The sequence below is a fragment of the Oncorhynchus tshawytscha genome, linkage group LG01 (genome assembly GCF_018296145.1).
Source record: "Oncorhynchus tshawytscha isolate Ot180627B linkage group LG01, Otsh_v2.0, whole genome shotgun sequence".
Classification (NCBI taxonomy): domain Eukaryota; kingdom Metazoa; phylum Chordata; class Actinopteri; order Salmoniformes; family Salmonidae; genus Oncorhynchus; species Oncorhynchus tshawytscha.
This window is the reverse complement of record NC_056429.1, coordinates 13591574-13663662: the sequence shown is the minus strand read 5'-3', so window position 1 is coordinate 13663662 and position 72089 is coordinate 13591574. Positions and strand designations below refer to the sequence as shown.

At 41.2% G+C, this 72089-nt stretch overlaps 2 protein-coding genes across 9 annotated transcripts in view; both read right to left on the bottom strand.

Moving 5' to 3' along the window:
* The window catches only part of cadps2 (Ca++-dependent secretion activator 2), a 274943-nt gene extending 243144 nt beyond the window's left edge, over positions 1-31799 (bottom strand). For 4 of the 8 annotated variants that reach the window (XM_024382104.2, XM_024382279.2, XM_024382194.2 and 1 more), the window contains exon 1: positions 31222-31798. In XM_024382104.2, coding sequence (XP_024237872.1) covers positions 31222-31530 — 309 coding nt within the window. In that variant the 5' untranslated portion in view covers positions 31531-31798. Of the gene's footprint in view, positions 1-31221 lie in introns of all 8 variants that reach the window. The other 4 variants (XM_024382391.2, XM_024382574.2, XM_024382335.2 and 1 more) reach the window with 3 other exon arrangements.
* An 11085-nt stretch (positions 31800-42884) lies between these two features.
* On the bottom strand, positions 42885-66492 carry slc13a1 (solute carrier family 13 member 1). Its single transcript, XM_024381982.2, has 15 exons — positions 66322-66492; positions 59796-59924; positions 58912-59048; positions 52516-52700; positions 52372-52411; positions 52069-52132; positions 49703-49860; positions 49040-49159; positions 47915-48013; positions 47674-47778; positions 47441-47547; positions 47143-47237; positions 44309-44470; positions 43849-43986; positions 42885-43615 (listed from the first exon to the last, which is right to left on the bottom strand). The coding sequence occupies exons 1-15, from the start codon at positions 66424-66426 to the stop codon at positions 43472-43474; spliced, it is 1788 nt and encodes a 595-aa protein (XP_024237750.1). The 5' UTR covers positions 66427-66492; the 3' UTR covers positions 42885-43471.
* Positions 66493-72089: the final 5597 nt, after the last annotated feature.

The window sequence follows — 72089 nt, the reverse complement described above, 5'->3', positions numbered from 1 at the left end:
TACTTGCATACCATTGTTTGTACAGATGAACGTGGTACCTTCAGGCGTTTCGAAATTGCTCCCAAGGATGAACCAGACTTGTGGAGGTCTACAATTTTTTGTCTGAGGTCTTGGCTGATTTCTTTTGATTTTCCCATTATGTCAAGCAAAGAGGTACTGAGTTTGAAGGTATGCCTTGCAATACATCCACACGTACACCTCCAATTGACTCAAATTATGTCAATTAGCCTAGGAAACTGTTTTATGGTCTCCTAACCAATTGTGCTATTATGTGGGGGGGGTTTCACGATAGTTGTAAAGTATTTTGTACATAATGTTTCTGCAACCTATCTTATGGCAGAAAAGAGCTTCTGGACATCAGGACAGCGATCACTCACCTCGGATTAGACAAAGATGTCTTCGACAACAACAGCAGCAGCAAGCAGGACTCACACGATATTCTCCAAACAACCCACAGGGCAGGTGATCTTCGGATGTTTTCACTCACGAGACTCCCAGTTACACAACAAAATGTTCCTTTTGTTCCATAAAGATTATTTTTATACCCAAAATACCTCAGTTTGTTTGTCACGTTATGTTCAGAAATCCACAGGAAAGAGCGGTCACGACAACGCAGATGTATATTCCAAATAATATCCAATGTCCACAGAAACATGTCATACGTTTTTTATAATCAATCCAAGTTGTTTTTAAAATATATATTCGATCATTTATCAGTGTGTGTAGCTTTTTTAATAACAGCGGGAGAAACAATGGCCGCTTTACTCAGTTGCGCAAAACTCACTCAGAGCCCCCACCTACCCACTCACGCAATGTGATCTTTCACGCTTATTTTTCTAAATAAAAGCGTGAAACTATGTCTAAAGACTGTTGACACCTTAGGGAAGCCATAGAAAAAGGAATCTGGTTGATATCCCTTTAAATGGAGGATAGGCATGCATAGGAACAGAGAGGTTTCAAAAATAAGAGGCACTTCCTGATTGGATTTTCCTCTGGCTTTCGCCTGCAATATCAGTTCTGTTATACTCACAGACAATATTTTTACAGTTTTGGAAACTTTAGAGTGTTTTATATCCTAATCTGACAATTATATGCATATTCTAGTTTCTGGGGCTGAGAAATAGGCAGTTTCAAATGGGTACGTTTGTTAGCGAAAAACAAAAATACTGCCCCCTACACGCAAAAGGTTAAGTTTGCTGACGACACAACAGTGGAAGGCCTGATCACCGACAATGACGAGACAGCCTATAGGGAGGTCAGAGACCTGGCCGGGTGTTGACAGAATAACAACCTATCCCTCAATGTAACCAAGACTAAGGAGATGATTGTGGACTACAGGAAAAGGAGCACGTCCTCATTCTCATCGACGGGGCTGTAGTGGAGCAGGTTGAGCGCTTAAAATTCCTTGGTGTCCACATCAACAACAAACTAGATTGGTCCAAGACAGTCGTGAAGAGGGCACGACAAAGCCTATTCCCCCTCAGGAAACTAAAAAGACTTGGCATGGGTCCTGAGATCCTCAAAAGGTTCTACAGCTGCAACATCCTGACTGGTTGCATCACTGCCTGGTACGGCAATTGCCCTTCAGAGGGTAGTGCGTACGGCCCAGTACATCACTGGGGTAAAGCTGCCTGCCATCCAGGACCTCTACACCAAGCGGTGTTGCAAAGACCCCAGTCATAGACTGTTCTCTCTACTACTGCATGGCAAGCGGTACCAGAGTGCCAAGTCTAAGACAAAAAGGCTTCTCAACAGTTTTTACCACCAAGCCATAAGACTCCCGAACAGGTAACCAATGGTTACCTGGACTATTTGCATTGTGTGCCTCCCCCATCCCCTCTTTTACGCTGCTGCTACTCTCGGTTTATCTTATATGCATAGTCACTTTAACTATACATTCATGTATATACTACCTCAATTGGCCCTACCAACCAGTGCTCCCGCACATTGGCTAACCGGGGTATCTGCATTGTGTCCCACCATCCGCCAACCCCTCTTTCTATGCTTCTGCTACTCTCTGTTCATCATATATGCATAGCCACTTTAACGATACCTACATGTACATACTACCTCAATAAGCCTGACTAACCAGTGTCTGTATATAGCCTTGCCACTCTTTTTTCAAATGTCTTTCTACTGTTGTTTTATTTCCTTACTTACCCACACACACACCTTTTTTTGGCACGATGGTTAGAGCCTGTAAGTAAGCATTTCACTGTAAGGTTTGCACGTTGTATTCGGCGCACGTGACACAAACTTTGATTTGAGAAGCTTCTAAAGCCATGACATAATTTTCTGGAATTTTCCAAGCTGTGCCTTGAAAACGGGACATGGTTTCCAATGGTTTTAGCGGAGCTGGGGGACAAGGAGACCCCCAGGTCCGATAAAACCATTGAGAACCAGGCAAAACAATTGCTCTGTACCTTTTTATTGATATCTACCTATATTCATGGATTGCACCTACGTCACAACAGTTTTCTGAGTGTTCTCAACCGGAGTGGCTGCCATATTGATGTCCGAAAGACTAGTCGCTATTGCGAAATATACAGCTCACCTAAACTGAGGAAAAAATGTAATAAATGTGTTTTCTGCATTATTATGCATTTTGCAAGACACTTCAACATTCTATGGCAGCCATGTTAGTCTCCATTAACATTACATCCGGAATACTTAAACAATGCTATGTAACTGAATGTCTCAAAATGAAACAATATTCAAGAAGGTGGCCTAACTCTCTCTCACACACACACACACACACACTCTTCTCCACCCCTCTCTTGGTGACAGCGTGTTGACTGCACCACATTTAGAGCGTGACGTCTCCCGGCATCGTCATGGCAACATCCGTTCCACCGCATGACAAGTATATGCTTCTCTAGACCAGAGAGCTAACCGCTGCTTATTGGGAGTAATGCATATTTTCTCCATATGTGAACAATCATACAGGTGAGAACTACAGTAGACATTCTCTCGCTTAGTGACACACTGTGTATGCGCACAGATGTAATACAACATTGATACAAAAGAGCCTTCAAGTGCTGCAAATCCCCCAACTTCTGCTTTCGGTATGTCTTTAGGTATTACACTGCACAAGCACACACAATCTCCTACATACAATAATCATACCAGCCAATCTGCAGTAGCCTTGTGTCGGAAGCACTCAAGTCTGACAGTTCCAATCCCTGAAATCAGTCAATCCACACCAAGGATTTTCCCTTTCAGCAGGGAAATAACACTGACAGTCTGACAGACTGCCACCAGATAGGGGAGATGCTGTATGAAGGAAAACAAGCATTCAAGATGTAGTAAATCCTGGTGAACAAGATACAAAATCCTGCCAGAAAGATGACACCTGTGGCCTTAGGAAAGAACACACCCTATAGTTAAATACACCTTCCACCTGCTTTGCAAAACAAACTACTAAGACTAACTGACAATCTGCTTTTGAAAACACACTTAGGCCTAATGCGCCCTTAGCTATTTCAGAATCCATTCTAAATAGAACAACTATTGACATTCACATTGTTAGGCATCATTCAAATACATTCATGAAGTTCAGTATTCCAATGCACTTTGAATACTAGATCATCCATCTAGACTTAAAAAGGCTAACACACACACGTGTGTGAACCTCCCCCAAACTCTGAGCAAACAGCTGATCTGAGAGTTACAGTGCCTTCAGAAAGTATTCAAACCCCTGGACTTTTTCCACATTTTATTGTGTTACAGCTGAATTTAAAATGGGCCTACACACAATATGCCATAATGTCAAAGTGGAATTAATGTTTAGAACATTTTACAAATTAAATAAAAAGCTGAAATGTCTTGAGTCAATAGGTATTCAACACCTATGATATGGGCAAGCCTAAATAAGTTAAGGAGTAAAAATGTGCTTAACAAGTCACATAATAATTTACATAGACTCACTGTGTGCAGTAATAGTGTTTAACATGTTTTTGAATGACTACCTACCTCATCTCTGTACCACACATACAGTTATCTGTAAGGTTCTACAAATGTTTTCCAAAGCCTGACAAAGAAGAAGGGCGCCTATTGGTAGTGGTTTCTCCTTTAAAAGTTGCGTCATACTGCGGGACACCCTGCGTGCTGCAGCATTCTGTGGCACGTCATTCCATTCTTAGCCATTTCTTCTGTTAATGCAAGTTATTGCTAGTTTGACCACCAGAGGGCATCTTTGAGAAACATTTGATAGTACACCCTATTGGTATTAAAACCTTTTTTGTAATAACATAGTATATGGGATTGATTTTAGAAAATGTGGCTTAATATTATGGTGTTTCCATTCAGAGAAATTGACCGTTTGTAAATTCAGACCGTTTTGCTCTTGGAGAGCACACTGGACGTTCGGGCCGAGGAGTAGGGTTGAGCATTCTGGCCTTGCAACGGCAGTCAAGCACCCAAGCTAATGTTGGCTAGCTACTTCCAGACACAAATGAGACCACTAACCATTTTACTCACCCTAGCAGAGCTGGTAAGGCAGTTTTAGTGTTAACCAGGGCGTTGGTGACTGTAAATGTCCTGCTGGAAACAATTTAAATTACGTTTTTTTCCCGACGTTTACTGACACAGGCCATATTCAACGGGTGTTGAGCGCTCGTAAAGTAATTTTTCTGCGCTCTGGTACACTGAGTGCTCTGAAATCCCGTGTAGAAAGTAGGCTTTTGTTGCGCGATGGATAACGATGCTTCGACGGAGGCTGTTGTCTATGTGTGCAGAGGGTCCCTGGTTCGGGCCCAGGTAGGGGCGAGGAGAGGGACGAAAGCAAAACTGTTACACGGGTACCATTTTAAAATCAGGAGAATCTCCTCTTTGTAATTATGTAAGTCTGGGCAGCGAGCTCGTTTGTCATCGATTGCTAGACCAGAAATAGTCCGAAGTTAATTTTTTCCCTACTTTTTCATTACGCAGACATAAGCACAGTTGACACCATCGAGGTGCGGATGTTTACTTTCTACACAAGTTGTTTTTTTCCAGTTTCGTCCGAGGAAGATTGTAGTGGTAAAATAAAAATATACATTTAATGGAATTCTAAGCATCACTCCAGTCAAAACAGGTTCTGCGAACGTTCGACTCCATTAATTTGCTATGGGCTCGTGCTCCAGTTTAGCCAACGTTCTTACACCGTTCAGCCTTCAGTGAATTTTGACTCGTTCTTTTGTCCAGTTTATAGATCGCCAGAGTGAAAGTACCCGAATGTCCATTGCGAAAGCACAACAACTATACCATTTAGCTAAGCTAAGAATGACGAGAATGGGGGTTCACACCTAGCTCGGCTATTAGACTTTTCTTCAGTAAAGGTTGAATTGTCTATTGTTCAGCTATTAGCCCTCCTCCCCAACTTGAAACAAATTGATGTTCCCATCGCATTCCTTTCCCTCTTCCACACGTCATCATTCTACTCCTGAGTGGCTCGCTTGTGAGCGTGTTGGCAGGATATGGCAGAATCTTTGGTTGTGCGTCAAGAATTCTGCATACAGTAGCATGTTTGTATGAAGATGTGGTGATTCACAGGCAAATTGTTATATGCTATGGAGGTACATTTGTCGAGAGCAAAAGCTTTTTTATTTTCAATCAAAAATAGTTGTTCTGAAAGCAAAATTTCAGACACAAAGGAAGTCAGAGGACACCTATGAAGATGGCATCTCAGGTAAGCAGCAATGGGCTGTACTGACACTTCCTAAAAATGACATCTGCTGCTTTAGATTGAATAGTCATATCGCAGTTATTGTTTTCATATCTATAAAAAAATAAGCTGTTTTCTTTACTTTCAGAGAGCAAGCTGACCAAGGGTTCGAAAATGTAGATATTGCCAGATGTTCACTGTCCGAGGAACATGCCGTGGAACCTGTATTGCTGGCAAAAGTTTCCATAACCAGAGGTAATTAAAGGTTCTGTGTTCTTTTTCTCCATCTCTGCCTGTCTTGTTGTACATGGAACCTGCCTCACTTGCATTAGTTTTTTTTTAAATTAAGATATCAGCTGCTAATTTTCAGATTTACACTACAGCCATTTTTCACTGGACTATCTGTTGCTGATTTGATTTCCCTGGGTGTTAGCCTTGCAATAACCAAGTGGTGAGACACATAGCCCTTTATATTTAAATTATTCAGGTACACTCCGATATGGTATGTGACGCAGACACCTATCTTCTATTGACATTATCTTCTATTGTTTGTCTTCATGTGTCTGTTTTTCAGCATAAAGTACTCTGGAGCCACTTCGTGTGGACACCAGGTGAGACCACACACACAAAATAAGTCTCTTCTTCACTTCATCCCGCTCTCCCTTCTCTCTAAATCCTCTAGGTTACATCAGTTGTTTTGATGAACCCCTTCCACATCTGAAATGGCTGACACAGCACGATCATAGGTGAGATGTCACTTGGTCAGGTCAACAGGAAGTATTATTAAAAGATGCTATACATTGAAATACAGACAGACGTAGTAGTCCCAGAGTTAATGACCCAAGGTCAGTTTTGCATTTCACCTCCTGATGTAAGATGACTGACCGAGTTAGAATTTAAAAAACTAGGCTTAAATCATGCCCTCTCTCTCTCTATCCATTTGTCACTCGTCTGCAGGTATGTTTTGATGTGAGAGAGGAAGCCAGTCCCATCACCACCTCACCCGTTCTTAAGATAACCAGCTTTGGGCCGAAGGTTAGGAGACACCGCAATTGTGACGAACTCTGAGAATTTCAGGGTAGCACTAATTCATGAATCATATGCTGTCTGCCACTGTTCTTTCCCCAGTCTTCTACATCTCTTTCTTCCACATTTTATAATGCACACCATACAGTCGTGGCCAAAAGTTGAGAATGACAGAAATAGTAATTTTCACAAAGTTTGCTGCTTCAGTGTCTTTAGATATTTTATCAGATGTTACTATGGAATACTGAAGTAAAATTACAAGCATTTCATAGGTGTCAAGGGCTGTTATTAACAATTACATGAACTTGATGCAAAGCGTCAATATTTGCAGTGTTGGCCCTTCTTTTTCAATTAACTTCTGGGTCACTGATGGCAGCCCATTCTTGCTTGGAGTTTGTGGGTTTTTCTTTGTCCACCCGCCTCTTGAGGATTGACCACAAGTTCAATGGGATTAAGGTCTGGGGAGTTTCCTGGCCATGGAACCAACATATAGATGTTTTGTTCCCCAAGCCACTTAGTTATCGCTTTTGCCTAATGGCAAGGTGCTCCATCATGCCGGAAAAGGCATTGTTCGTCACCAAACTGTTCCTGGATGGTTGGGAGAAGTTGCTCTCGGAGGATGTGTTGGTACCATTCTTTATTCATGGCTGTGTTCTTAGGCAAAATTGTGAGTGAGCCCACTCCCTTGGCTAAGAAGCAACCCCACACATGAATGGTCTCAGGATGCTTTACTGTTGGCATGACAAAGGGCTGATGGTCGCACTCACCTTGTCTTTTCCAGACAAGCTTTTTTCCAGATGCCCCTATTCAATCGGAAAGGGGATTCAGAGAAAAATGACTTTACCCCAGTCCTCAGCAGTCCAATCCCCGTACCTTTTGCAGAATATCAGTCTGTCCCTGATGTTTTTCCTGGAGAGAAGTGGCTTCTTTGCTGCCCTTCTTGACACCAGGCCATCCTCCAAAAGTCTTCGCCTCACTGTGCGTGCAGATCCACTCACACCTGCCTGCTGCCATTCCTGAGCAAGCTGTGTACTGGTTGTGCCCCGATCCCACAGCTGAATCAACTTTAGGAGACGGTCTTGGCGCTTGCTGGACTTTCTTGGGCACCCTGAAGCCTTCTTCACAACAATTGAACCGCTCTCCTTGAAGTTCTTGATGATCGGATAAATGGTTGATTTAGGTGAAATCTTACTGGCAGCAATATTCTTGCCTGTGAAGCAATGATGACGGCACGTATTTCCTTGCAGGTAACCATGTTTGACAGAGGAAGAGCAATGATTCCAAGCACCACCCTCCTTTTGAAGCTTCCAGTCTGTTATTCGAATTCAAATCAGCATGACAGAGTGATCTCCAACCTTGTCCTCATCAACACTAACACCTGTGTTAACGAGAGAGTCACTGACATGTCAGCTGGTCGGTCCTTTTGTGGCAGGTCTGAAATACAGTGGAAATGTTTTGGGGGGATTCAGTTCATTTGCATAGCAAAGAGGGACTTTGCAATTAATCTGATCACTCTTCATAACATTCTGGAGTATATGCAAATTGCTATCATACAAACTGAGGCAGCAGACTGTGAAAATTAATATTTGTGTCATTCTTAACTTTTGGCCACGACTGTATGTGCATTGAAGTACAGATTGAAATTGTATTTATAATATTACAATTATCATAATTATTATGCATTTCTAACATCTGAATAATGAACTTCTTTTAATAAAGCGTTTCACATTCTCCACTGGTTGAAATGAAGTCTTACATTGAAATACTATCCTGTGTCCTCAGATTAATGCAGCTGAAGGGAGTTAGATATGCATAGTTTTTTCTGTATATATGAATTACAAATCAATCATGTTTATAGTCCATTGCGTAGTTACAAAGTATAATCATTGATGTCCCGGGAGCAGTAAAAACACTGTTGAAGTGTAAAATTGTAATACATACATGCATACACAGCATCATTCAAATAATGGAGTTTGATATTCTTTTTTAGTCATGTCTCAGAGATTCATACCTGAACCACACCTTTATTTGCCAAGGAAGAGGACATGATCAGTGAATATATTCAATGTACAGGCTACAATGTGGGTATCTCATGCGTGGTAATAACTACAGTACATGTGTATATAGGACTTGCATCATTGGCAGAATAAAGTCATTATATTCTACTCTATCCATAGGCTTCATTAATGCCATTCGGACTTGAAGTTGATACAACAACTATGATAGCGGAGGTTCATAGATTGGTATGAATATTATTTCAGAACGTAACGTTTTAGGGTCCATACACAGATCGGCTACATACTGTAGCTAGCTACACATCCATAGGCATAGTTATTTGTTATCCTCCACTACACAATAAGCAATTAAAGAGTTAGCTAGCTATGTTACTTCAGCTGCATTGCAAGGCAAGTTTACACAATTGTACATTCAATTTGAAGTAAATGCTTTAGCTAGCTAGATTCTTTACATCCACTGTTTCACAAGACAGCCTGGTTTGCTGGTTTCCTCAGGAGTCCCTAAAACATTAAACAGGAATTACAAATTCATTCTCCTAACACTAGCTAGCTGGCTAATGTTAGCTAGTCAGATAACTTGCTAAATAGCAATTTTCGTAAGTGAACTTTGACAACAAAAAAAATGCACAAACGTTTGTCTCTACATTAACTAACATATTCCTCTCAAGTGTACAGTTTTTGCTTGACTTGTTATGTTATAACTTACATTTGGTTCCACCGTAATGTTTTGTCAGCCATCTTTGTTGAAGAACGCAAGTGTAGCTCGCGTCAAAATTCGTCATTGGAACCACACGATATGATTGGTCATATAAAAACCTTGGGACCCAAATACATAACGAGTGCTCCAACTCCCCCTTGTGGTAGTCTGGAGCAATGAAGCAGTGACGCTGGGTACCTCAAAGTCCCGCAGTGCAAGCTTGCAACTTTTAAAGGAGGAACCACTGTAGGCCATTGAATATCCCTTTGAACATGTTGAAAGTTATTAATTACACTTTGGATGGAGTATCAATACATCCGGTCACTACAAAGCTACAGCATCCATGACAATAACCTAAAACAGAACACCAAATATACACTGGAGTTGCTTACCAAGACATTGAACCATCTTGAAAATCTATGGCAAGACTTGCAAATGGCTGTCTAGCAATGATCGACAACCAACTTGACAGAGCTGGAAGATTTGTGCAAATATTGTACAATCCAGGTGTGCAAAGCTCTTAGACTTTACCGGAAATTCTAACATGTTATCACTTTGCATTATGGGGTATTGTGTGTAGATGGGTGAAAAAATATATATACAGTACCAGTCAAACTTTGACACACCCACGCAGGAAATAACACATATGGAATCATGTAGTAACCAAAAAAGTGTTAAACAATTTTGAGATTCTTCAAAGTAGCCACCCTTTGCCTACGTTGTACTATTCAACGGCTTCATCAATAAGTGCATCGAGGACGTCATCCCCATAGTGACTATGTACAAACCACAACCAGAATCCATGGATTACAAGCAACATTCGGACTGAGCTAAGGGGTAGAGCTGCCGCTTTCAAGGAGTGGGACGCTAACCCGGAAGCTTTTAAGAAATCCTGCTCTGCCCTCCGATGAACCATCAAACAGGCAAAGCTTCAATACAGGACTAAGATCGAATCGTACTACCCAGGCTCCGACGCTCGTCGGATGTGGCAGGGCTTGCAAACTATTACAGACTAAAAATGGAAGCACAGCCGAGAGCTGCCCAGTGACACGAGCCTACCAGACGAGCTAAATAACTTCTTTGCTCGCTTCGAGGCAAGTAACACTGAAACATGCATGAGAGCATCAACTGTTCAGGACGACAGTGGGATCACGCTCTCCGCGGCCAATGTGTGTAAAACCTTCAAACAGGTTAATATTCACAAGGCCGCTGAGCCAGACAGATTACCAGGATGTCTACTCCGAGCATGCGCTGACCAACTGGCAAGTGTCTTCACTGACATTTTTCAACCTCTCTGTCTACCAACATGTTTCAAGCCGGCCACCGTAGTCCCTGTGCCCAAGAACACGAAGGTAACCTGCCTAAAATGACTACCGACCCGTAGCAATGAAATGCTTTGAAAGGCTGGTCATGGCTCATTGCAACACCATTATCCCAGAAACCCTAGACCCACTCCAATTTGCATACCGCATCAACAGATCAATAGATGCAATCTCTACTGCAATCCCCACATAGACAAAAGGAACACCTGTGTGTGAATGCTATTCATTGACTACAGCTCAGCGTTCAACACCATAGTGCCATCAAAGCTCATCATTAATCTAAGGACCCTGGGACTAAACACCTCCCTCTGCAACTGGATCCTGGACATCCTGACGGGCCGCCCCCAGGTAGTAAGGGTAGGTAACACATCTGCCACACTGATCCTCAACACAGGGGCCTCATGGTTGTGTGCTCAGTCCCATCCTGTACTCCCTTATTCACTCATGATTGCACGGTCAGGCATGACACCATCATTAAGTTTGCCGATGACAACAGCGGTAGGCCTGATCACCGACAAGGATGAGACAGCCTATAGGGAGGTCAGAGAACTGACCATGTGGTGCAAGGACAACAACCTCTCCCTCAACGTAATGAAGACAAAGGAGATGATTGTAGACTACAGGAAAAGGAGGACCAAGCACAGCCCATTCTCATCGACGGGGCAGTAGTGGAGCAGATTGAGAGCTTCAAATTCCTTGGTGTCCACATCACCAACAAACTAACATGGTCCACGCACACCAAGCCAGACGTTGAGAGAGCACGACAAAACCTATTCCCCCTCAGGAGACTGAAAAGATTAAGCATGGGTCCTCAAAAGGTTTTACAGCTGCACCATCAAGAGCATCCTGACGGGTTTGCATCACTGCCTGGTATGGTAACTGCTCGGTCTCCGACCGGAAAGCACTACAGGGGATAGTGTATATGGCCCAGTACATCACTGCCATCCAGGACATCTATACCAGGCAGTGTGCGATGAAGGCCCTAATAATTGTCAAAGACTTCAGCCACCCTTTTCATCGACTGTTCTCTTTGCTACCGCACAACAAGCGGTACCCTGAGCACAAAGTCTAGGTCAAAGAAGCTTCTAAACTAGACTATGTACCGGTACCCCCAGTATATAGCTCCGCTATTATCATTTAATGCTGCTCTTTATTATTTGTTATTCTTATCGCTTACTTTTTCTTAAAACTGCATTGTTGGTTAAGATCTATCTATACCTGTTGTATTTGGCACGTGACAAATAACATTTTATTTGATGACAGCTTTGCAAGCTCTTGGCATTCTCTATACTAGCTTCACCTGGAAATCTTTTCCAACTGTCTTGAAGGAGGTTCCCTCACATGCTGAACACTTGTTGGCTGCTTTTTCCTTCACTCTGCGGTCCAACTCATTCCAAACCATCTTAAATGAGTTGAGGTCAGGTGATTGTGGTGACCAGGTCATCTGATGCAGCACTCAATCACTCTCCTTATTGGTCAAATAGCCTTTACACAGCCTGGAGGTCTGTTGGGTCATTGTTCTGGTGGAGAAAAACATTTGTGGGACTATTATGGGTAGCCTTGCAGGTTAAGTGTGCTTTGAATTCTAAATAAATCACAAACAGTGTCACCAGCAAAGCACCCCCACACCTCCTCTTCCATGTTTCACGGTGGGAACCACACATACAGAGATCATCTGTTCACCTACTCTGCGTCTCACGGCAGTTGGAATCAAATTTGGACTCATCAGACCAAAGGACAGATTTCCACCGGTTTAATGTCCATTGTTTTTTGGCCCAAGCAAGTCTCTTCTTATTGGTGACCCTTAGTAGTGGTTTCTTTGCAGCAATTCGACCATGGCCTTTTTCACGCAGTCTCCTCTGAACAGTTGATGTTGAGATGTGTCTGATACTTGAACTCAGTAAAAAAACATTTATTTGGGCTGCAATCTTGAGGCTGGTAACTCTAATGAACTTATCCTCAGCAGCAGAGGTAACTCTGGGTCTTCTTTTCCTGTAGCGGTCCTCATGAGAGCCAGCTTCATCATAGCACTTGGTTTTTCCAGATTGACTGACCATGTCTTAAAGTAATGGACTGTTTCTCTTTGCTTATTTGAGCTGTTCTTGCCCTAATATGGACTTGGTCTTTTACCAAATAGGGCTATCTTCTGTATTCCACCCCTACCTCGTCACAACAACTGATTGGCGAAAATGCATTAAGGAAAGGATTGCATTAAGGAAAGAAATTCCATAAATTAACTTAAGGCACACCTGTTAATTGAAATGCATTCCAGGTGGCTACCTCATGAAGCTGGTTGAGAGAATGCCAAGAGTGTGCAAAACTGTCAAGGCAAAGGGTGGCTAGTTTTAAGAATCTCAAATACAAAATATATTTTGATTTGTTTAATACTTTTTTGCTTCCTACATGATTCCATGTGTTATTTCATAGTTGATGTCTTCACAATGTCTTCTACAATGTAGAAAATAGTCTAAATAAAACTTTAATGAGTAGGTGTGTCCAAACCTTTGACTGGTACTGTATATAATCCATTTCGAATTCAGGCTGAAACAAAAAAAATGTGTAATAAGTGTGAGAGAGAGAGACCCGTGTTAGCCATGTATCCCTGCCTTTCTCATGTGGAGGGGCTTGCCGAAAGAGTCTCAAGGGCAAAGCCATTCAGACGAACATATGCCTTTTAGCAGACACTTTTATCCAAAGCAACATAGGTCAGACTCGCATACATCTTTACATATGGGTGGTCCCGGCCATTGAACCCTCTATCCTGGCGCTTGTAAGTCTGTAATACCACTTTAATGGGTTTCCCACTTTAAAAAAATAAAATAAAAAATAAAAAAAATCAGGAACATGGAAATCAGTGTACTAAAATCTGTTTGGCACAAAATTCTGATACTCTATTAATCCAACAGGAATCTAAATCAACTGACAAAACACTGCCATGACGGTTAAACTTTGAATGACGTTTTGTGAGTCATGAAAGCAGTATGTCAGCTGTAATTCCTGAAAGGACAGCAGTCAGATATTTTATGACAGTAATTATATCATCCTTATAATGATATGAAAAGTAAACGAGTCCAAATTTAGATGAATACGTCCAAGTATGTCAAGGGGAAGGAACGTATCTGGATTGCCATGCTTTCCCAGCCATTTGCTAACATTGATTTACTTAACACACCCACCCACACCCACACACCCTGTGAGAAAGAGAGAAAGTAACATCCTGAAGATAGGAGGGGAAAGAGGGGGAGTTGAGGAGGAAGGGAACAAGGCAAAGACATTTAATAGGAGAGTTAATGGAAGGAGTTAGGTGGTGAAAAGAAAGGTGAACATATGTGAGGAAAGAACCTTATAGGGAGATCTGGGGTGTGAGAGAGGAAGTTAGGGAGGAAAGGATGACAGAAAGAAAAAGGGTAGAGGGAAAGAGTAAGTGTTTGAGAAAGACATGTGATGGAATCGGAGGGAGACGGTTCCTTTTAACAGTCGCTGATAGGCGAAGCCAATGAGGCAGAATAGCACTCCCCTAAGCCACAGCAGGAAATGGATAAGAGGCCAAGGAGGGGGAGGACGAGAGGAAGAAGGAAACTGATGACAATTGAGGTAGAGGAAAGGAAAAGACACGGGAGGAGAACAAGAGGAGATAGAACCGGAGATGAAGGAGAAAAGGGAAGAGTAGAGCTGGGTCATATGGACAAAAAGCCATATCACGATGACAATTACAATAAAATTAATAAAACATGAAAGTGCAACACCGTTTTTAAAATTTGTATTATTCTTTAAATTACTACTACTAGTTTATGGTTGTAGCAGTCAATTGTAACATTAACCATATTAGCAAATTATTTCACTTCAAACTTCACATTTCTCCAGTATAGGCTACTTATGGTAATGACCGATACCAGCAAAATGCCTGCGATAAGTGATCGGTGCGTTCGATGTCATTTTATCGGTTTGTCGTCCCAGCTCTATGGGAGATGGCAACAGTGACTTCACAAGTGACTGAATATAAATAGAACATGGGAAGCTGGATAGAGCAGATAGAGCAGTCTGTGCAGGCCATTTGAAATCAGTTGATCATCACTGTGGCAGAGAAGTCTTTTATTACATTTGCCAATCTAAGCACCCGCCTCAGTAAAACCATTCAATTCCACCAAATTCATAATCCTTTATCAACAAGTACATTGCATTTCCACTGACAAGGTCGGGCACAGAGACAATCTCAGGGGTTCACATAGGGCCTGTCATAGCATCCAGCTATATGCCACAACAATTCCTAACCAGTCCAATACAAGAGTGCTTTATTAGAGTGGCTGGGCAAGGTGCAATGTGGACCATGCAAATGAACAATATGATCTACTTCAGTCGACCCCTAACCCCCACACACAACCACCAACCTCTCCCATTATGCATTAGTTGTATTGAATTATAGTTGAAGTTTTTTTGAACCCCCCCCCAAATATCTTAGTTTTTCTTACAGCTTTTTTAACACACACACACAGAAGAGTCCCTTTTTCAGGACCCTATCTTTCAAAGATAATTCGTAAAAATCCAAATAACTTCAGATCTTCATTGTAAAGGGTTTAACCTCTCTAGGGTATGTGGGACGGTAGCGTCTCACCTTGTCAGCAGCTAGTGAAACTGCAGGGCGACAAATTCAAAACAGAAATCCCAGAATTAAAATTCCTGAAACATACATGTATTTTAAACCATTTTAAATATAAACTTGTTGTAAATCCAGCCACAGTGTCCGATTTCAAAAGGATTTACGACGAAAGCAAACCAAACCGATTATGTTAGTGAAACTGCAGGGCGACAAATTCAAAACAGAAATCCCAGAATTAAAATTCCTGAAACATACATGTATTTTAAACCATTTTAAATATAAACTTGTTGTAAATCCAGCCACAGTGTCCGATTTCAAAAGGATTTACGACGAAAGCAAACCAAACCGATTATGTTAGGTCAGAGGCAAGTCACAGAAAAACAGCCATTTTTCCAGCCAAAGAGAAGTCACAAAAAGCAGAAATAGATCAAATGAATAACCAACCTTTGATGATCTTCATCAGATGACACACATAGGACTTTGTTACACAATACATGTATGTTTTGTTCGGTAAAGTTCATATTTATATCCAAAAATATGAGTTGGCGCGTTACGTTCACTAGTTCCAAAACATCCTGTGATTTTACAGAGAGCCACATCAATTTCCAGAAATAGTCATCATAAATGTTGATGAAAATATAAATGTTGATGAAAATACAAGTGTTATACATGGAATTTTAGATCCACTTCTCCTTAATGCAACCGCTGTGAAAGATTTCAAATAAACTTTACGGAAAAAGCAAACCATGCAATAATTGGAGTACGGCGCTCAGATGACAAATCAACCAAAAGAGATATCCGCCATGTTGAGTCAACAGAAGTCAGAAAAAGCATTATGAATATTCACTTACCTTTTTTTTTTTTACACCTTTATTTAAATAGGCAAGTCAGTTAAGAACAAATTCTTATTTTCAATGATGGCCTAGGAACAGTGGGTTAACTGCCTGTTCAGGGGCAGAACGACAGATTTGTACCTTGTCAGCACGGGGGTTTGAACTTGCAACCTTCCGGTTACTAGTCCAACGCTCTAACCACTAGGTTACCCTGCCTATAGGGTATATATATATGCCATATATTTTTTAATTGTGCTGGGATTTTTTACAACATTTTTTAATCTTTCTAATCGCATAGTATCCACAAATTGTGAGCTAAAGATGAAAACCTTATTATTTATTGACTGGCTATGGCTTTCCAAATCACCCAACACTGCTATTTGTAAGGTTAATGTTAAGTGCATGTTGTAATTTCTTTAACCATTCCTATACCTGTGACCAGAAACAAGCTACATTAGGGGCAATACAAGAATAAATTATCTATTGATTCTGTCTCTTCGCAGCAAAATCTACACAGCTGAGATATATATATATATATATATATATATATATATGGCATACAACATTCTGTTGGTGGGAAGAATGTAATAATATAATTTAAATTGAAAAACATTAAGTGTTGAATCAAGTGTAGTTTTTTGTTCCAGTTCATACACCATGTGCCATGGAATTGGTACATCGAAATTCTCCCATTTATTTTGCAACATTTATGGCGCAGCTGTCAACATTTTTGTCCTCAGATGGAACTGGTATATTTTTCTGTTTATGCCAGTTCCGTTCAGCCAATTTTATTTTAAATATATTTCAAGCTCCCTACCTTCTCCTTTTTACACTTGCCTCCTCCATTTTTGTGGTAGTGCTGCAATCAGTTGGTTGTAAATTTGGATTGAGAAGATATGCAGTTATCGAAACTATATGGGAATATGTGACATAACTCCTCAGTTTCTATTCAGAGTATAATTAACAAACAATACTATTTTTACATTTTTTTTTCATAAATCATTTTTGATTAAATCAGTATATTTGAGTATAACTATAAGATTTGCTCCATCTTTTCTGGAGAATAAAACTGAAATTGTAACCAGCTTTGTATGGCTTGTTTAAGGGTGATACTTTAAACCAAATTACATTTTGAATTATTTGTAAATGAGAAGTTGTAATCTGTATAAAGGCAAAAAGGCAATTTTTGAAGAAATTATTTACCTTAAAACTCTACTGGAGAACCATTTTGGGTTTAAGTATAAGTTATGTATGAGTGATATTTTAGTGAGAGGTTTAAAGCTTTAATAGTTAATAATATGAGTTGATATACAAAACGCAAGATTCAAGACTTCGTGCTTTTCAGCAAAAATTATTATATAGAATTCTTGCCACCAACAAAATGTTGAATATTTGGGCATCAAATCATCGAAGCTCTGCAGATTTGGTTGTGAGGATACAGAATCAATAGACCATTTATTTTGGTATTGGCCTCAGGCAGCCCGTTTCTGGTCTCAGGTTCAGGAATGGCTGAAAATATATAGCATTGATTTAAATTGACCCTACAAATAGTACTGTTAGGAGATCTGGAGAGACCGGGTCAGTCAATTACTAATATACTAATACTCTTAGTATAAGTATTTATGTTCAACACGCAATCTGTAGATTCTATTCGATTAGATAGATAGATTGAAATTGTACGTTAAACATCATAGCATAGTTGAAAGATATGTGTTGAGTAGAAACACGAAGCGGGTGGCCAGCAGAGATAGATGGGATGGGCTGTGGGAAGCTGAGGGTTGGTATGTGGAATTGGAGACAATTGGGAGTGGAGTTGCTGTGTGAGATAGAATGATGGTCAAAAGATAAAAAGGGGAAAAAGTCAAAATAAAACATAAAAGTACATTTGAATGACACTAAGTGGCAGTGTTTTTACAACTAATGCCGGTTTTCCCGAGGCTGACGCCGTGCAGGTGTTTGTACACATGCATATACACACACTTTCAATCAAATAAACACATACGAGAACACACACATACATGTAATAGTGCCAGACATGCACAGAAACATAAAGAAGGCTTTGCTGTTAGGATTTCCGTTGTCCTTGATGTCCTTTGTTTTAAATGTATTATTTAAAAATTTTAAAAATGTGCATTGTTGTTTGCCGTTTTCTTCTGTCTTTCCTTTTTCTCTTTAGTTCATTCTCTTGGTTGTTGGTGCATTGGGGAGGGTTCTTGGGGGTGGGGGACTGTGGAAGGGGTCTTGAATGGTTGAAGGACAGCTATTGGGGAACTGTGGGGGAGGGATCTTGGAGGGTTCAAGTTTCACAAGATTGTGGTCATGAAAAAGGAAACTATGACATGTATTTTATATCACTATCATGCACACGCACCCTCACACAAGGATGGCTCTGTTGCAGAAAGACTGATACATGTTTGATAGTAGTAGTAGACACCCTCACACATAAGGATGGCTCTGTTGCAGAAAGACTGATACATGTTTGATAGTGTCTTGATGCTGTATTGTTTGTCCTTCATGTTCTAATACTTTAATGTTACCCTTGTGGTTTTTTTTGTAGCCCCCCAAACTCATATTCATTATATAAATAGGCACGTTTAATTTTGTCTGGCTTAGCATTCCAAATAAAATGAAATATTTTTTGCTCATATGATTTTTTTAAATTAATAATCTGGAGTAGGCAGTGCCATTAGTAAGTAAGTAAACTGTGACAGGACCAAAGAGTTAATCAATGTGATTTTTCCATAAATTAGACAAGTATTTACTTCTCCATGGTTGCAGAATCTTATCTAGTTTTGCTAACTTTCTATTGAAATGAATTGTGGTAAATTCATTTATATTTTTTGAGATGCGAATACCAATATCTCTACTTCACCATCTGCCCATTTTATTGGTAAACTACAAGGTAGTGTAAACACTTTTTTAGCGATCCAATACATAATATGGTACACTTGTCATAATTAGGTTTTAATCCATAGAGGCTAGAAAAGTGATCAAGATCTTCAATGAGACTGTGCAGGGATCCAGATTGCAGACTTAAGAAAAAACTAAGGTCATCAGCATACATTGACACTTTTGTTTTTAATCCCCTGGATTTCTAACACCTTGATGTTCTTGTTGGATCTAATTTTAATATCTAGCATTTCAATGGCCATAATAAATATGGAGACAATGGACAGCCTTGTTTTACTCCTCTTAAAAGCTCAATACTTTGAGAAGTAACCACTGTTTACTATTTTACATCGAACTATTCTAGGCATTTATATATCAATTCTAATTGTACTTTATCAAAATGCCTTTTTAAAATGTGTTATGAAGAACAGACCTGGTATCTTCAATGTTTCATAATGTTCAATTGTTTCAAGTAATTGTCTTATACTATCTCTAATATATCGACCATGTAAAAACCCTGCCTGATCAGAATGAACAATATCTGGTATAACCTTTTAATTCTATATGCTATGCATTTCGCCAGGATTATAACATCACAACAATGAAATGTTAGAGGCCCCCAGTTGTTAAATGGACTGGATCTTTATACTTACCACCTGGGTCTTTTAGAAGTTTTAGAAGTAATGAAATCAGACCTTGTTGAGTACCTGGAAGTCTACCATTTATATAAGAGTAATTCAAACATGCTAATAATGGATCTTTGATTACATAAAAAAAAGGTCTGATATACCTCTACTGGTATATCGTCAAGCCCTGGTGTTTTTCCAGAATGAAAAGATTTCAGTCTAAGTTCGCCTTCACACCAGTATTTCTGTAAATTTCAAAATGTTACATTATTATCATTATTATTAGGAAAGAAATCCTTACAGTTAACATCATTCAGTGGAAATGGAGGAGACAAAAGAAAACATGTGCTTAAAATATTTTGCTTCCCTTTTCAAAATATAATTGTGAATCATGGATAACTCCATTTGTAACGAGTTTCTGTAAATTGTTTTTGGTAGAATTTCTGTGTTGAAGATTCAAGAAAAATGCTGTGCATTTTTCATCCAATTTGCTTTTATTTTTTTTAAAACATTACACTTTATCATTCTTGATTAAGTACCTGCATTTCTTTTTGTTTTTCCTCTAACCTATTTTATGCCTCTACAGTGCAGTTTCCATTACCATCTACCGGTGCTGTTACTTCCTCTATTTCTTTATTAGTCTAATCTATTTTAACCTAAACTGATTTATTTTGTCTTAGTTAAGAACAAATTGTCATCCATTAGGCTTTGATTACATTTACAATATCCCCATCCACTTGGAAATTATGTAAGAGTTATATGGAGGCCAAGTAGATGCTCTGATCGCATTCGGTCTCCTATTAATACTTTTTAAAATTGTATTTTTAACTTTTGATGCCAGCAAGAACGAGACTAGGAAGTAATCAAGCTTGATTAAGCCTCCATGTATATCGCAGTAGGTCAGGGTTTTCAACCTCCATATATCCACTAGTTCTAATGTATCCATGATCTTTGTCATCTCCTAAAGTGCTTGAGGATGATAGTTTGTGGAATGATTTCCTTTACGATCCATTGAGGTACTTAAAACAGTAATATAATCTCTCACCATAATAAAATATTATTTTGTTGCTTATGAGCTCAGATCTCTATTATTTATCTATCTATATTCAAAAAAGTGTTGGCCATTATTTTATTGATTAAATAGCCAGATCTGTTTTTAGTCCTACAGCATACATTTAAAATAATCCATCTTCCTTGCGGATCTGTTTGCACAGTTCACACAATCTGATCAAAATGTGTATTAATTAGTATAATCACCCCTTTTGAGCTTATTTGACCATGACAAAAATATATCTCCCTCCCAGTCCTTTTTCCACCCAACCTCATCTATATTTGTAGAATGAGTTTCCTGTAAACAATAGATATATTCTCTTTTAGCCATGTAAAAAATAAAATCTGCTAAGCCATTACAATTAAACTTGCTATACTTATTTCCCTGCTTACCATAATGAAACCCAAGTTTTAATAATACTTACCACAACTAATGTTTGAAAAATTACCATTAAAAAGCACCATGATGATTAAGTGTCCATATATCTGTACCATAATAATTTGCATTGTTTAGCTGCAACTTTGTCAATTGTCCTAATATTCCACCCACTAAAACATTCCCCCACTAAGACCATCTCCCTGACTCATGACGCACCTTTGCGTCCTAAGGCAAACGCTTGGCCTCTAATTGCCGTTGGCCAGAGGGAAATTATGGGCAGTCCCATGATAATTATGTTGTTATCTATGAGGATGCCTAAGAGAACTAACCAAATAACATGGAAAACAGTCAGAAAAAAACCAACATTGGGGTTGACAGCACAGACGGCGGAACCTGAAGAGCTTGAGGTTGACAGAGGCATTGAGGAGATCAAATGAGCGATTACAGCACCTGTCTTGTCCGGTCTCCCATTTCCGGCAGGGGGACGAGAGAAGAAAGGGACTTGGAAATGAGTGAGGGAGAGAAAGAAGAAGCTAAAATAAAGCTGGGGGGGGTACTTAGTGTGCCAGTGTCAAATGCATAATTTCCGAGTTGTGAAAGTTAGAGAAAGTGCCTACAACTGTCCACGTTCAAGGAGGGACAATTACTCAAGCAACATGAGGTTTTAATGCTAGATGAAGATGAGGCAAACTAAACTCCTCAAAACATAGTGGATAGCATCGCTTCAACAGTCTCGCAAGTCTGAGAAAGCTCCTTCGTCAGAGCACCATGACCTCAAATGAGTTGCTGTATCCTATACGTACATGCATTTAATATGTAACTGTATACATAATCACAAAGAATGGCACCCGAGTGCTTCTCTGGCATTACCTCAGAAGGGAGTTGGAAACATGCCTGTTCACCAGAAAGGACATCCACCTACTTACAGTTGTGTACCCTCATAACACCAACTCAAATGGAGAAACCAACACAGCAACAGGGATATTAAGTATTATAGAGAACAGGATGTTGTCACACAGCGAGTTAGTGGATGGTGATACTGTCAATCACAGCTGAGTTATTAATACACACCTACTGTAACAAGACTCTGGTCCTCATCACATGAGAAGACAAGGGGCTAGACCAGTGTGCAGTCTGCGCGTGTGTCTTTATCAGCTGAGAACAGCTAGGCGCTGAGGGGCGGAATGAGTCGTGACAAACCTGGGGGCAGCTTCACTCAAGTCACAGTAAGCCTTCGTTTTCATATTCCATCTCTCCCCATCTCCCCCTCTCTAGTGCCACCTCTTCTGTCATGCCGACATTCTGCCAACTGAGTCTCTTTTGAAGACAGAGCCTTCCAATTTCCACAAGTGGAAGGAATATGATCCGATAACAAGGCTGCCAAAGGCAACGTCGGTGTTATGATGGAAAAGTCATTCTTCAGATATGGGCTGGGGATATTTTCCTTATTCTACAGATTTTCAGTTTGACCAAGTTTAACTTCAGAATCCTTTTGATTAAAAAAGAATATTAATAGCTCCAAAACGTTCATCTGAGCAGGTTTAAATTTTCCAAACGTATCTTTACTGGTGTTTAGTGTTTAGGAGGGGTGGAATTATGATTCAGCCAAAAGCTGGTTTTAAGACCAGAGAAAATGCCACAGGGCATTCAATGCAAATGCATGGCCAGGAATGTATTTTTTTGGAATCACAAAGCAGTTGAATATACGGAGTTGGGAGCAGAATTATAATTTCTACCAAATCAGTTGAAATGAGCTTTATTCAGCTCACAGAGCATAGTAAAAACCAGGAAATTATACACAGGAGGAAAACGATGCATCTAAAAGCAGGAAACGAACACAAAAGATGTAATTAGACTCTTGAGAAATGTTGTAACATAGGGAGAACCTCCCCTCTGACCTTCTCCTCCAATGGGTTTTGACAATGAGGCGAGAGGACGTGAGTATGCAATTGAGATTCTCCCATAGTCATTGAGAGTGAAGAAAATAAGATGTTGAGAACAATGGAAGATCTTCTCGTGACTGACGGAGAGAGATGTAATTAAAAGGTGTATGATGGATCAGTCTCGGTTGCCAATCTGTCACCACGGCCCTCAGATAAGATTCTATCAGAAGTGACTTTAGCCTGAAGGACAGGGCATGAAAGACAGACTGATTGCTTATACAACGTGTCATTTTCAATTTCAAAGACGCAAACCTCCAAAAGCATTGCACATTGTGTTTGCTCAATCAATACCCTGTGAGGAAACAAACTGTGCTCAAACACACACACACACACACACAGCTCATCAGAAGGAACCAATTCAATGAGGCAGATAATTGAGTGGTGTGCTAATTCTCGTTTTAAGACTATTAGGCCTACTTTGGTAGAGCCAGCCAGTACATCTCAACTCCACGATACCACATCTTGAGTTAATGCAGACAAGAGTTTGAGTGAACCTCTGACTCACTGTCAAATCGATACTTCAAAAAGGTTACCTCCTTACCGTTTACCTGTTTGTCCTCTGTTGTTGCGTGCCTTTGTTAGTTGAAATCCATACTTTTTAATAAAACGTTAATCAAATACAACCACAGACCGTTTCCTTGTTGAGATTCAAATCGGTACAGCAACAGGTTGGCGGTTGTACTTATTGTTTTAATTAAAATTATGGATTTCAGTAAACAAAGAAAGGCACGCATCAGAGGACAAACATCGGTACACGGGAAGGGTGTAAGAATATACTTTTAAAAAATGATCGATTGCACAGCGACTTGAAGGAGTCAGAAGTTCCCTTCAAAAACTCTCGTCTGCACTCAACTCCGAGGATGTGGTATGGTGGAGTTGAGATATATTTGTCTAACTTTGGTATGAATACACAAATAGTATTGCTTTTCATCATTTTTCTCCAGGTGTCATTGTCAGCCAGTTCAAGAACTATGGAAAATGAAAGTTGCTTGTGGCATAAAAGTAGCCAATCATTGTAAAATACTAGGTTACCAAGGGACATGTTTTTTTACATGCTATGTACTAGCACATATTCATTCAAATCTGTTGCTACTGTATCAGAAAATGCTCACTGTCAAACCATGGCTGTTAAGGCATTAAGAGGGGAGAGAGGATCAAACCTGTGACCAATATTTTGTGAGGTAGTTGCATCTTTGGGAAGTTACCAACTTGTCAGTGTTTGCTAGAGGTAGAACTGAAAAGGATTTGCCCCTGATGTTTGAACTCAAAAATATCAAATTAAATGTCATCGTATAAAATAAAAAGTGATTCAAAAGGATGGATGAAGGTCAATAGAGAAAAAACATTGGCATTCCAAATAAAAAGGTTCAACTTCGCTGCAGTGGAGGATTTCCGGAAATTGAACCCAAAATGTTACTACAAGTACAAGCCCGCTCCAAAACGTCATAGCATGTGTTCCATTTTGTCTATAGTCTGACAAAATCATAAAACGTGCAAATGAGTGCCTCAGAGAACCCTCCCCAGAGCTTCTGGGAGCACAAATTATCTCCTGAACACACATGCGCAACATATTGAGTAGTACTGGATCCGTCCCCAGGGACTTCATTAGCAAGCAGACCCACAGACCGGATCTGCTGGCATAGGCCCCTACTGGCACTATTTAGAGAGATGACCCCAGATATTTAATATGCCCAAAAGCATTTACAAACATACAGAAAAACAACGACACCCGTGTCCTCTCAAGGGTGTTACAAATTAAGCCAACAGTCAATTCTTGAGATAGCATCACGGTACTCTCTGTAAACAAAACAAGAGATAAAAATGTGGGAAGATACACTGATCGAGGGGACAAAAAAAACAACATTGTGCCGTTTCTCAATGAGGGACACAAAAGGTACTTTGGGGAAAAAAGCCCATTGAAATGTAGGTTATAGGCCAAATAGTGTCCTCTGAGGTGGCCACAATATCATGATTTCCATTGGCATGAGCATGACCGTGTGGCAGAAGAAATTCAACAGCAAAGTGGCTGACCAAACAAGCCTCCAACAACACATGGGAAAAAACATAATTAGAAAGGCCTTTATTGATTTAAAACGTTACTGCCCGTTACTGCAAAATGGAATGTAGAAAAATGCAGTTTCCAAAACAATTGTGTGCAAGACTATTGGGTGTTTTCCAACCTTTTTGTTCATGAAACAATACAAAGCCTTGGATTCTTATTTCCTTACACTGTTCTGTAGTATCAAACATTAGTCTCTTCTCCAAAGATGATCAATAATATTGTAGGTCTACCTGAGAGACATCCTAACACAATCTATTCCAAAGCCTGTCACTCCAGGCAATGCCAAGCATGTCAACTTTTGCAACAACTAATAGCTGTTATCGACCTCATTTAAGCAACCAAGAGCTATATTGGCATCATCTTGTCCTGCTACATTGACAGCCAAAAATCTATGGGCTAGAATAATAACACATTTTATTTGCACCTTTCAAGATACCTAAGGACATTTACAGAGTGATGAACCCATGGTATCATGGTATCCCCTCCAGATCTGGACTCTAAACCAGGGTAGCAACAAGACACACAATGGGGTTATAGGGCTAGCTCTGCCCTCAGGGTTTCTCCGAGTCTACAACTCTCCACGCAGCATCTCTACTCAGAAAGTCCCACTGAACTGTCCAGTCACTTGTTGGCAGTGGAGGGTGAGGAGGAAGTGAGTTACATAAGCCCCTGGGAAGATCCACAGAGGGAAATTGTCAAGGGACAAACAGGATGGAAGTATGCCTGAAGAAACATTATGGGCCGCCAATTTCACCCACCAGTCCACAGAGCTACACAGGGAGACGTATCCTTTAACATCAAATTGTGAAGCACAATTAATAAGCAATTAAACCAGATGATTAGACATGTGGAAGGAAGGATGCATGGGAGAGGTGTTCCTGAGGCGGTCCTTGGCTGTCATGCATGCTTGGAGACAAAAAGTGAGTAGGGGAGACTAACAGCTTTCTCTCCGGTTACTATGAGGATTGTCAAGAGAGACCGAAGAGAGAATATTATCAAATGTATTTTTACCGTTACTGCCATTCTCATGTAAGTTAATTGAAATCCTCAATATTATTACACTACTCATGGCAGCTAATCAGGAGAAGGCAAGCCTTATGGGAGAGAAAGTTTGATTCAGCTCCTCGTGGACAGTACCTACTCTCTCCTCCTTTTTTAAAAAAATGGACCAATGCTGTGGCCCGATTTGCAGTCCAATGCAAAGAAGGAATGACAGTGCAGTAGAAGCGGTCACAAGTAAGGCAACAGAAAGAAGTCATTGACACAAGCAGAATCAATTTGGCACCAAAATGTGTTAGGAAAAAGCATGATTTCTAGTAAACTCGTTAAAATGTAAATGTATTCTGTGAGTTAAAAATGAAAAATGTGGGTTCAGTGAAAAATAAACTGTGTGTCCTCTCAATCCATTCTTCAATAAATCTGCTAGGCACACTGTTGCATTAGCAATCATCTAGCTTCAGTCAATTTTACTTTTTTTGTACTGATGGACTAATCCGTTAGTGGTCTATGGCCCTGATCTATGGTCCTCTGGGACCTGGCAATCAGAGGTCTGGAGTAGAGGTCGGCCGATTAAAATCGGCCATTCCGATTAATTAGGGCCGATTTGACGTTTTCATAATCGGAAAACTGTATTTTTGGGCGCTGATTTCCGATTATTATTATTTATTATGTATTTGATACCTTTTATTTAACTAGGCAAGTCAGTTAAGAACACATTCTTATTTTCAATGACTGCCTAGGAACTGTGGGTTAACTGCCTTGTTCAGGGGCAGAACGACAGATTTTCCGCTTGTCAGCTCAGGGGTACCAATCTTGCAACCGCACAGTTATCTAGACCATGATAACCATTGCACTCCACAAGTAGGCTGCCTGTTACGCGAATGCAGTAGAAGCCAATGTAAATTGCTAGCTAGCATTAAACTTATCTTATAAAAAACCATTAATCACTACTTATAACTACTAATCCAGTTTAGCAGGCAATATTAACCAGGTGAAATTGTGTCATTTCTCTTGCGTTCATTGCACGCAGAGTCAGGGTATATGCAACAGTTTGGGCTGCCTGGCTCATTGCGAATTAATTTGCCAGAATATTACGTAATTATGACATACATTGAAGGTTGTGCAACGTAACAAGAATATTTAGACTTAGGGATGCCACCCGTTAGATAAAATACCGAACGGTTCCGTATTTCACTGAAATAAACGTTTTGTTTTCGAAATGATAGTTTCCGGATTCGATCATATTAATGACCAAAGGCTCGTAGTTCTGTGTGTTATTATGTTATAATTAAGTCTGATTTGATAGAGCAGTCTGACTGAGCAGCAGCAGGCCCGTAATCATTCATTCAAACAGCACTTTCATGGGTTTTGCCAGCAGCTCTTTCAGCAGGTTTTTCCAGATTTGGAGTAGTTATTCCCCTTGCGCTGCAAAGGCCGCAGCTTTCGTGGAGCGATGGGTAACGATGCTTCGAGTGTGGGTGTTGTCGATGTGTTCCTGGTTCGAGCCCAGGTAGGGGCGAGGAGGGGGACGGAAGCTATATTGTTACACTGGCAATACTAGTGCCTATAAGAACATCCAAGTCAAAAGTATATGAAATACAAATGGTATAGAGAGAAATATTCCTATAAATACTATATTAACTACAACCTAAAACCTATTAACTTGGACTATTGAAGTCTCATGTTAAAAGGAACCACCAACTTTCATATGTTCTGAGCAAGGAACTTAAACGTTAGCTTTCTTACATGGCACATATTTTACATGGCACACATTTTACATGGCACATTTTACATGGCACATTTCTTCTCCAACACTTTGTTTTTGCATTATTGAAACCAAATTAAACATGTTTCATTATTTATTTGAGGCTAAATTGATTTTATTGATGTTTTATATTAAGTTAAAATAAGTGTTCATTCAATATTGTTGTAATTGTCATTATTACAACAACAACAAAAAATGAAATGTAAAAAAAAGATGCAAAAAAAAACAATAATTAAATCGGCCGATTAATCGGTATCAACTTTTTGGGTCCTCCAATAATCGGTATCGGCGTTGAAAAATCATAATCGTCGACCTCTAGTCTGGAGGAGGGAAAGCAAATAAGGCTGCGTTCACACAGGAAGCCAAATTCTGATCTTTTCCCCCCACTAAATTTGACCAATTAGATCAGCTCTGAAAAATATTTCATGTGAAAAGATCTTATGTGATTGGTCAAAAGACCAATTGGTGTCAAAGGAGAAGAATTGAGCTGCCTGTGTAAAAGCCTTTCTGAAGCAGTTCCCAATACATTGGCGGAGCCAGTTTATGTGGTTATACTGTGATACACTGTATTGACAATGAATGTTCTGTTTGATCCTATGGTTCGTCATAAGACAGTTACAGTACCTGAGACAAGAGTCAGATAGAGATACTGAGATGGCTAGTCAGCACGTGACTACTTCAGTCCCACTACAACCAGTCAACTACGCAAATAAGGAGGAGACTGACGCAGTAGAGCTGGTTTCTCCAGTTACGGTAAACTTATGAAACCTGCAATATCTCCAGGAATTATACTGGAGATATATAATGGATCCAGAAAAAAAGCTGATCCACAGAAGGCTTTTGATTGATATCATTGGACATGACGTTTTCTTTGAACAACAACGATTTGGGGGGTCAGTTTATCTCCATTGCCAAGACCAGTGTTTGATTGTGTCTAAAATCTCTCTGGAGACAAGACATGGGGGCAAGTGAGGGACAGCAATAGGATCGTCACTAGTTACCACAGCCACAAAGTTATAAATCTCAATCTCACGACTCCAACACCATCATTAAGTTTGCAGATGACAACAGTGGTAGGCGGGGTTCAAGTTCCTCGGTGTCCACATCAACAACAAAACTAGAATGGTCCAAACACACCAAGACAGTCATGAAGAGGGCACGACAAAGCCTATTCCCCCTCAGGAAACTAAAAAGATTTGGCTTGGGTCCTGAGATCCTCAAAAGGTTCTACAGCTGCAACATCGAGAGCATCCTGACTGGTTGCATCACTGCCTGGTACGGCAATTGCTCTACCTCTGACCGCAAGGCACTAAAGGGTAGCGCGTACAGCCCAGTACATCACTGGGGTTAAGCTGCCTGCCATACAGGACCTCTACACCAGGCGGTGTCAGAGGAAGGTCCTAAAAATTGTCAAAGACCCCAGCCACCCCAGTCATAGACTGTTCTCTCTACTACCGCATGGCAAGCGGTACCGGAGTGCCAAATCCAGGACAAAAAGGCTTCTCAAAATGTTTTACCCCCAAGCCATAAGACTCCTGAAAGGTAATCAAATGGCCCTGTGGGTTTGATGGCTCAATTATCATTCAACCATGGAAGCTAGACAACTTTTTTATTTTACCTTTATTTAACTAGGCAAGTCAGTTAAGAACAAATTCTTATTTTCTATGGCGGCCTAGGAACAGTGGGCTAACTCCCTTGTTCAGGGGCAGACCGACAGATTTTTACCTTGTCAGCTCAGGGATTCAATCTTGCAAACTTTCGGTCACTAGTCCAACACTAACCACTAAGCTACCTGCCGCCCCACTGCGGCAAAGAGAGCACCAATTCGCTGTGGTCAGCTGGGATGGCAGTGAAAAAACGAGTTGGATACAAGTAGTGTCGTGGCCCTGCAAGTGGAAGCACACACACACACAGTAAGACATCCGTTTGTCATGGTCAGTGACTTAAAATAATTCTGTCCTTAAGTGAGCCAGGGTGAAATGTGTTTACTGTAAGGAAGATGGACATAGAACAGGAAAGCAGCAGCAGCATAAGACTATGCAAACCAAGTGAACCTACTTCTCTAATCTCTCTGAGGATTCCTCCATGTGCTAATTTGGACTCAATCCCAACACTGGCCCTTCCCTATAACACAATGTCTCCACCAGTTGCCTCTTTCCATTGGGCTCATGGGATTTGAGGTGTTTTCATAATACAACACCAAAATCAATACAAGCGCTCCAGCGGTTCCACTTCTCTCAATGAATTACGATCCTGGGGGTTTATGCATGAGCGCTGTGAGAAGCAGTATTTTTTTGCCTTCGTTTGAGCGCAAATCAGACCTATTTTTTCCCCTTCTAAGTCAAGCAGACACCTCTCTCTCTCTCTCTCTCTGGATGTGACCAAGATGTGAAATACATGCCCTAATGGACATTTCCACTAATGTGATGGCAGGTGCATATCAGAATTACTTGCGTAGAAAATAAACAGTTGCTGGCCTGGCTCCAAGAAGAATATCGCAGAGCCGGTGAGTGAATTCTTTAAAAATAGATTGTGAGCTTTGTTGAGCGCTTGGGCATAGCGTCAAACCAAAGTTTAGGAGTCAATGGCCATATCTAAAATACTAAATTGTCTGCAAATAGATTTAATCTGTTTTTAAGCACTCAATAAAATGTTCAATAGCCAATGTAGGCCTAATATTGACCATATTAAACATCCATCATTCATTCAGTTTATGTGGGAGCAAAGGATGGAGATGACACCTGCACTCAGCCCTGTCACAACAAATGAAGGCATTTGAAGATTTAAAAAAGTACAACGCTCCATCATAACTTTTAGGCTTACGTGTATTCAATAATTTTGGAAAAAGCTATGAGTTGAAGATCTTCTGATATGTTATTTGCATACATGGTTTAAATGTGCAATTTGTGTAGCTACACCCATTTTAGGACTTATTTATAAATTAAATACTTCAAAATAATCATTTATGTCTCATGAGCTTAGTTCAACTGTCGAACCCCATCAGACACAAAATATAAACTTGTTTTACACAAATGTTTGTAAAATAAAGGAATGTAAACAAACATTGTATAGCCTTAAAACAATATTAAATGTATAATGTTTATATGTCAGTCCTTGCATCCATAACTGTCTATGAATTTGAGTGGTTCCATTTCTCCAGCCCCCACTCAGCTTTTTAACATTACAATGTCGAGGATTACATGTTTCAACTACCAATTGACGCTTTAAAATTTGCTTCAAGTTGGGTGAAACTGTTTCACCTCGCCTGGCTGGCAGTGGAGCGCAAAACTTGAAAAGAAAGCAGGTGCTTGTGATTCAATTGGCTACTTTGAAAGGTGTTCGCTGTGACCGTGCGTTTATTTGCGATCACTCACCTTCTGTTGCCTGCGTGCCATATCCGTGGGTTGTTTGGCATTGAAAGGGTATGCTATACATCGCAACACAAATACATACATCTGTAGTTTACTTTTCCGCTCAGCTTCCTCTTTCTGAAGTCTTTCTTTCTCATTTTTCTGCTCGTCTCCGGCGGAAGGACTTTCGGCTTGTGGTTGGTCCGCAGGTGGTCGTTTATGTTTACCTCCTTGCCCCGAGGAAGTCAAAGGCTTTTTTGGGGAGTCTTTTGGAACTTCATTGTCCTCGTCAATTTCTCCTCCCGAGTCTTCGCTGGAGGACGGGTCTAACATGTTTTACAACAACACAGGTAAAACTCCTTTCCCCCACAGTGTAGCCTACGTGGCGGTCGTCGAAATTGTCTATATTCCCCGGTGTTTTTTGGAGCTGTGACGACGACTCGAGTTAAATGTTTCTTGACACAAATGCGAGGGCGGAGTTTTTGGGCACGTGAGTCGAGGCAACTCGGAGGTTTTCGTTTATTCTGCTCCTTTGAAAAGACGGTGCGAGCAGTGTGGCTGCCGATACAGTCAGAGCAAGCAGTACAGGTGGACAACCTGTTGCATGGACGAAAAGCAACATGTGGGAGGTGCCTTTCTTTCTCTTAAAGCCACACTCAAAGGGTCGCCACCAAAACAATTGCGTATCCCATAACATTTTCAAATAACACTTGATGGAATTACATCAGTACTACAAAGTAGGCTGTTGAACTATTTACTGGAAACCCTACGTTGAATTCCAGTGAATTTTATGTCTGGCAGAAATTAGTGTTTTGTGTCAGGAAACTTTCCTCATGACCTCAACATGCCAGGATGTTGAATACAATTATATTATAATGTACTTTACGGGTTGTCCATGCGGTTGGTCATTTTGTCGGTAGGAATGTGACTCAACATTCACAGGAAAGAATAATAACAAACTTTTCAAAGCGCTGTGTTACAATTTATATCACCTGAAGCATGTGCAGAACCATGTAAACGTATGCTTAAGGTGATATAAATGACTGCATTACCTGTACTTTGAAAAGTTGGATGTAATTATACTTTCAACTGCACGGACAAATCGGTAAAGTACATTAAATAATTGTATTGAACATTCTGGCTTGTAGAGGTTGTGAGGAAACTTTCCTGACTCAAATGCAAATTTTGCCCTACTTATAATTCAATATAATTCCAAATCTGGTTTCCAGGAAAGGCTATATATCTGCTTAAGACCGTTTTTGCATTAGGTTAGCCATTGATGAATTTAAAGCTAGAATCCTTAGTTGTTACATTCATTTTGTTAACTTAAAGCTGTATTTTACAACTTTGTTAGATGGTTCCTCACCTTGAAAGTAGTTTAGGGGAGAACAGCTCATAAATGTCTGGAACTGCCTAAATGGAATGGCAAACACATGGAAACCATGTATTTGATAATATTCCACTCCAGCCATTACCATGAGCCCCCCAATTAAGGTGCCACAAACCTCCTGTGATGGGCCAAGAGAATGTACAGTCGTGGCCAAAAGGTGAGAATGACAGAAATATTCATTTTCACAAAGTCTGCTGCCTCAGTGTCTTCAGATATGTCAGATGTTACTATGGAAATGGAATACTGAACTATAATTACAAGCATTTCATACGTGTCAAAGGCTTTTATTGACAATTATGACGTTGTTGCAAAGAGTGAATATTTGCAGTGTTGACCTTTCTTTTTCAAGACCTCTGCAATCTGCCCTGGCAAGCTGTCAATTAACTTCTGGGCCACATCCTGACTGATGGCAGCCCATTCTTGCGTAATCAATGCTTGGAGTTTGTCAGAATTTGTGGGTTTTTGTTTGTCCACCAGCCTCTTGAGGATTGACCACAAGTTCTCAATGGGATTAAGGTCTGGGGAGTTTCCTGGCCATAGACCCAAAATATTGATGTTTTGTTCCCCGAGCCACTTAGTTATCACTTTTTCCTAATGGCAAGGTGCTCCATCATGCTGGAAAAGGCATTGTTCGTCACCAAACTGTTCCTGGATGGTTGGGAGAAGTTGCTCTCGGAGGATGTGTTGGTACCATTCTTTATTCATGGCTGTGCAAAATGATGAGTTAGCCCACTCCCTTGGCTGAGAAGCAACCCCACACATTAATGGTCTCAGGATGCTTTACTGTTGGCATGACACAGGACTGATGGTAGCGCTCACCTTGTCTTCTCCGGACAAGCTTTTTTCCGGATGCCCCAAACAATCGGAAAGGGGATTCATCAGAAAAAATGACTCAACCCCAGTCCTCAGCAGTCCATTCCCCGTACCTTTTGCAGAATATCAGTCTGTCCCTGATGTTTTTCCTGGAGAGAAGTGGCTTCTTTGCTGCCCTTCTTGACACCAGGCCATCCTCCAAAAGTCTTCGCCTCACTGTGCGTGCAGATGCACTCACACCTGCCTGCTGCCATTCCTGAGCAAGCTCTGTACTGGTGGTGCCCCGATCCCACAGCTGAATCAACTTTAGGAGACGGTCCTGGCGCTTGCTGGACTTTCTTGGGCGCCCTGAAGCCTTCTTCACAACAATTGAACCGCTCTCCTTGAAGTTCTTGATGATCCGATAAATGGTTGATTTAGGTGAAATCTTACTGGCAGCAATATTCTTGCCTGTGAAGCAATGATGACGGCAAGTGTTTCCTTGCAGGTAACCATGTTTGACAGAGGAACAACAATGATTCCAAGCACCACCCTCCTTTTGAAGCTTCCCGTCTGTTATTCGAATTCAATCAGCATGACAGAGTGATCTCCAGCCTTGTCCCCGTCAACACTCACGCCTGTGTTAACGAGAGAATCACTGACATGATGTCAGCTGGTCTTTTTGTGGCACAGCTGAAATGCAGTGGAAATGTTTTTTTTGGCGATTCAGTTAATTTGCATGGCAAAGAGGGACTTAGCAATTCATCTGATCACTCTTCATAACATTCTGGAGTATATGCAAATTGCCATCAGACTTTGAACATTTATATTTGTGTTATTCTCAACTTTTGGCCACGACTGTAATCATAGTTCGCTTTTCTTTGAAGGCCACTACAGAATTCAGCTAACCTTACCCACCACAAGCTAGCTAACAATCAATGGAAGTGATTTGAGCATGTTTTAAAAAATGATGTCCAAATCACCTGAAACCAATTAAAATCAACTCCATATTTGGTTTGATGTTAAAGCTGATTTGGCCATAAATAAATAAAAATATGCTCATATGCCCCCATCACTTATATTGTAATGGGGTGGCTAGTTACAGTAGCTGAAGTTTGTAGTAGCTGTTTAAATAACTGAACCATGGATTAGTTTATCCTGGCCAGTAGACTACTATCATGGTGAGAAACCATGTAACATCAAGTCGTAAAATAGTGAACTACTCCTTTAATGATATATTGATTCTTGAAGAATATAACCGCTTCCATGAGATTAGTTCAACTGTCAGAACCCAAAATGTACAGTGTACAAAACATGAGGAGCACCTTCTCTTTCCATGACAGACTGACCAGGTGAATCCTGTGATCCCTTATTGATGTCACCTATTAAATCCACTAAAGTCAGTGTAGATGATGGGAAGGAGACAAGTTAAAGAAGGGTTTTTAATAGAGGTCGACCGATTATAAGTTTTCATTACTGATTAATCTGACTTTTTTAAATTTTTATATATATATGTGTGTGTGTGTGTGTGTGTGTGTGTGTAATAATGACAATTACAACAGTACTGAATTAATACTTTTATTTTAACTTAATATAATCCATAAATAAAATCAAGTTAGTCTCAAATAAACAATGAAACATGTTTAATTAATGCAAATACAGTGTTGGAGAAGAAAGTAAAAGTGCAGTATGTGCCATGTAAAAAAGATAATGTTTAAGTTCCTTGCTCAGAACATGAGAACATATGAAAGCTGGTGGTTCCTTTTAACATGAGTCTTCAATATTCCCAATTAAGAAGTTTTAGATTGTAGGAATTATAGGACTATTTATCTCTGTACTATTGGTATTTCATATACCTTTGACTATTAGATGTTCTTATAGGCACTAGTATTGCCAGCCTAATCTTGGCAGTTGATAGGCTTGAAGCCATTAACAGCCCTGTGCTTCAAGCATTGTGAAGCGCTGCTGGCAAACGCAGGAAAGTGCTGTTTGAATGAATTCTTACGAGCCTGCTGCTGCCTACCACCACACAGTCAGACAGCTCTATCAAATCATAGACTTAATTATAATAAACACATAGAAATACGAGCCTTTGGTCATGAATATGGTCAAATCTGGAAACCATCATTTCGAAAACAAAACTATTATTCTTTCAGTGAAATACGGAACCGTTCCATACTTTATCGAATGGGAGGCAACCCTAAGTCTAAATATTGCTGTTACATTGCACCACCTTCAATGTTATGTCATAATTATGTAAAATTCTTGCAAACTAATTACGGTCTTAGTTATTAAGAAATGGTCTTCACACAGTTCGCAATGAGCCAGGCGGCCCAAACTGCTGCATATACCCTGACTCTGCTTTCACTGAATGCGAAGTGTTCAGAAGTGACACAATTTCCCTAGTTAATATTGCCTGCTAACATGAATGTCTTAACTAAATATGCAGGTTTAAAAACATATACCTGTGTATTGATTTTAAGAAAGGCATTGATGTTTATGGTTGGGTACATTGGTGCAACTGCGCTTTTGATAAATCATCACCCGTTTGGCGAAGTTGGCTGTGATTCGATGATAAATTAACAGGCACTGCATTGATTATATGCAACGCAGGACAAGCTAGTTAAACTAGTATATTCATCAACCATGTGCAGTTAACTAGTGAAGATTGATTGATTGTTTTTTATAAGATAAGTTTAATGCTGGCTAGCAACATACCTTGGCTCCTTGCTGCACTCGCGTAACAGGTGGTCAGCCTGCCACACAGTCTCCTTGTGGATTGCATTGTAATCGCCCATAATCGGTGTCCAAAAATGCTGATTACCAAACTTGAAATCAGCCATGCCGATTAATCGGTTGAACTCTAGTTTTTAAGCCTTGAGACAATTGAGATATGGATTGTGTATGTGTGCCATTCAGAGGTTGAATGGGCAAGACAAAATATTTGTGCCTTTGAATTGGGTATGGTAGTTTGAGTGTGTCAAGAATGGTCCACCAACCAAAGGACATCCAGCCAACTTGAGACAACTGTGGGACGCATTGGCATGAACATGGGCCAGCATCCCTGTGGAACCCTTGTAGAGTTCATGCCCAGGTGAATTGAGGCTGTTCTGGGGGCAAAATTGCATGCAACTCAATGTTAGGAAGGGGTTTCTTAAGTTTTGTAAACTCAGTGTATAAGCTTGTTTTACGTGGTCTGCGGTTGTGAGGCCAGTTGGACATACTGTCTAATTCTCTAAAAGGATGTTGGAGGGGGCTTATTGTAGATAAATGAACATTAAATTCTCTAACAACAGCTCTGGTGGACAGTCCTGCAGTCAGCATGCCAATTGCACACTCCCTCAACTTGAGACGTGTCATTGTTGCATGACAACTGCACATTTTAGTGGCTTTTTATTGTCCCCAGCACAAGGTGCACCTGTGTAATGCTTATGTTGTTTAATCAGCTTCTTGATATGCCACACCTGTTGTTAGGTGGATGTATTATCTTGGCAAAGGATAAATGCTCACAAACAGGAATGTAACAAATGTGTGCACAATTTGAGCGAAATAAGCTTTTTCTGCATATGGTACATTTCTGGGATCTTTTATTTCAGCTCATGAAACATGGGTCAGTGTAACTGAGAGCCGTGAAAGATTGACAATTAAGTGATATTGTCTTCGAGGAGTCTCGTATAAAATCTTATGTAAATTCATGACCACCACTTTGTCAAATTAGTTCTACTCTAATTAGTAGGGGACCGCTTCAACCATAGCCAATAGCTGCTGATTAGAACATGAAACGAGTTGAATCTCCAGCAATTTATATCAGTCCACTTTTTCTGCCTCCCCCACGACCAACATTCAGTTTCTTCGAGACAGTCTCTTATCCTTAATTTCTGGAGAAATATAGGGCAGTAAGGATCTCCTTTAACAAGTAGTAGGCTACCCTAGATCCTCAAGTTTAATTTCAGCACAATTATCAACACTGTTACAATGATGCCATTATGCTACTGAACTTTAATACCATGTCAACCCTCTATTTGAAGCTGTCTTACGAAAACCATTATCAAGGACAGGCTAATATTGAGTGAATTAAAGATGCACTACGCAGAAATCGCTTTCTACCATTTCCTGGTTGCTAAAATTCTAATAGTTTGCCTAATTTGAGTTTGTTCCCCCAAGCAGTCATTTCGTAGATAACCATTGTACCATCTAAACTGCTGTATAATCTATTTTCCATAACCAAAAATATTTTATAATCAGCTGCTTGAAGCTAGTGTACAAAAGTGAAAGAACAAAACTTCAAACGGGAAGCATAGAAATAGAACAGATCTACTGCTTCTTAGACTTGCTTTCAATGGGAATAAAATACATTTAACTCACATTTCTATGTGAATTTGGTTGGGTCACCCCAAAAGTTAAATATTGTAGCTTTTAACAATTGTTTTGGTTTTTGCGTAGTTCTGCATGTTGTAGCCTGACAATGCAGCTAAAACAGTTCATACTGTAATGGGGCCTGGAGTGGAAAGAGGTGGCCATGCATAAGAAATAACTCGATACACTCCTAACGAAGTCTGCCCTGCTGTTGCCACGGTTACATCAGTGTCACAAGCTGAGCACTGCATGTCCAACCTCACTGAGCGCTTGTGATAGTGAGGCCCTTCAGATATGCAGCACTCAAACCCTAGCTGAGATTCCCTATGGCTAGTTTTGCAGCATGTTTGTGTAAACTGTGGAATAGTATCTAGCACACTTGGAACACAGGAGCTGAGTAAGAAATACAGAGCTTTTTTTCAGTGTCCTGTCAACATCCATACCAACATCACTGATAGCGTTAGTGCTGTCACGACATGCGGGCTGTGTGAATTGAATCACACTTTGTCACATGCGCCGAATACAACAAGTGTAGACCTTACCGTACAAGCCCCTAACCAACAGTGCAGTTCAAGAAGAGTTAAGAAAATATTTACCAAATAAACTAAAGGAAAAAATAATCAAACATAACACAATAACGAGGCTATACACAGGGGGCACTGGTACAGAGTCAGTATGCGGGGGTACAGGTTAGAGTTAATTTGTACGTGTAGGTAGAGGTGAAGTCACTATGCATAGATAATAAACAGCAAGTAGCAGCAGTACACAACACAAATGGAGGTGGGGGGGGTCAATGTAATAGTCCGGTGACCATGTGATTAATTGTTCAGCAGTCTAATGGCTTGGGGGTAGAAGCTGTTAAGGAGCCTTTTGGTCCTAGACTTGGCGCTCTGTTACCGCATGCCGTGTGTTAGCAGAGAAAACAGTCTGACTTGGGTGACTGGAGTCTCTGACAATTTTATGGGCTTTCCTCTGACACGCCTATTATATAGTTCCTGGATGGCAGGAAGCTAGGCCCCAGTGACGTACTGGGCCGTACGCACTACCCTCTGTAGCACCTTATGGTCAGATGCCGAGCAGTTACCATACCAGGAGGTGATGCAACCGGTTAGTATGTTCTCGATGGTGCAGCTGTAGATCTTTTTGAGGATCTGGGGACCCATGCCACATCTTTTCAGTCTCTCCTGAGGGGGAAAATGTTTTGTCGTGCCCTCTTCATGATTGTCTTGGTGTGTTTGGACCATGATAGATTGTTGGTGATGTGGACACCAAGGAAATTAACTCTCGACTCGCTCCACTACAGCCCCATTGATGTTAATGGGGCCCGCCTTTTCATGTAGTCCACAATCCGCTCCTTTGTCTTGCTCGCAGTTAGGAAGAGGTTGTTGTCCTGGCACCACACTGCCAGTTCTCTGCCCTCCTCTGCCAGTTCTCTGACCTTGCTAACTTCATTATCTTAATGTTGATTAGGCTTGTCTCTTCTCCTTTTGGTACTGATAGTAGTCTACAACATTTAAGGCTGACATTTGTAACAACACGTAATGCTAGGTTACATCAAATAAGGACGTGCTAACACAAATTAAATAGTAGGCTACCTCTATAGCCAAATGGTGTGCCTGCCTGCCTGCCTGCGTGCGTGCACCTATTTATTTGTGTGGGTGGGTACTCTGCAATGTCAGAGATGATCAGATGGCTCTAATGTTTTGATGAAACATTTTGTGGTATTGGGACACGAGGATCAGTAGGTATTACTATTAGAATTCTCAAACGTTTGAATATATTTATAACCCATAGCGCAGGAGCCATGCACAGAGTCTGATTATTAAAGGACAAGTTTTGAGTGAAATAACATCTTTCCTTCATGGAAACAGACTTTGTTGTACTGCACCAAATTCCATTGTGACACTGCAGCCACTAGATGGGGTTCTACCTCTGTGACCATGAGTTTGATGTTCCCATAATGTGGGCTGGAAGAATAATTGGGCGTTACCTCAGTCAAATTATGAACCAATATGTTTTGTTTATTAAATCCAAGTCATTCTGGCCTTCGATGAGGAAGCTAAAGTAAATGCACAAACAACTTACAAAATATGCTTTTTGCAAGCTGTTTCATTTCAAAGACATAGCAGCCCACGCCCCAACCTATCCTATATGCAACGCCTATCTATTGTTTCAGGTAAACAAACATTGTTGGTTATAAAAATAGTCACACTATATACAGTACCGGTCAAAAGTTTGGACACCTACTCATTCCAGGGTTTTTCTTTATTTTTACTATTATCTAGATTGTAGAATAATAGGGACTTCACAACTCTGAAATAACACATATGGAATCAACGAACCAAAAAAGTGTTAAACAATTCAAAATCTATTTTATATTTGAGATTCTTCAAAGTAGCCAACCTTTGCCTTGATGACAGCTTTGCACACAGCTTTGGCATTCTCTCAACGCTGAGCACTTGTTGGCTGCTTTTCCTTACATCTGCAGTCCAACTCATCCCAAACCATCTCAATTGGGTTGAGGCCGGGTGACTGTGGAGGACAGGTCATGGGGCAGCAGGAGCCAAGTGGTTAGAGCATTGGGCCAGTAACCGAAAGGTTGCAAGATCGAATCCCCAAGCTGACAAGGTAAAAATCTGTTGTTCTTCCCCTGGACAAGGCAGTTAACCCACAGTTCCTAGGCCGTCGTTGAAAATAAGAATTTTTCTTAACTGACTTGCCTAGTTAAATTTAAAAAATCTGATGCAGCACTCCATCACTCTCCTTGGTCAAATTGCCCTTATACAGCCTGGAGGTCTGCTGGGTAATTGTCCTGTTGAAAAACAAATGATAGTCCCACTAAGCGCAAACCAGATGGGATGGCGTACCACTGCAGAATGCTGAGGCAGCCATGCTGGTTAAGTGTGCCTTGAATTCTAAATAAATCACTGACAGTTTCACCAGCAAAGCACCATCACGCCTCCTCCTCCATGCTTCATAGTGTAAGCCACACATGCGGAGATCATCCGTTCACCTAATCTGCGACTCACCAAGACACAGCGGTTGGGACCAAAAATCTCAAATTTGGTCTCATCAGACCAAAGGACAGATTTACACCAGTCAAATGTCCATTGGTCGTGTTTCTGGAGATAAAAGTAACAAGTATTTAAAGAGCAGCAGTAAAATAACAATAGCCAGACTATATACAGAGGGTACCGATACAGAGTCGATGTGTGGGGATGCCGGTTAGTTGAGGTAGTATGTACATGATGGTAGAGTTATTAACGTGGCTATGCATAAACGACAATAGAGAGTAGCAGTGGCGTAAACAGGAGGGCAATGCAAGTAATCTGGGTAGCCATTTGACTAGATATTCAGGAGTCTTATGGCTTGGGGGTAGAGGCTGTTTTGAAGCCTCTTGGACCTAAACTTGGCACTCCGGTACCACTTGCCAAGCGGTAGCAGAGAGAAGTCTGACTAGGGTGGCTGGAGTCTTTGACAATTTTTAGGGCCTTCCTCTGACACTGCCTGGTATAGAGTTCCTGGATGGCAGGAAGCTTGGCCCTGGCGATGTACTGGGAGGTACGCACTACCCTCTGTAGTGCCTTGCAGTCGGAGGCAGAGCAGTTGCCATACCGGGCAGTGATGCAACCAGTCAGGATGGTAGTGCGTGGTCAGGATGCTCTCGAGGTTGCAGCTGTAGAACTTTCTGAGGATCTGAGGATTCATGCCAAATCTTTTCAGTCTCCTGAGGGGTAATAGGTGTTGTTGTGCCCTCTTCACGACTGTCTGGGTGTGCTTGGACCCTGTTAGTTTGTCGTTGATGTGGTCACCAAGAAACTTGAAGCTCTCAACCTGCTCCACTGCAGCCCCGTCGATGAGAATGGGGGCGTGCTCGGTCCTTTTTTTCCTGTAGTCATCTGACCTCCTCCCTATAGGCTGTCTTGTTGGTGATCAGGCCTACCACTGTTGTGTCATCTGCAAATGTATTGATGGTGTTGGAGTCGTGCCTGGCCGTGCAGTCGTGAGTAAACAGGGAGTACAGGAGGGGACTGAGCACACACCCCTGAGGGGCCCCTGTGTTGAGGATCAGTGTGGCGGATGTGTTGTTACCTACCCTTACTACCAGGGGGCGGCCCATCAGGAATTCCAGGATTCAGTTAGCTTATTGATGAGCTTTGAGGGCACTATGTTGTTGAATGCTGATCTATAGTCTATGAATAGCATTCTCACATAGGTGTTCCTTTTGTCCAGGTGTGAAAGGGCAGTGTGGATTGCAGTAGAGATTGCATCATCTGTGGATCTGTTGGGACTGTATGCAAATTGGAGTGGGTCAAGGGTTTCTGGGAGGATGGTGTTGCTGTGAGCCATGACCAGCCTTTCAAAGCACTTCATGGCTACAGACATGAGTGCTATGGGTCAGTTAGGCAGGTTACCTTAGTGTTATTGTTCACAGGTACTATGGTGGTCTGCTTGAAACATGTTGGTATTACAGACTCGGACAGGGAGAGGTTGAAAATGTCAGTGAAGACACTTTCCAGTTGGTCAGTGCATGCTCTCAGTACACATCCTGATAATCCATCTGGACTTGTGAATGTTGACCTGTTTAAAGGTCTTACATCGGCTGCTGAGAGCGAGATCACAGTCTTTCGGAACAGCTGGTGCTCTCGTGTATTTCATGTGTATGCATGTGTTATTTGCCTCGAAACAAGCATAGAAGTAGTTTAGCTCGTCTGGTAGGCTCGTGTCACTGGGCAGCTCTCGGCTGTGCTTCCCTTTGTAGTCTGTAATGGTTTGCAAGCCCTGCCACATCTGATGAACTTCAGAGCCGGTGTAGTACGATTCGATGTTAGTCCCGTATTGACGCTTTGCCTGTTTGATGGTACATCGGAGGGCATAGCGGGATTTCTTAAGTCTTGTTATGCTAACTATGTATTTTATTTGTTTTGTTTCTTGTTTGGACCCCAGGAAGAGTTTTGGAAGTGGCTAATTGAGGATCCTAATAACATACTATACAAACATCGATTCAGAGTCTTGGAAATCCTAGTTATTGTTGTCAAAAATAATATTTCACTGCCTTGCTCTGTTGTTGGGGTAATCAGGAGCTCACGATCTCTGTCACGCTTCAGCATTGAAAATAAGACATTGTGCACAAATTAACTGAAATAAATGTGTCCTTGGAGCAACAATGTCCTGTATTTATAATACAAAAATCCATTTGCAGTACAAAAACAATGATACATGTTGATTAATTACATTTATTGTAAGTATTTCCTGACAAAGTTGATTTCTTTATAAATGGTCTCCCCTACCATTGTGTTAAATGATCAGTGACATGTCCAATCAATTAAACACTTTGGCACATGGCGAATCCTCACCTTTTAGCCCTAACTCCCTATTAGAATGGTACCTAACATAGCCCCACCAGTCCTCCTGGGTTCTAAGCTTGAGGTGAGGGTTAGAAGTGCAACTAAAGGATACATTCTGCTATTGACCATTTAAGTATTTTCCTGACAGTGATGCTGTTATCATCAGTTATTGGAGATGTAGTGATTTCTCCTAGAAAGATCCTGAACTCAAAACTACATTACTTATCAGCTTCCATGTTGGAAATTCAATTGGGGAACATTGTGGTAATATGGTTGTACCTTTTACTTTTCTAGTCAGATAGTACAGTGTCCAACTTCTGAAGAGTGCATGAACCCAGCATTAGACAAACACTCTATGGCCCCGTATTTAGTGTTTTCCTGACTGATTTCACCATCCAGTGACGTTTGACGTGGATGGAGAAGGTGCCCAATCAGGGTAGGTATCCAGGTCAAACAGTGGAATCCCCCATGTTGTCACAGCCAATAATACTGCAAGGACACTGATTACATTCACACCAATCCCCGCCTTCACCTGAAATGACAATACTCAAGCAGCATTAGACAAGCAAAAATCCATTGTTAGCATTCATTAGCCTGGGAACCAGACCTAGTGGTACATCAACAGGCTTTGGCCTGTGTACTAATGAAGGTTATTTTTGTATACCGGGTCAGCTAAACCAGAACTCGCCCTTCTGGATTCATTCAACATGGGTATTTTGAAACTGGCCTGTGTAGTGCATTTACTTTGAGGCGATGTGCACTCACCATGTCCGTGGTGGTGAGGTGGCCGTAGGCAAACACAATGGCATTGGAAGGGTTTGATGAAGGAAGCAGGAAGGCGAAGGATGTGCAGAGGGTTGTGGGTATCAATATGTAGAGTGGGTTCACATGGATAGCTTCAGCCTGCCATTCATGGAGAATGGGAAGGAAGAGGCATTCAGATGCACGTCAAAAGAAGAGTACGTTTCTATTTTTTTATGACCGCTCCATTTCTGTATGTCTATTAAAGTAGCAGATGTAGTTATTCTGTATCATGTTCATATTGTAGCTAATGATCCCCCCCCTACTGACGTATTCATTCCATTAACGTTTGTTAGCCACTGAGAAATTATATTGCATAACATTTTGTCATTTAGCAGACAATTTACAGTGGGATAAATAGGGGAAAAAATCATTATTGCAAACAAATAATTCATAAGTCAGCGGGAAAGATCTATGAACGCACCAGAGGGGCAAGGATAGGGAGGAAGATGGTGATGGTGGCTGCATTGCTGGCCAGCTCTGTGACTGAGGTGACAAGGACACAGGCAATGGTGACTGTTGCTATGATGGGGAGGCTCCCCAGAGGAGATAGCAGGTTTGCCACCCAGGAGGACAGACCAGACACCTACAGAAAGACAGACAGACTGTAGGAATGCTGTAGACATGTTTTATTGTTAGCAAGCATCATGGGAAATTTCCTTTTTAGGAACATGTGGGTGTCTATCCTTCCTAATATACATTCATTCTATATTCATACAAATTACACAATAAAATGTGCCCGTAGCGTCAGACATCAGTGCGATAGCTCCAAACTTTTGGCTGTATAAGAAGGGCATGGTCTATACGGTCTATATGGGGCGGCAGGGTAGCCTAGTGGTTAGAGCGCTGGACTAGTAACCAGAAGGTTGCAAAGTTCAAACCCCGAGCCGATAAGGTACAAATCTGTCGTTCTGCCCCTGAACAGGCAGTTAACCCACTGTTCCTAGGCCGTCATTGAAAATAAGAATTTGTTCTTAACTGACTTGCCTGGTTAAATAAAGGTTAAAAAAATAATTTAAAAATATGGCTGCGTTTAGACAGGCAGCCCAATTCTGATATTTTTTTATAATAATTGGTCTTTTAACCAATCACATCAGATCTTTTCACATCAGATCTTTTTCAGAGCTCAGAGGTCAAAAGACCAATTAGGTTAAAAAAATATCAAAATTGGGCTTCCTGTCAAAAAAATAATTATATATACAGTGCCTTGCGAAAGTATTCGGCGACCTTTTGCCACATTTCAGGCTTCAAACATAAAGATATAAAACTGTATTTTTTTTGTGAAGAATGAACAACAAGTGGGACACAATCATGAAGTGGAACGACATTTATTGGATATTCCAAACTTTTTTAACAAATCAAAAACTGAAAAATTGGGCGTGCAAAATTATTCAGCCCCCTTAAGTTAATACTTTGTAGCGCCACCTTTTGCTGCGATTACAGCTGTAAGTCGCTTGGGGTATGTCTCTATCAGTTTTGCACATCGAGAGACTGAAATTTTTTCCCATTCCTCCTTGCAAAATAGCTCGAGCTCAGTGAGGTTGGATGGAGAGCATTTGTGAACAGCAGTTTTCAGTTCTTTCCACAGATTCTCGATTGGATTCAGGTCTGGACTTTGACTTGGCCATTCTAACACCTGGATATGTTTATTTTTGAACCATTCCATTGTAGATTTTGCTTTATGTTTTGGATCATTGTCTTGTTGGAAGACAAATCTCTGTCCCAGTCTCAGGTCTTTTGCAGACTCCATCAGGTTTTCTTCCAGAATGGTCCTGTATTTGGCTCCATCCATCTTCCCATCAATTTTAACCATCTTCCCTGTCCCTGCTGAAGAAAAGCAGGCCCAAACCATGATGCTGCCACCACCATGTTTGACAGTGGGGATGGTGTGTTCAGGGTGATGGGCTGTGTTGCTTTTACGCCAAACATAACATTTTGCATTGTTGCCAAAAAGTTCAATTTTGGTTTCATCTGACCAGAGCACCTTCTTCCACATGTTTGGTGTGTCTCACAGGTGGCTTGTGGCAAACTTTAAACAACACTTTTTATGGATATCTTTAAGAAATGGCTTTCTTCTTGCCACTCTTCCATAAAGGCCAAATTTGTGCAATATACGACTGATTGTTGTCCTATGGACAGAGTCTCCCACCTCAGCTGTAGATCTCTGCAGTTCATCCAGAGTGATCATGGGCCTCTTGGCTGCATCTTTGATCAGCCTTCTCCTTGTATGAGCTGAAAGTTTAGAGGGACGGCCAGCTCTTGCTAGATTTGCAGTGGTCTGATACTCCTTCCATTTCAATATTATCGCTTGCACAGTGCTCCTTGGGATGTTTAAAGCTTGGGAAATCTTTTTGTATCCAAATCCGGCTTTAAACTTCTTCACAACAGTATCTCGGACCTGCCTGGTGTGTTCCTTGTTCTTCATGATGCTCTCTGCGCTTTTAACGGACCTCTGAGACTATCACAGTGCAGGTGCATTTATACGGAGACTTGGTTACACACAGGTGGATTGTATTTATCATCATTAGTCATTTAGGTCAACATTGGATCATTCAGAGATCCTCACTGAACTTCTGGAGAGAGTTTGCTGCACTGAAAGTAAAGGGGCTGAATAATTTTGCACGCCCAATTTTTCAGTTTTTGATTTGTTAAAAAAGTTTGAAATATCCAATAAATGTCGTTCCACTTCATGATTGTGTCCCACTTGTTGATTCTTCACAAAAAAATACAGTTTTATATCTTTGTTTGAAGCCTGAAATGTGGCAAAAGGTCGCAAAGTTCAAGGGGGCCGAATACTTTCGCAAGGCACTGTATATATATATATATATGTATATAATATCCCAATGCTCCAGGGCAGTGATTAGGGACATTGCCCTGTGTAGGATGCCGTCTTTCGGATGGGACGTTAAATGGGTGCCCTGACTCTCTGTGGTCACTAAAGATCCCATGGCACTTATCGTAAGAGTAGGAGTGTTAACCCCGGTGTCCTGGCTAAATTCACAATCTGGTCCTCATACCATCACGGTCACCTAATAATCCCCAGTTTACAATTGGCTTATTCCTCTCCTCTCCTCTCCACTGTAAGTATTCCCCAGGTCGTTGTTATAAATGAGAATGTGTTCTCAGTCAACTTACCTGGTAAATAAGGGTTAAATAACTAGCCTTAGCATGGAATACTTTTAACACAGGGGTGACTAATTTCCTTGACACATTGATTATGATATGGCTGGAGTGTAAAGGTTTTAGACAAGATGGTACCTGGGTGCCCTCAGCAAGTGCAAAGCCCCCACCAACAAGTAGGGCGACTTCCCATGGCATACAGGCCTGGAACTCTTTCCATGAGATCATGGCCTCTAGAAACAGAGAAACCGAAAGTTGAACCCTCATGAAGCCTGTTACGCTGCCACAAAAACACAAACTGTGCAATAATTTATACACCGACGAGAAGAAAATAGTGGGTGCTCTGGGGAAACGCTTCACTGTTATCATGTATCTTTCTTATGGGCTACCGTCTCTGTGAGTATGCCCAGGTGTAATGCTATTCGGGGTACCGTACCATATTTGATACCGTGTTTATCTGCAGAAGGCTTGTGTGCTGGCATGATGAAGAACATGAGCCCCAGCAGTAGGGCCACGGTGGCGTCACTGATGTAGCCCGCATATCTACATGAAGAGAATGAGGACATGTGCCTTTTAGTCACATATCACGAAACCTTTTGAAGTGCATGTGTTGCTGGGGAGTGACGCTGCTCTGTAAAAAGTTATTTTAGAAGAGGGTATTGAACTCACTCAGGGAGGAAGATTGAGGCCCACCCTGGCATAAATCCAGGGTCTCTGAAGACCCACAGCACCACCATCAGGATGAAGATGAACGCGGTCACAACCTCCTGGGGACTGAAACAGGCCATTCGGATCGGATGTCTTGCAATACACAGACACTCTCAAACAAAAGTTTGCATGAACTTTCTAATCAGCACAGATATTCAAAAAAAAAGGGAGGAAAGAAAGGGGGTGAAGCTTTAAGGGTCACCTTGTAGGACCCAGCGTGTTGTAGTCCTCCTCTATGACTCTGGCTGTTGCAGTCTCTCTCTCAGAGCGCTCTCCACTAGGACGGAACAGCACCCTGAAGCTGCACGGGTTTATTGAACACATGACATTGTTGATGGAAGACATACCTGCAATGCAATTCATTTTTTCAAAGCATTCAAAAATAGTTGTGCCATTCAGGGAAAACAACTGCTTCAAACAGAACAATTAACATGACCATCAGCTAAGCGTTAATGGGGTTTCCCCCAGTTCTGTAGACCAGGGGTGTCAAACTAATTTTTCCCACGGGCCACATTCGGTTGTGACCAAGGTCCGGAGTAGCCTCATCCTGACCTAGCGAAACAGAATGTGAGCTCGCGAGATGAGGATGGTTTGTACGAGTCTAGGTCCGGAAGGCCGCACTTAATTCATTTTATCTTTCCTCAAAATTTCCAAAACATTGTTCATTATGCATCACTTTTTGGAATTTTCTATGTTCCCTGATTTTCTAGCTTTTGTTTAGATGACGGTTACCAATTTCCGATGTTTCCTGACATTTCTAGCCTTTGCTTCGATGACTTTTGGCAAGCTACACAGAGTGAAGAAACTATAAATCTACGTCCATTATGATTTCTGCACGGTTTCAATTAGGTTTTTAGTAATTTCAATGGTGATTTAAAGTAGTTTTTTAAATACATAAAAATTTAAAAAACAATGAATCAAAACCTTTTTTTACTCAAGCCCAGGATTAAATGGGCTCTTGAGTTTGACACGTATTGTATGGATGATTAACCCATCCTCGCTTGTTGTATCATGAGCCTTTCAGTTAATAAATGACTCATGCAGGCCAGTCTGCCCTGTGGTACTGGTGGTTACATTTACACTGACAGGCAGAGAGCCCTGGTGTAAAAGGGTGTTTGAGTGAGAAGTCAAGACATAAAAGAGTGAGTGATGGGAGGGAGGAACGGTGAGGAAAGAACACTGAAGGGATAAGGTGATACTTAGGGTCAAGGATGAGGCCAATTTAGGTTAACGACAATCGTGATCTGATGAAACAAGCGAGAAACTGGAGTGTTGAGTCAATAAAAGGTGAAATGCTCATTAACGCCTTGAAATGGTGTTTACTCACTCTGAGCCGATGAACATCCAGTGCAGCCATATCCATGACAACAGCAAAGCAATGATGCTGATTGGCAGACACAAGACGATCCAGTTTCCAAAGTTTACAGAGGTGCATTCTGGGTAAAACCTGTCAATGAATATGGTTGAATGGAGATGTTTCAAGTTTTATTAGTAGTCTGTACGGGATACATGGTATACACCGTCCAACAAAATGCTTACTTGCAGGTTCCTTCTCGACAATGCAACAACAATAAGATATAATATGAACATGAAGTAAACAGCTCAGTAGAATAGAAAAAACATTTTAGCATGTTCAAGTATACAGTAGTATTGCGCCATACAGAGTGCAGCCCTTTCTATCATACTCTATGTATCATTGACCAAGCCACTTGTGTTCCTCTGTTACGATGCATTCTGAAGATTTCTATTGCATACAGTGTAGGGATATGTCGCAGGAGGTAGGTGGCACCTTAATTGGGAAGAACGGTCTTGTGGTAATGACTATAGCGCAAAAAGTGGAATGGTATCAATACATCAAACACATCGTTTCCAGGTGTTTGATGCCATTCCATTTGCTCCGTTCCAGACATTATGAGCCTCAGCTGCCTCCTGTGATATGCACGGTATATAAAGTCTGACCACCACTAGATATAGCTGATGGAGAACTCACTGATGGATGTACTCTGAAAAGATGAGGTTGGGGGAGGTCCCAGGAAGGGTGGCAATCCCTCCTATAGAGGAAGAGTATGTGATGCTTAGGCACAGCCCCTTGCACATCATGTGCTCTCTCTTACTCCGGTAGCGGCCCTCTATCTTTTGCCCAATCACCTTTAAGAAGAAAAAGAGATGGTAGTGTGTCATGAACTGTCTTGACCATGTTAGAAGCCCATTGTGATATTGCAGTGTTATAAGCTTTTGATTTGTGAGCTATCTACAGGTAACTTCCAAAATAAAGGAAACACTTACAAAATATGTTGAAAGCTGTTGCTTAAAAGAAAAGATATAACTAACACCCCATCATGCTTAGGGTCATGTATAAAAATGCCCAGTTCCCCATTATTCTTGGCTACCATGGCTAGAAGAAGAGATCTGTGACTTTTGAAAGAGGTCTCAAATGAGCATAGGGGGTTTAAAGGTTTAAAGAGTGAGTGGGTGTCAGTCACAAGATCTCAACCCAATTGAACACTTATGGGAGAATCTGGAGTGACGCCTGAGACGGAATTTTCCATCACCATCAACAAATTCTGGAATTTCTTATAGAAGAATGGTGTTGCATCCATCCAATAGAGTTCCAGACACTCGTAGATTCTATGCCAAGGCACATTGAAGCTGTTCTGATGGCTCGTGGTGGCCCAATACTTTTATTCTGGCAGTTACAGTGCCTTGCAAAAGTATTCATCCCCCTTGGCGTTTTTCCTAGTTTATTGCATTACAGCCTGTAATTTAAATGAAGTTTTATTTGGATTTCATGTAATGGACATACACCAAATAGTCCAAATTGGTGAAGTGAAATGGGGAGAAAAAACTGTTTTTTTTTTTTAAATGGAAAAGTGGTGCGTGCATATGTATTCACCCCCTTTGCTATGAAGCCCCTAAATACGATCTGGTGAAACCAATTACATTCAGAAGTCACATAATTTTAATAAAGTCTACCTGTGTGCAATATATGTCACATGATCTGTCACATGATCTCAGTGTATATATATGCCTGTTCTGAAAGGCCCCAGAGTCTGCAACACCACTAAGCAAGGGGCACCACCAAGCAAGCGGCACCATGAAGACCAAGGAGCTCTCCAAACAGGTCAGGGACAAAGTTGTGGAGAAGTACAGATCAGGGGTTGGTTATGAAAAAATATATGAAACTTTGAACATCCCACAGAACACCAAATAAAAAATAAATACATTTTTAAATAAAAAATGGAAAGAATATGGCACCACAACAAACCTGCCAAGAGAGGACCCGCCACCAAAACTCACCGACCAGGCAAGAACAGCATTAATCAGAGGGGCAACAAAGAGACCAAAAATAACCCTGAAGGAGCTGCAAAGCTCCACAGCGGAGATTGGAGTATCTGTCCATAGGACCACTTTAAGCCTTACACTCCACAGAGCTGGGATTTACGGAAGAGTGGCCATAAAAAAGCCATTGCTTAAAGAAAAGAATAAGCGAACACGTTTGGTGTTTGCCAAAAAGCATGTGGGAGACTCCCCAAACATATGGAAGACGGTACTCTGGTCAGATGAGACTAAAATGTAGCTTTTTGGCCATCAAAGAAAACTCTATGTCTGGTACAAACCCAACACCTCTCATCACCCTGAAAACCCCACCCCCACAGTGAAGCATGGTGGTGGCAGCATTATGCTGTGGGGATGTTTTTCATTGGCAGGGACTGGGAAACCTGTCAGAATTGAAGGAATGATAGATGGCGCTAAATACAGGGAAATTCTTGAAGGAAACCTGTTTCAGTCTGTCCCAGTCTCAAATCTCTGAAAGAGGTTCACCTTCCAGCAGGACAATGACCCTAAGCATACTGCTAAAGCAACACTCGAGTGGTTTAAGGGGAAACATTTAAATGTCTTGGAATGGTCTAGTCAAAGCCCAGACCTCAATCCAATTGAGAATCTGGGGTATGACTTAAAGATTGCTGTACACCAGTGGAACCCATCCAACTTGAAGGAGCTGGAGTAGTTTTGCCTCGAAGAATGGGCAAAAACTCCAGTGGCTAGATGTGCCAAGCATATAGCAACATACTGCAAGAGACTTGCAGCTGTAATTGCTGCAGAAGGTGGCTCTACAAAGTATTGACTCTGGGGGGGTGAATAGTTATGCACGCTTAAGTTTTCAGTTTTTTGTCTTTCTTGTTTGTTTCACAATAAAAACTATTTTGCATATTCAAAGTGGTAGGCATGTTGTGTAAATCAAATTATATAAACCCACCCAAAATGAATTTTAATTCCAGGTTGTTAGGCAACAAAATAGGAAAAATGCCAAGTGGGGTGAATACTTTCGCAAGCCACTGTACCTGTACAACTTACATTGGTCTGAGAGGGTGCTTCCTCTGGAATAGTGTACTCCATTTCATCTGGTTCCTTATTTGTTCTACCAGAGATTAAAAATAAATAAATAATGACTTACGTGAAATTAAAGCAAGACCAGACATGAGGACAATTGATACAATGCGAATTAAAACGTTTACGTTGTTGACAGTGTAAACAAATCCACATCTTGGATTGTTGTCTCTCCTTCTCCATTGACTGCTTTAAAGGTAAAGACATTTTGAAGTAATTTGGGGGATCCTTTTAAGAATGTTAAATATATGCAGAGGAACTCCAAAATACCTTATTGGCTCTTCATTTTTCTCACACGGTCCCTCAGTCTCTGTAGGAATAATGTGGCGTTCTGAATCTTCCAAATCTTAAATTCCTACCAATAACTAAGTTCTGTGGGTAAACAATGTATGGAGCATCATTGTGCTTTCTCACCTTCCAGTTCTAGGCCAAGGTTGCTGGTGCCCGTCATTGTTCGCTGCCGCTGCTCACCTTCTCCCTCTGCATTCAAGATTTGCTGAATGATCGCCTCAACGATGGGCATCACCATGGCAACGGCGGATGTGTTTTGGACCCACATGGATAGGAAGGCACAGCTGTTCATGAAGCCCAACATCAGCCTGCAAAGAGACATCCACAGGGGCGCTAACCAATGAAAATGGGTGGTTCGCCAAATTACCCTTAGGCTGCGTTTACACAGGCCGCCCAAATCTGATTTTTTTTCTTCTCCTAATTGGTGATTCAGAGCATTCTATTAGACCTTGAGATGTAGCTCTTCTGCTGTGTTAGTGTTAATACCTTTTAAAACACATGGTCCTCCAAGATGGTGACACAGTTGGTATTTTTGGTATTTTATTAGGATCCCAATTAGCTGTTGCGAAAGCAGCAGCTACTCTTTCTGGGGTCCAAACACAATGTGAAATATGACATAATGCAGAACATTAACAGACAAGATAAGCTCAAGGGCAGAACTACGTAAATTTAAAATGTCACACATAGCCTACATACACACAAAATAGATCAAATCGGGGTGTTGTGCCGTGTTTTTTTTTAACCAGGTTGGCTGTTGAGCAATCTGAGACGGAAGAGTTCCATTCAATCATGGCTCTATAAAATACTGTACCTTTCTTTGAATTTGTTCTGTATTTGGGGACTGTGAAAAGACCCTTGGTGGCATGTCTGGTGGGTAAAATGTGTGTAAGAGCTGTGTGTAAGCCGACTATGCAAACAATTTGCAATTTTCTTATAAATGAACAAGTGATGCAGTCAGTCTTTATTCTACATTTAGCCAAGAGAGTCTGGCCTGCATAGTATTGATATTAGCCCTCTGATTACAGTGAAGAGCAAGACGGGATTCTCTGTTCTGGGCCAGCTGCAGTTTTTCTAGGTCCTTTGCAGCACCTGACCATATGACTGGGCGATACTTAAGATAAGATAAAGATAAGATAAGATCAAACTAGAGCCTGCAGTAATTGCTTTGTAGAGTGTGGTTTAAATGCAAAGGATCTCTTTATCACAGACGGATTTCCCCGCATCTTTACAACCATTGAATCAATATGTTTTGACTGACAGTTTAGACATTATCAAATTCAAATAAAATTGTATTGGTCACATACACATTTCACAGATGCTATCACGGGTCTAGTGGAATGCTTATGCTCCTATCACCGTCAGTACAGTAATACCTAACAATACAGGCAACCCCCCCCCCACACACACACACACACACAAAAAAATCCAATAAAAATAAAGGAAATTAGAAATATTACGACGAGCAATGGCAGAGTCTGGAATATAAATGTATATGAGGGTGTGTATTGATTGTAAATCAATAGATAAGATGTGTTGAGAGAGGCCTGTAATTTTCATCATAGGTACACTTCAACTATGACTGACAAAATGAGAAAACAAAAATCCAGACAATCACATTGTAGGATTTTTTATGAATTTATTTGCAAATTATGGTGGAAAATAAGTATTGTAGACTGTAAACTCTCCTTCCAGACTCACATTAAGCAACTCCAATCCAAAACTCATGCTGCCAAACATACCCTCATAAAACTGACTATCCTACCGATCCTTGACTTCGGCGATGTCATTTACAATATAGCCTCCAACACTCTCCTCAGACTGCATCCAAATATCTATCACAGTGCCATTTGTTTTGTTACACTGCCCCAGACCATGATGGACACTCCACCTTCAATTCTATCCCGCTCCAGAGTACAGGCCTCGGTGTAACGCTCATTCCGTCGATGATAAACGCGAATCCGACCATCACCCCTGGTGAGACAATACTGCGACTCGTCAGTGAAGAGCACTTTTTTCCAGTCCTGTCCGGTCCAGCGATGGTGGGTTTGTGCCCATAGGCGATGTTGTTGCCGGTGATGTCTGGTGAGGACCTGCCTTACAACAGGCCTACAAGCTCTCAGTCCAGCCTCTCTCAGCCTATTGTGGACAGTCTTGACAGCACTGATGTAGGGATTGTGGACAGTCTTGACAGCACTGATGGAGGGATTGTGCGTTCCTGGTGTAACTCGGGCAGTTGTTGTTGCCATCCTGTACCTGTCCCGCAGGTGTGATGATCGGATGTACCGATCCTGTGCAGGTGTTACACATGGTCTGCCACTGCGAGGACGATCAGCTGTCCGTCCTGTCTCCCTGTAGCGCTGTCTTAGGCGTCTCACAGTACGGACATTGCAATTTATTGCCCTGGCCACATCTGCAGTCCTCATACCTCCATGCAGCATGCCTAAGGCACGTTCACGCAGATGAGCAGGGACCCTGGGCATCTTTCTTTTGGTGTTTTTCAGAGTCCATAGAAAGGCCTCTTTGGTGTCCTAAGTTTTCATAACTGTGACCTTAATTGCCTACCCTCTGTAAGCTGTTAGTGTCTTAAAGACTCTTCCACAGGTGCATGTTCATTCATTGTTTACGGTTCATTGAACAAGCATGGGAAACAGTGTTCAAGCCATTTACAATGAAGATCTGAAGTTATTTGAATTATCTTTGAAAGACAGGGTCCTGAAAAAGGGACGTTTCTTTTTTTGCTGAGTTTAGGTTCCGGATGAAACAGTCCTAAACGGAGAGGTGCCAGATTCTGTTCCGGCAGAATCCGGCTCAAATTAAGCACTCAGTATAGGTTGAATGTGATAGTCTGACTATAACTAGCCTGAGTATGCCTGTAACTCAATTCCTATTCTATTTAGCGTTTAAAGAAATGAATCAAATTGTAAATTTGCTATTATCAGACTGGTTAATGTGATGCAAATCCACACGCACTCGGCCCCCTCGCCACCTACTCAGCCAATCAGGAGCCGCTACTGCATTGCAGCTGTGGCATAGTGATGAGTAAATAGTTTGCAGTTTAAGTATGTAGCACACTTAGTGTGGGTATTCGGACACGGACAGTGAGCCTTTCATAGTGGATGTAAGCAATGTCCCCATGCTCCCTGGCAGCTTTCATTCTGCATCTGGCACACAGCTTCCGAGTCGTCCTTGTTAAAGAGGATATCATTAAAGAAGATGTTGTTTCCTCTCAAGTTTCTGGCACGCTACAGAACAGCTATCTTGTCCTTAAACCTTAACTTGACCACTATCGGCCTTGGTCTGTCACCTGGGCTGGTTCAGATTTTTCAGACCTGTAGGTGCAATCCACCTCAATCTTCCTATTATCCATCTGCAGCTTTTCAGCGACCATTTTTCTTACTTTCTCCTTATTCGGCCTAGTTCTCATGTGAAGGCTCTGGTATGCCATCCACAACAATGTTATTCTTCCTTGATTGTCCCACTAGTCTGTTTTCGCAGTCATTCTAAACCTCTTACAGCTACCCCCCTACTTTTTTTCAATTTCCGCCTGAAGACATACCCAAATCTAACTGCCTGTAGCTCAGGCCCAGGACCAAGGATATGCATATTCCTGGTTTCATTTGAAAGAAAACACTCTGAAGTTTGTGTAAATGTGAATTGAATTTAGGAGAATATAACACAATGGATCTGGTTTAGATAATACATTTTTATTGTTGCATCATCAGCTTTAAAATGAACAAGACAAAACAAACATTCAGATAGGATGATGGGGGCAATTTCAGTGAAAAATATAAGAGGGCAACAGTACTTGTGCAAAGTTTCAGAATGATAACTTCCAAAATGAGTGTGCTACATGACATTTATCATGAAGTCACCCAGGTGTCCCAAACAAGTAGCCCAAATGTACCCAAGAGGCCAAATTGGTGAAGTTATACATTTTGAATGGAATAACTATATACAAAATAACAAAATGATATTCTAACACACCCACCCAAAAAATGGAAAAAAATTATATACATTTACAAAATAACACTTTCAATATTTGGAAGACCCTCAGTCCTCTACACAATATTGTGCTGCTGATGCCAGGTGCCATAGCAGTCTCTTTCTGCTGTAAAGCAGAGGGTCACCAAGCATGTGGTGCAGGTGATGGGGGACTTCATTTTGCAAAGAACACAGCGATGTCTCCATGCTGTGCCCTTTTGGCCCTGAGGCACATCCATGCCTGCAGAAATACATTTGGGCAGATGAACACCCCTTGTGGCAGGAGCTGGATGAACCAGCTTCAGTGGGGGATGGACACCTTGGCACTGGGGGCTCCCATTTGGAGTCAGTGTCACTGTGAAAGAAAATGTTCAGTTAGAATAGTTCCACATATGAGCCCTGTATCAAGAGGTATAATAAACAGATATATATAGAGTACAGGGAACATAAGGTTGAATATATTATTATAGACCTGCTTGATCTACTGTCTCATTTATATTATGACAGACCAGCTAGATCTACTGTCTATGTTATATTATGACAGACCAGCTAGATCTACTGTCTTTATTATATTACAACAGACCAGCTGTATCTACTGTCTCTATTTCACTTTGGCCATTGTTGTGGGCCTGCCCTCCCCTCAACAGCCTCAAATAGCTATTTCATTTCACAAATAATATTTTATATTATTAATTTCAAACAACGACATTGGCATGAGAAAAACTTACCAGTCCAAAACGATGTCCTCTCCGTTCAAAAAATATTCCTCCATTTGGGAATCGCTAAATGAATCGTCTTCCAACAATCTCTGTCTCACTTTCCCGATCAATTTCTTCTAAAATTGTGTGTACATCTGTATATCTAGACTTTAGCTTTAGATTTAGCTTTCCCTGACTTAGTCGCCATACTGATTGATATATAAACAGCTGAAGATGCGCTTTACCAAAACAACGCTGTGCGTAACATGTGAGGCTCCTTCCGGTATGAATCTTCAATGGCGAATGAACCTCTTTACGCCGGAGTTTACTACATGGGTTGGTCTTCCAACACATAAACATTACATATTGCCGTTTACCTCAGCTCATTGGCTATCTACCCAGCTAGATTTCAAGACGATCAGTGGTCATTGGGTTAAAATACAGTCAATCAACGAAACAGCGGTCATATCATTGGTGCACAATGATGTCATTACTTGTTGTCTTCAAATCGGTTTCTTTCAGTCAATACATCCCACAAAATGACCCATCAGGTTTGGTTGTGTTACAAACAAACCAGTTGATTGCAATGAAACCAATCATGACTGGAAAAGTCATGTTTTAGTGTGTGTATTTACATCGAATGTGTCGTTGAAAATGGAATGAGACGGAATTCACGACACAAGCGGTTCACAAAATGTTTCTTGTTAGGCCATAAAAATAGATTTTATCAAACAAAAGACCATTCATTGTGTAACAGTGAGCATTGGGATTGCAAACAGAGGAAGATCGTCAAAGGTAAACAATTTATTTTATTGCAGTTTGTGATTTTGTTACGCCTGTGCTGGTTGAAAGTTTTTTTTTATGGGGCTCTATCCTCAGATAATTGCATCGTATTCTTTCGCAGTAAATCATTTTTGAAATCTGACAACGAAGTTGGATTAGCAAGATTCTAGGCTTTCGAAACATGTGAGACACTTGTATTTTCATGAATGTTTAATATTACTATTTACGTAGCGATTCGGTGCGCAGAGAGGTTAATAATGATTCACTGACTGTGCTGATGTCATCTTGCGTGACTTGCAGCAATATAACAACAAACTGTAAGTCTCTTTCAGGACATCCACCTCTGCAAACTCTTCTTAAGATCCTGGACCTCTCTGGTCAGATCGTGTATTCTTTTGTTAGTTAAATCCATTAGTATTTGGACAAAGCTCTTGAAGGTATTTTCATGTTGTTATAACAACTGCTTGTTGAACCCTTTAAAAACGTTTTTTTTTTAAAGATCCTTCACCTGTGATAGAGAAACACTGTCTTCTCCATTACTCCCACTGGCTTTGGTTTTGGATGTCATGGTAGCAGTGTAGGCTAATGCTAGCACTCCACACAGTTCCAAACAGGGCAGGTTGCAGGGCAGATGGAAACGGCAACAAACAGTAGGGATTTAGACAGCCACAACCCGGGACAAATCGTGGTCCCTGCCAAAAGAACTAATCGCATCGCGGGCTGGGTTCAACCTTCCTGGAAACCTTCCTGGCTTGATAGCTAGTTAGCAGCTAAGCTAGCTGCTACCCCAAGCAGCTCTTCAGACTTTTGGTTGGCAGGATCCCTGGAGGGATAGTAGCAGTCCCTGCAACTGAGGCTAACCATGTTGCTGGATCCAAATTCAATAGGTAGCTAATAACTTTTTCAATAGAACACTTTTCAGAGACTTTAAAAACAACAAACCGATCTCTCCCTCCTTACGCGTTCTGTGCACATCGCCTGTCAATGTAGCCACACATCTGCAACTGAGGTCTGGAACAGACAATGAGAGAGTGGCCGGCAGCGAGAAAGTTCTCACCATCCAGGATTGACACCGACCAGAGTGACCAGACTAAGTGCTATCCTCCGGTGGAGACCCCACTTCTCTATAGACGTTGCCAGACAGATGACTCCGATCAACAGCAGGTGGAAGTCTTTGAAGTATACCCCAGCCACCTGGACATGAGAGAGGGCAGGAGGGAGAACAGCAGGAAAAAAGAGCGGTGGAAGATCTTAGACATGTCGATCAATATGCTGGTCAGATTTGACATTTCATGTTAAGCAGTCCATTTTGACACCTATCAAGATGTTAAGAGGACATTTCAAAAATAATACTGACTTTTAATTTGTCTAGTAAGGATGGAAAGAACATTATGCCTTCTGTGTCATTTTGCCAAGCCAATAAAACCATACAGTGCCGGGCACTGAGATTGTTAATAAAAAAAATAGATCATAAACAGATTATTACAGACTAATGCTACATTCACGTCATGTCTGAAACTCAGGTGCTCCAAATTAAAATAAATGTAAGTTATTTGCGTAGAGCTTCCTATTGGTTGATTCTGGTACCTCCCAAGTGGAAAACTCAGGATCCGACTTTTCTGCCTAAGTTAGGAAGTTGGACATTTTTCGAGTTTCCTACATAACGTGAGCGGGGCATAAAGAGTTAGGAGCTGACTCTGATATGATAATAATGTAATAAATGCTCCTGCATTTATAGATTTATGGATGAATTAATCAAACCAGAGGAGTTTTGTCATATGTTTTATCAAACATGAAAGTGAGATGGAGAGCAGCCAGGTTACGTAACGTCGGCTTCCTGGAAAATACATTCATCAACATTTTTGCAGATTTTTATTATAATTTAAAATAGTTGCACACACACACACACAATTGAATGCAATAAAATTGTGCAATGTTCACCTGAGAGGACTTCATGATGCCAAAGAAAGGGAAGAGCAAGGCTGGGAACAGAGCTGTGGCTGCCAGTGGCAGTGCTTCTGTCAGCCAGTACACTGCCATGACACACAGTACGAATGCACATTCTGACACCTAGAAGAGACCAAAAGGAAAGAAACAACATGCTTCAGATTGGGAAAAAATAGGAAAATGAGCTTCATGTCAAGTCAAACGTCCATTAGTCTCACGTGGAATTATTGTCTTATCCCATTTTCGTCAACTGAAATGAAAGTAATTTGTAATAGTCATAATTTTTTCCAAGGGCATCTCGTTATCATCATAGGCTGTGTGTGTGTGTCCCCCAATCCAAATTCAGGTGCCTACCTGCTTCCAAAGGCAACTACCTTACTAGGTAGCACTCCAGTTGGCAACTGCAATTTGGGACGGGATTCGAAGGCAGCATCACGTGAGAAGACATTCGCGTTCCACTGATCACGAGACGTTTGTTTACATTGTAGCCACTGTAGCAGCTTGAGCAACTAGTGCTAGCAATTTAGTGAACAACTATCCCAAAATGGAAATATCTGACACGAATAACAAGTAACAGAATCGATCTCAGGACCTATTCATGAATTAAGTTGACACCGACCAGAATAGTTATTCTACGGTATAGGGTCCTCCTCGAAGCATATTGCTTGGTCTGCTGCTCCATCGTTGTGGACAGACTTGCATGCATGATACAGGATATGTTTTTGAGATGGCTAAATAAGCAATTTTACTGACTTTTTAAGAATGATTAATAGCCAGAATAGTGGTGTTTCACTGTGAAGCTAATCTTGCATTAGAGGTGCCAATGTTTTTTGTATGAGTAGGCTTACATTGTGATTAATTAATATTTATCCGTTATTTTACCAGGTAAGTTGACTGAGAACACGGTCTCATTTGCAGCAACGACCTGGGGAAATAGTTACAGGGCAGAGGAGGGGGATGAATGAGCCAATTGTAAACTGGGGATTATTAGGTGACCGTGATGGTTTGAGGGCCAGATTGGGAATTTATCCAGGACACCGGGGTTAACACCCCTACTCTTACGATATGTGCCATGGGCTCTTTAATGACCTCCGAGAGTCAGGACACCCATTTAACATCCCACCATACACATGACAGTGTCCCCAATCACTGCCATGGGGCATTGGAACATTGTTTTTTAGACCAGAGAAAAGAGGTTCTCCTACTGGCCCTCCAACACCACTTCCAGCAGCATCTGGCCTCCCATCCAGGAACTGACCAGGACCAACCCTGCTTAGCTTCAGAAGCAAGCTAGCAGTGGTATGCAGGGTGGTATGCTGCTGGCATAATATAACTATCACACCTGCATTTTCAGGATAACATGGTTTTGTATTCATTGATAACTAATAATTAAAGGTGGTATAAAAAAATACTCAAGTATTTGCTGAAGATTGTACAGACAAGGTCCCTGAACTAAGTTTGTTTTATTCATGAAAGTCCTTAGGGGGTCGAACTTATTGAAGATTTAAGCTAGTATTTTTGACATATAATTAAATTAAATTAATAGAAATAGCCAAAGTAAAAAAATTCTAAAGTAATTACTGTTGATTGGACAGGCGATGTCCCTGAACTAGTAACAGTCGGTTGTATTATTTTAAATCCTTTGGGGTGCAAGCTATTGACATTTTAAGGAAGTATTTATCTGTAAAGTGAAATATAAATGAATTGATAAAGTAAAAAAAAAAGCTAAACTACTTGCTGTGGATTGTGCTTGACGCGTCACTACAGACCACTGGTTCATTCCCAGGGCAAGATGACGGGAAACATGACAGAATACAAACAGTGTAGCTATTCCTTCCGCAAGGCAATCAAACAAGCTAAGCGTCAATATAGAGACAAAGTAGAATCGCAATTCAACGGCTCAGACTCAAGAGGTATGTGGCAGGGTCTACAGTCAATCACGGATTACAAAAAGAAAACCAGCCCAGTCACGGACCAGGATGTCTTGCTCCCAGGCAGACTAAATCACTTTTTTGCCGGCTTTGAGGACAATACAGTGCCACTGACACGCCCGCAACCAAAACATGCGGACTCTCCTTCACTGCAGCCGAGGTGAGTAAAACATTTAAACTTGTTAACCCTCTCAAGGCTGCAGGCCCAGACGGCATCCCCAGCCGCGCCCTCAGAACATGCGCAGACCAGCTGGCTGGTGTGTTTACGGACATATTCAATCAATCCCTATCCCAGTCTGCTGTTCCCACATGCTTCAAGAGGGCCACCATTGTTCCTGTTCCCAAGAAAGCTAAGGTAACTGAGCTAAACGACTACCGCCCCGTAGCACTCACTTCCGTCATCATGAAGTGCTTTGAGAGACTAGTCAAGGACTAGTCAATATCACCTCCACCCTACTTGACACCCTAGACCCACTCCAATTTGCTTACCGCCCAAATAGGTCCACAGACGATGCAATCTCAACCACACTGCACACTGCCCTAACCCATCTGAACAAGAGGAATACCTATGTGAGAATGCTGTTCATCGACTACAGCTCAGCATTTAACACCATAGTACCCTCCAAACTCGTCATCAAGCTCGAGACCCTGGGTCTCGACCCCACCCTGTGCAACTGGGTACTGGACTTCCTGACGGGCTGCCCCCAGGTGGTGAGGGTAGGTAACAACATCTCCACCCCGCTGATCCTCAACACTGGGGCCCCACAAGGGTCTGTTCTGAGCCCTCTCCTGTACTCCCTGTTCACCCACGACTGCGTGGCCACGCACGCCTCCAACTCAATCATCAAGTTTGCGGACGATACAACAGTGGTAGGCTTGATTACCAACAACGACGAGACGGCCTACAGGGAGGAGGTGAGGGCCCTCGGAGTGTGGTGTCAGGAAAATAACCTCACACTCAACGTCAACAAAACTAAGGAGATGATTGTGGACTTCAGGAAACAGCAGAGGGAACACCCCCCTATCCACATCGATGGAACAGTAGTGGAGAGGGTAGTAAGTTTTAAGTTCCTCGGCGTACACATCACAGATAAACTGAATTGGTCCACTCACACAGACAGCATCGTGAGGAAGGCGCAGCAGCGCCTCTTCAACCTCAGGAGGCTGAAGAAATTCGGCTTGTCACCAAAAGCACTCACAAACTTCTACAGATGCACAATCGAGAGCATCCTGTCAGGCTGTATCACTGCCTTGTACGGCAACTGCTCCGCCCACAACCGTAAGGCTCTCCAGAGGGTAGTGAGGTCTGCACAACGCATCACCGGGGGCAAACTACCTGCCCTCCAGGACACCTACACCACCCGATGTCACAGGAAGGCCATAAAGATCATCAAGGACAACAACCACCCGAGCCACTGCGTTCACCCCGCTATCATCCAGAAGGCGAGGTCAGTACAGGTGCATCAAAGCTGGGACCGAGAGACTGAAAAACAGCTTCTATCTCAAGGCCATCAGACTGTTAAACAGCCACCACTAACATTGAGTGGCTGCTGCCAACACACTGACTCAACTCCAGCCACTTTAATAATGGGAATTGATGTAAAATATATCACTAGCCACTTTAAACATTGCTACTTAATATAATGTTTACATACCCTACATTATTCATCTCATATGTATACGTATATACTGTACTCTATATCATCTACTGCATCTTTATGTAATACATGTATCACTAGCCACTTTAAACTATGCCACTTTGTTTACATACTCATCTCATATGTATATACTGTACTCGATACCATCTACTGCATCTTGCCTATGCCGCTCGGTACCATCACTCATTCATATATCTTTATGTACATATTCTTTATCCCTTTACACTTGTGTGTATAAGGTAGTAGTTTTGGAATTGTTCGTTAGATTACTCGTTGGTTATTACTGCATTGTCGGAACTAGAAGCACAAGCATTTCGCTACACTCGCATTAACATCTGCTAACCATGTGTATGTGACAAATAAAATTTGATTTGATTTGCATAGGTCGGCGCATAATTGGCCCAGTGTGGTCCAGTTTACGGGAGGGTTTGGCCAGTGGGGGGTTTTACTTGGCTCATTGCGCTCTAGCGACTCCTTGTAGTGAGCCGGGCGCCTACAGGCTGACCTCGGTCGTCAGTTGAACAGTGTTTCCTCCGACACATTAGTGCGGTTGACTTCCTGGCGGGTGTTAAGGAGCGTGGTTTGGCTGGTCATATTTCTGAGGACACGTGACTCGACCTTCGCCTCTCACGAGCCCATTGGGGAATTACAGGGATGAGACCAGATCGGAATTGGATAATTGGGGAGGAAAGGAGGTTAAAAAATAAATAATAGTAAAGTAGGTGTGCTGCAGCAGCCCCTGATAAATAGAAAGAATTAAACACATTTTAAAGGTTTATTATACCGACATTATTATTAATTTAAATTCCCAAAATTATATTACTCATGTCTGAACAGACGTAATTCAAAATACTACACCAGGGAGCATAATTTAGTCACAGAGAATCAATAGCTTCAAAAAATGTGCTGTAGATTAAGTTGTATTACATGCACTTAATCGTGAAGGCCGCAATTTGGGCAGCGAGCATGCCAAATAAGAACAAATTGTGGCCATAGACATATAATCCATAGAAGGAATTTGGAACCTCTAACCCAAGCACTTTGACTGTTAAACTCATAGCAATGGCTACCAATGCTGACTTGAATAGGAACTGCCATCTATGGATTATATTGATATGGTTGGTTGCGGTTGTCAATTTGCCTTTCGCAAATTTCAAAATACAATCCTGAGAAATACAATTCCAAGAAAAAAACGTAGGCATACCATTTGGAAAGCAAATGCCTACTGATGAAAAGAGAAGACTAATATCTTTGTAGAAGCCTCTCCAAAACATTCTCAACATTTTATTTGCTCTTCTGGGTGAACAGCAATGTTTTACAAAGTAGCTTATATTGAGATAGGCTATTGGCATGAGCACATTGGCCATCACCTGTGAGTAGCCTAGGCTTCATCTTCATCACTGACTGTACAAAACATTAGGAAACTTAATATTAGTTGCACCCCCCTTTTGCCCTCGAAACAGCCTCAATTCATCAGGGCATGGACTCTACAAGGTGTCGAAAGTGTTCCACAGGAATGCTGGCCCATGTTGACTCCAATGCTTCCCACAGTTGTCAAGTTGGCTGGATGTCCTTTAGGCGGTGGACCGTTCTTAATAGACACAGGAATCTGTTGAGCGTGAAAAACCTAGCAGCGTTGCAGTTCTTGACACACTCAAACTACCATACCCAATTCAAAGGCACAAATATTTTGTCTTGCCCATTCACCATCTGAATGGCACACATACGCAATTCATATCTCAATCTTTAACCTGTCTCCTCCCCTTCATCTACACTGATTGTAGTTAACAGGTGACATCAATAAGGGATGATAACTTTCAGCTGGATTCACCAGGTCTGTCTATGTCATGGAAAGACCAGCTAAACCTATGTTTGCTATACTCAGTGTGTATATACTGTAGGCTAGGCTATATGAATCAAGAAATGCCCTGACATATCATGTGATAAGTGGGAGAGAGTGAGGCTGAGGATATAGCAGTTCAGGTCAAGCCATATCCTGGAAATTGTTCATTTTGAAATGCACATCTGTCAATACCATTCAGTGCCCCTGAGACACCATTCAGTGCCCCTGAGACACCATTCAGTGCCCCTGAGACACCATTCAGTGCCCCTGAGACAAATGTCCTGGACTGTGTTTTTGGTTGCTACTGTACAATCCAGATTTTATTTTTGAAATACCTCATTAAATGTCTAAAATGAATGATATCGCATTTCTCTGGGCTGTTGTTTCTTACGAGATATGACTTGAAAACTCAATCTGTTTTTTTGTTCAAATCGTTGTAAAATACAGACTTTTAATAGATGCATTCAAATTAAATGATTATGTTTGTGGGGTTGGTTTTCGATGCATGCCTGGTTTTCCATGTTTATTTTGATCTTTTATACATGGCAGCTAAAACCTGGATTGCGTATACAAGTACAAACAAAGATAAGCCAATAAATTGTGATGAACTTCACATGTTCTGTACCACTGCATGTATTCATTAATTTGTTTGTGGATGTGTCAGTGTTACAGTATGATAATGTGTGGTTACTACAGTATGTAACAACATTTGTACCTAAAAGTTTTTTTTGTGTGGGTGTATCAATGGTCAGTCCTGTCCTGAGTGTCCGGTCCTGTGTATGTGTTGTGTCTGAAATCCTACCTCTTTGAAGAGTATCTTAGACAACTCTCACAGACCCCCCAAAAAAAAAAGAAAAGATAAAACAATTAATTTGTCTTTGCCTACTAGCACTGACTTTGCTGATAAATACTTTGTTTAGAGAAATTGTACTTGATACGATTGTGATGTGTTGTCTCACTTAGCTATCTTAAGATGAACGCACTAACTGTAAGGCACTCTGGATAAGAGCGTCTGCTAAATGACTAAAATGGAAAATGTGTGTGTGTGTGTGTGTGTGTGTGAGAGAGAAGGGTATGCTCTCCCTCACCTTTCCTTGGATGACCAGTGGGAGAGGCAGCAGCAGCACAGGGGTGAGTATGATGATGAGGAGATTGTGGTAGTTCCAGACAACTCTCAGAAACCTCTTCATCATGTCGAACAGTTTAGTAATCTCTGGTGAGTGTTGAATTGACTAAAGGCATTTCTTCAGGCGCTCACCGCTCTCTTATCCTGTCTACTTGGCCAGCCATAAATCTTTATTGTTTAACGGTCTGCCACTGGGCATGCCCAGAGTGAGGCCTTGAGAGAGAATGTGAGACCTGTGTGTAGTAATGTACAGTGCCTTCAGAAAGTATTCATACCCCTTGACTTTTTCCACATTTCTCTGTGCTATAGCCTGAAGTTAAAATGGATTACATTTAGATGTTTTGTCACTGGCCTACACACAATATCCCAAAAGGACAAAATTGAATTGTTTTTCGATTTTACAAAACATAATACTTTACTAATTAATTTTTAAAAATCAAGCTGAAATGTCTTGAGTCAATAATTACTCAACCCCTTTGTTATTGCAAATTTGCTTAAGTCACATAATTAGTTGCATAATAGTGTTTAACATCATTTTTGAATGACTACCTAATCTCTGTACCCCACACATATGACTATCTGTGTCCTTCCTCTCAGTTGCCGGAGAGGAAGGAAACCACTCAGGGATTTCATCATGAGGCCAATGGTGACTTTAAAACGGTTACAGAGTTTAATGGCTGTGATCAACAACATTGTAGTTACTCAGCTGTGGCAGGTAGCCTAGTGGCTAGAGCATTGGGCCAGTAACCGAAAGGTTGCTGGATCGAAACCCCGAGCTGACAAGGTAAAAATCTATTGTTCTGCCCCTGAACAAGGCAGTTAACACACTGTTCCCCTGTAGGCCATCATTGTAAATAAGAATTTGTTCTTAATTGACTTGCCTGGTTAAATATTTATTTTTAACTCCACACTACTAACCTAATTGACCGTGTGAAAAGAAGGAAGCCTGTACAGAATAAAAATACATGTATCCTGTTTGCAACAAGGCACTAATATTGCAAAATATGTGACAAAGCAATAACCTTTTGTTCCAAATACAAAGTGTTATGTTTGGGGCAAATCCAATACAACACATTACTGAGTACCACTCTCCATATTTTCAAGCATAGCAGTGGCTGCATCATGTTATGGGTATGCTTGTAATCGTTAAGGACTGGGGAGATTTTCAGGATAAAAAATAAACTAAGCACAGGAGCTAAGCACAGGCTAAATCCTAGATGAAAAACCTGGTTCAATCTGCTATCCCCCAAACATTGGGAGAGGATTTCACATTTAAGCAAGACAATAATCCTAAAACACAAAGTGAAATCTACACAAGAAGATGGTGAATGTTCCGCAGTGTCCAATTACAGTTTTGACTTAAATCTGCTTGAAAATCTATGGCAATCTAGCATTGACTGACAACCAATTTGACAGATTTTGAAGAATTTTTAAAATAATAAATGGGCAAATGTTTCACAATAGGGAAAGGGGGATACCTAGTCAGTTGTACAACTGAATGCCTTCAACTGAAATGTGCAGGAGGCTGCCTTATTACAGGTGTGTAAAGTGCTTAGAGACGGACCCAGAAAGACTCTCAGCTGTAATCACTGCTAAAGGGGATTCTAACATGTATTTACTCAGGGGGTTGAATACTTATGTAATCAAGAGCTATTAGTGCGGCCTCCAGAGTGGCGCAGTGGTCTAAGGCGCTACATTGCAGTACTTGAGGCCTAACTACAGACCCAGGTTCGATCCCAGGCTGTGTCACAGCCAGCTGTGGCTGGGAGACCTTTGAGGCGGTACAATATTGGCCCAGAGTCGTCTGGGTTAGGGGAGGGTTTGGCCGGCCGGGATTTCCTTGTCCCATCGTGCTCTGGTGACTCCTTGTGGTGGGCCAATCGCCTGCAACCTGACTTCGGTCACAAGCTGACTTCGGTCACCAGCTGGAGGGTGTTTCCTCCGATACATTGGTGCGGCTGGTTTCCGGGTTAAGTGAGCCGTGTGTCAAGAAGCAATGTTTCAGAGGACGCATGGCTCTCGACCTTCGCCTCTCCTGACGCCGTAGGGGAATTGCAGCGACAGGACAAGACTGTAACTACCAATTTGAATATCAAGAAAGTGGGGGTAAAAGTACAACAACAACAAAAATATAAATACATTTTTTACTAACGTTAGAATTTTTCTTCCACTTTGACATTAGAGTATTTCTTATACATAGATTGTTGACAAAAAGGACAAATCCATTTTAATCCCACATTGTAACAGCAAAATGTAGAAAAAGTACAGGGGTGTGAATACTTTCTGAAGGCACTGTATGTGTTATCTCTGAAAACGGTGATATTTATAAATGTGTGATTATAAACACCATACTGTGCCTGCTCCACTGATGAACCATTTATTACTGTGGGTGAAATGCTACCTAACTTTTTGTTCAAATGTCAATAAATCATATCCTCATATGCTTTACTCAGAAGTCTAAGTTGTGTATATCAATTAAGGATTTGGCCCTGTGAAATTATTGTTGGAAGCTTTAGAAAATATTAAACACATATTGATCGGATGAACATTCAGGAAATTATAGGGAATGGACTGTTATAGATATTCCCATTTGAGGTCCTTGTGTTCAAAATAGTCAATGTTAAGACACACTGATCTGAAGCATATAATAGCTTGAAGCAGCATCTAGATTCTAGACCGTGCTGAGGGCATAATCTTTTTCATTTAATGAGATAATGAGCATTCTCATTGAGACCTCTGTGTATATGTATAGACCTGATGTAATTTCAATGTTTTCCAGGTGTCTGCTGACTTGATGTGCATGTCTCTGCATAACAAAACACATTTTTTTACTGAACATTATCACCTGTTAAATTTCACCTTTGAAGAGGCCTGAGGACGCAGCTTGGGTTCTTTTGAACTCTTGACTCCTTTCCCTGTGCTGTTGTCACAGAAACAGACACGATAAAACATTCCTATCTCTTTAACACCAGCTTCATCTGTAGCTAGTTCCTTAGTGGGCTGTTAAATAGTAACCTCACTCCACATTTATAACCTTTAATCCCCAGGCTTGTACACTGGCTAATGATGCATAGCATTAGATACCGATCTACTTTTGAGAAATGAGTCGGTTTGTGTTATTGTGTGGGAAGGGTTGTCGTTTGTATCCGTGTTTGGCTTTTGCGGTGTCCTTGAATTAAAGGATAACCCTGGAAACCAACATAATTAACTTTTTCTCAAATAGTTTTGTTTCAATGCATATTTGGAAAACTCTCAAAAGGATCTGAAGAGAGGGAACGACCACTTTCTCTTAGTTACTACATCTCTGACATGTTCATCTTTCATCCTAGGGGTATTTTTCTCTCCATTCCACACTAATTGGAATCCTTTTAAATTTCCATTTAGGGTTGAAATAATCCTGAAATGATTATTCAAGAGTTCATCTTTGTATTAAATATGTGCAGCATTGATAGGTCAACAAACAGGTCTAGCAGGAAATGACACTTTCTTCACCTCTTGTTCATCTTTCATCACACCTCAATGACAAATTTGGCTTTGGAAGTGATGTTCCCTCGCCTAACAGAGTTAAAGGTGTGTCACTATGTGTTAAGGTAATGTGTTTATGCTGTGACTCATGACCTGCGAAGGACAAAGAGGGGTATGCCTAAGTAACTGAGTGAGTGAGTCTTGTACATCAGTAATTCAATGACCAATCACCTATTTACATGTGGTGAATTGGGGATCAACATTCAAGGATATAGTGGTTAATATGTTTAAAAACTGACCATAGCTGAGTAAATTGACTTGTATTTTTGCACAAGGCTTTCAAGGTAACATGAACCGTTGGAAGGAGATGTGATTTTATGCAGAAGTGGAAGTCAAGCCAACCAAGCTGGGAGGATTAATACAATTGCACATCACTGTAATGAAAAAAGAGCCAAATGTAGCATTTTAAAATAGTATATTGCTTATAGCTATTGTAGTCTTTAAGCTTCGTACGAACCACCTGATCTCTCAAACTTACATGTGGATCAGGCTAGCATAGTAGTCTTTGATCATACAGTACAAAGCACAGAGAATGACCCTATGCCACCTGACAGTTAATAACTTAGATAATTGATAAGAATTATGGCTCAATAAATTATAAGACAGACAAGACCGTAAAGGTGTGATGTAATAATTAACATTTTAGTCATTTTGCAGGCGTTCTTATCCAGAGCGAAATACAAATATTGCATTTATCTTAAGATAGCTGGGTAAGACAACCACATATCACAATCATAGCAAGTACATTTTCCCTCAATAAAGTAGTTATTAGCAAATAAATCAATCAAATAGATTTTTAAAGCCCTTTTTACATCAGCAGTTGTCACAAAGTGCTTATACAGAACCAGCCTTAAACCCCAGAGAGCAAGCAATGCAGATGCAGAAGCTAGGAAAACTCCTTAGAAAGGCAGGAACCTAGGAAGGAACCTAGAGAGGAACCATGCTCTGAGGGGTGGCAAATGGTCTTCTGGCTCTGCTGGGTGGAGATTATTAGAGTACATGGCCATTTAAGGGCAACTCGTTCTTCAAGATGTTCATCCGTTCATACAGTAGATGACCAGTAGGGTCAAAAGAATATCACAGTGGTTCTAGAGAGTGCAACAGGTTAGCACCTCAGGACTAAATGTCAGTTGGCTTTTCATAGCCAAGCATTCAGAGGTGGACACACCCTGGGGGGGGGGGGATCTTTACACAAAGATCCATTCAGATTCTATTTTACAGTATCTTTCATATGATTTAATATAATAAATTATATCATGAAATTGTACATCCATTTTGAAGTTGCATAAGCCAAACCTGATCTCGCAAGCATAGGATCAGGCTAGCCTAGTAGGCATTGACCATACAGTACAAAGAACAGAGAATGACCTTATCTATGCCTCCTGACAGTTAATAACTTAGATAATTGATTTATGGCTGACTATATGAACAGACCAACAAGAACAGAAAGGTGTGGAAGTTCAATATGATGAAATAAATAACATTTTAGTCATTTAGCAGGCGCTCTTATCCAGAGCGAATTACAATTATTGCATTTATCTTTAGACACTATATATACAACAGTATGTTAACACCCATTCAAATGAGTGGATTCGGTTATTTCAGCCACACCCGTTGCTGACAGGTGTATAAAATCGTGCACACAGCCATGCAATCCCCATAGACAAACATTGGCAGTAGAATGGCCTTACTGAACAGCTCTGACTTTCAACGTGGCACTGTCATAGGATGCCACCTTTCCAACAAGTCAGTTAGTCAAATTTCTGACCTGCTAAAGGTATTCTGGTCAACTGTGAGTGCTGTTAATTTGAAATGGAAACGTCTAGGAGCAATAACGGCTCAGCCGCGAAGTGGTAGGCCACACAAGCTCGAAGAACGGGACTGCCGAGTGCTGAAGCATGTAGAGCGTAAATATTGTTGACTCTGGAGCAGTGGAAATGCACTCTCTGGAGTGATGAATCCCACTTCACCATTTGGCAGTCTGATGGATCCCCGGAGAACACAACATGCCCCAATGCATAGTGCCGACTGTAAAGTTTGGTGGAGGACGAATAATGGCCTGGGGCTGTTTTACATGGTTCGGGCTAGGCCCCTTAGTTCCAGTGAAGGGACATTTTAACTCTACAACTTACAATGACATTCTAGGCGATTCTGTGCCTCCAACTTTGTGGCAACAGTTTGGGGAAGGCCCTTTCCTATTTCAGC

Coding starts and splice junctions, on each gene's coding strand:
- slc13a1 (XM_024381982.2), bottom strand. CDS start 66,426: ATGATGAAGAGGTTTCTGAGAGTTGTCTGGAACTACCACAATCTCCTC. Junction 52,412..52,515: donor CCTTGGCCTAGAACTGGAAG/GTGAGAAAGCAC, acceptor TTATTCCTACAG/AGACTGAGGGACCGTGTGAG. Junction 49,861..52,068: donor AAGCACCCTCTCAGACCAAT/GTAAGTTGTACA, acceptor TTCTTCTTAAAG/GTGATTGGGCAAAAGATAGA.